The sequence below is a fragment of the Leptinotarsa decemlineata genome, unplaced genomic scaffold, assembly GCF_025532065.1.
Source record: "Leptinotarsa decemlineata unplaced genomic scaffold, Ldec_3_MD MMD2_tig00026358_RagTag_RagTag, whole genome shotgun sequence".
Taxonomy (NCBI): Eukaryota; Metazoa; Arthropoda; class Insecta; order Coleoptera; family Chrysomelidae; genus Leptinotarsa; species Leptinotarsa decemlineata.
Genome location: NW_027412703.1, coordinates 8,121,681 through 8,182,267, shown reverse-complemented (window position 1 = coordinate 8,182,267; position 60,587 = coordinate 8,121,681). Strand labels below are relative to the sequence as shown.

General features: G+C 35.6%; 3 protein-coding genes across 3 annotated transcripts; 1 reads left to right on the top strand and 2 right to left on the bottom strand.

Moving 5' to 3' along the window:
• Positions 1 to 10,346: 10,346 nt before the first annotated feature.
• On the bottom strand, positions 10,347 to 57,893 carry GXIVsPLA2 (phospholipase A2 group XII). Its single transcript, XM_074184762.1, has 3 exons — positions 57,539 to 57,893; positions 26,707 to 26,949; positions 10,347 to 10,565 (listed from the first exon to the last, which is right to left on the bottom strand). Exons 1-3 carry the CDS (start codon positions 57,768 to 57,770, stop codon positions 10,405 to 10,407), a joined length of 636 nt encoding a protein of 211 aa, XP_074040863.1. The 5' UTR covers positions 57,771 to 57,893; the 3' UTR covers positions 10,347 to 10,404.
• On the top strand, positions 24,411 to 25,430 carry LOC141486579 (uncharacterized). The gene is made up of 2 exons (XM_074184763.1): positions 24,411 to 24,727; positions 24,785 to 25,430. The coding sequence occupies exons 1-2, from the start codon at positions 24,461 to 24,463 to the stop codon at positions 24,971 to 24,973; spliced, it is 456 nt and encodes a 151-aa protein (XP_074040864.1). The 5' UTR covers positions 24,411 to 24,460; the 3' UTR covers positions 24,974 to 25,430.
• Positions 42,407 to 43,931, bottom strand: Nt5a (5' nucleotidase A). Its single transcript, XM_023169298.2, has one exon. It carries the CDS (start codon positions 43,929 to 43,931, stop codon positions 42,480 to 42,482), a length of 1,452 nt encoding a protein of 483 aa, XP_023025066.2. The 3' UTR covers positions 42,407 to 42,479.
• Positions 57,894 to 60,587: the final 2,694 nt, after the last annotated feature.

The following is a 60,587-nucleotide window of genomic DNA, read 5'->3' as shown; positions in this document are numbered from 1 at the left end:
AAGTCCGTCCAAGAATGCCTGAACTGCTAACCGCTCCATTACATTTTCCGGTGTATCAGGATATGCTAGACGAACCAATCGAGCTATGTCGGCTTCAAACTCCTGTAGGGATTCTCCTGATTTCTGGCAGCGGTTCTTCAGCTGTGAATGGTAAACGTGTTCTAGGTGTGCCTGTACATACCGTAGCCGAAGATGCTTTATAACTTGGTCATAGTCTTCCTGTGCTTGGGCCGTGAGGGTATGCAAAATATTCGTTGCTTCTCCACGCAGCGCCAGTGTTAATGCTACTGCCTTTTATCCCGCATTCCATCCATTCGCTGTGGCTGCAGCTTCGAATTGTCGGCGGCAATTTTCCCAGGGAGTTTTTCCGTCGAACTGGGGCGCCTTCATGGAGAGCTTTCCTGGTTCAGAACTGCCTTTGACATCTTTCAGTTCCGGAATAGAGCTTTCGGTAACAGATTCTGTGGTGTGGGCATAATTAACGATTTAGTTTTGCAACTTGTTAATTGTTTCCTTCATCTTGCTCATTTCTGCTCCGATTTCATCTTTGATCACCCCTTTGATTTCCTCCACTTCCGTGTTCATTTCTTTCCTGATTTTGTCTATCTCTGTCTCGATGGTACCTATCTTTTCTTCGAGTAGACTGGCCATACCACAAAGTTCTTTCTTCAAGCCTTCTGCATTTTTAAAAAGTTCTTTCTTCCAGCTATTCGAATTTTGTTGAAGTTCATCTTTTAAACTCACCGAATTTTCGCGAAGCGAGTTTGCTCATAACTGAACTCAAATCACCTCCAGAAACTTCGAATGAATATGTTTCGGGATCTTGTCCTGAACACATTTTGTCTCATATTGTCTATTTTCCACAAAACTGAACATGTCCACTTATTTTAATCGAGTCAGAAACACTTATTCATTTTCACAAGTCTAAAAGGTCTTTCAGTTTATGTTTCCGTAGTCCGGTACTGTCCTCTTCGCGAAACACGAGTCACCAGTCTCTACGCGAACAAATAAGTCTTATAGTCAATTTCACCGCAATACAAAGATTGTCCACCACGCGTTCACAGATTTATTTTACAAATCCACTTCTGATCACCAATTTTAACGAATTAAAGAAGTAACTGTCTTAAACAAATTTATTTCTAACAATATTTCACTATCACAAACTAATTTATATTCAACACTTAGCAACTAACGCTTCACTATTCGCTTCAGTATTTGGATTCCTTGTTTAACCGCTCGATTCGCTTTCTGAATTCAACTCCCTCTCAACTAAAACTACTCAACTGGAATTTAACGGGCGACCGATAGTCATCTTTATAAGGTTGGAAACTTTTCCCTTACCCTTTCAACTGTCTCTCGTCAGGAGGACGAGTGGTTCATAACGTAGAGTGTTTTGGTGGCGGCATAAAGATCAATGACATCTATGCCGTTCTGGCCTTGTGTACCCCTTCCTGACTGGGGTATTGATGAACAAACTGTTCATTTTAACAGACGTCGTGGGGCCTTCACTCAACCGAGCGACGGGGCCTAACGGGCGGCTTGTCAACTGCATTCCTTTTGCGGTGATGTCATGTGTTTATTCGCTGGCTGAGATATCGGTCAGGGGCGGCTTCAGATTCGTTACACTTTCCTAGCCAGATATGATCCTATAGATTTAGGTAGTGCTAAATCTGTTGATTTGCCGGTTTGATAAGCATACTGGTGGTTATTCAGGTTACATAATGCCACCCTTCTGATGTGTCCACCAATAACCTCTCAAGTCCTTTCAACAGGAAGAATGTAAGGCTAATTGGTAGTACCGATTTAGGGTGTGGGTCTTTCCGAGCCGCTTTAGGTATATTGCCAATCAACTGGGTGGTGTATAGTGCTTCTACGCCAGACTAGCTCTATACAATTTTATAAGAATAGATAAAATTATTTCCAGTCCTTTTTGAAGAAGAGCTGGAAATATACATCCTCTACAGGAGATTTGAAGGGCTGAAACGACTTGACAGCCCATTCAACTGCCGGTGCTGTGATAACCTTCTTGACGACCTCCCAATCGTTCTTTTTTAGTGCCCTCGAAGATGGGAGGTCTGTTGCTATCAAGAGTCAAATCTCCAGGAAAGTGGTTTTCTATCAAAATCTCTAACGTTTCTCTGCTAGAGGTCGTGGACAGTTCTCATGATATGAGATCACTGCTTCGTGAAATTGCTCCGCTACTGTATCCATATCATTACAACTGTGAATAGTAATGAATCCGTCCTCAAAGTACGATTGGAGGAAGTTTCTATACCCACTCCAATCAGTAGATGATGAGTCACGATATTCCACTACTGATCTTAGACCGGTTTCAATATTGAAAAGAATATAAATATCTGTGGTCTGAACATGAAGGTTCAGTAGATACAGTCCAATGGTGTATCTTGTTGCTCAAAGAATGTGAGAGGATGGTTAAGTCTAATACCTCTACTGTATGTCTGTATTACTAGTGACAAAAGTTGGTTCCGAGCCCTCATTAATTACAGACAACCCTAATCCAAGAGTAACTCACCTCTATGGTTTTTATTCGTGCTGCCCCACGCTATATGGTGTGAATTGGCGTCACATTCCATTACAATTTGAAGTTTGTTCCTTTTGCTGTAGTTGATGAGTCGTATAACAGCTAGAAGAAGTACGGTATTCGAATCTCCTGGACGATAATATTCGTCTTATCCTTCTTGCCCGATAGAGAAAATTGGATGGCTACCAGGTCTTGTGTGCAGAAGCCTTTAAGCAAAAATTAAATAATACCCTTCCTGATGACCAAACATGCTCTGGATTTCACCCCAAGGCACGCTATTACCTCATGCAGGAAAGCAAGATCGATTAATTCGTCCTTGAAGTTTTTACCAAGGACGTATGAAGCGGCCTTGGCATGTTGTAAGTTTGCCTGCAAACACTTGAAGTTAACGAAATGTTGCCGCAAACTTAGAACTCCTCGACCCTAGGAGGGGGAAGACAGAGGATCCTTAAGGACACCTCCACCCCCTTTCCCAGGATTTTCGTCTTCGCTTTCGAAGAGCCAAGTCCAGCTGTTTTCCCTGGTTTTCTCCACGAGACGTTAGCCGTCTTCGTCTCCTGAGAACCAACTGGTTTCCCAGCCTTGGGATGGGTGTGAGCTGCTGGTTAGTAATAAAGCTGCAAGAGTTCTAAGCCATTCCTAATGGAAAAACACGTGCAAATTTGAGCAGGTTCATTCTGGCGTTTTTTGGACCTCAGCACCACTTCACACGGAAGGGGCAAAAATCAGCGCCTCGTCTCTGCCATACGTCCATTATGTGTGAACTGAGCCTTAGCCTTCAAAGCCCACTTCAGACCACCTCTATTACGGAACCCCCCTTTTTATATATCACCTGGTTGGCCTGATTTCAATTGGTGACTCTGAGGAGACGGTTCCCACACTTTCTAACCAATCTAAATACCCTCTCTACAGTTTGGGAGCGATTATACTGGAGATGATGTTTGGGTAATTCGAAACGTCATGAGTGTGTAGTCAAAGCTTGATTCACTTGTTCAGAATCGAGCGGTAGTTCCTGAACAAGCTAGTTTATGGATAACTAGGTGTTAAATTACGAACCTACAGAAACACAGGTCGAGTACATTTTAACATTTTATTAAAAACTATAACTAAAGAACAACATAAACATTAATGGATGCTAAGCACCAATTTCGCAATTCATTTTATTACATAAAACGTTTTCAGATCAATATTTAGCACTACCAATATGCGTGGATTTTAATCCTAACCGCTGAGAACTCTATTATGATCAACGAATACGCCAGTTTGTTTTTTTTTTGATAACTCAGGACAGGGTTGAAACCAAAATATTATCATTTCTTCAATATTTCAGACATACATAGTTCATTTGATAATAGCAGGGGGTAATATTACGATCGGTTTATCCGTCGATAAAATACTAATAACCTTACAATAACAACCTACAATTGTGTTGAAGGACCCCTTCCAATCTGAATATCAAAGTAGTTTGCAATAAATTCTTTTCTGGCATTCTTTTTACAAAAATGATTGCAACAGTTTTATTTGGATTCAGTTTTAGGCAATGATTATTAGGAAATTTCTCAAGAGTATTCTTCAGTTTTGAATGACAAATATAATTGTGTATCATCAGGATAATAGTGTTGCGTGCATGATAGGAAGGACTTGAGAAAATTGCAAGTATATGTATTGAAGAGTGGGGGCCCCAATACTGACCCTTGTGGTACTCCTTTATCAATTTTTAAAAATTTAAGAACTTTTCCGCCATATCGTACTGCCTGAGTTATATCGCTTAAATAGCAGGATAGAAATTTGATAGCTTTTCTGCTGATCCCTACAACATTAAAAATGGCTTGTAATAATAATAATTATAATAATCTTCATTCAATCCTTACAGATCACATACAGCATGATATAGGATACGTCACAAATAAAAAAAAACGTGTTATGATAGACAAATTTACAATCAACAATAATAAATTATCACTATTTAATTGATTTGTTCACATATTCATGAAAACATGTATAACATTTATATTCATACATATGAGCAAACACATTTTCATTTTGCATCAAGAAATTCTTTGATACTGTAGTAACATTTGTCTTGCAAATATACTTTCAATTTTGATTTGAAGAAACGTTTATTCCGTTGTTCTCTCAGGTTTGCGGAAAGATGATTGAAAAACTTCATACCTCTATATGAGGGGCTTCTTTCTTAGAATGATGAGCTATGTGCAGGAATTCTGATGTGGTCTCCGTTTTTAGTTGGATAACCATGGCAATGAGAAACTGTTTGATACATCTCAACATGTTGCATAAATAACATTATACATTTGAAAACATAAATACATGGAACTGTTAAAATTTTATATTTTTGAAAATATGGTCGACACGATTCATCTGGTTTTAGATTGAAAATGAGTCGAATAATTCTTTTTTGGGAAACAAATATTCTGTTTGAGTTACTGAAGTATCCCCATATATTGATGTTATAAGATATGTTGCAGTAGATTAGAGCATAATTTACATTGATTAGTTGATTGGTGTTGAACATATTTTCAATTGCAATATAGCATAGTAACCTGTGTTAACTTTTTCCACTATCCATATAAGTTCCAAGGAATTTCGTAACTTCAGAAAGATGAATAGTGCTATTTTTGACAACCACTTGAATATCAGTTACAGATCTCCACCTAGAATGGAAATACATACAGACTGTTTTCTCTGCACTCACTATCAAAAAATTTCTTTCACGCCAATTCATGAATTCCCCTGCTAAATTATTTAGTTTTTTTGTAAGTCTTCAGGACTATCTGCATCAATGGCCAATGTAGTATCATCTGCATAGAGAACTACTGAATTTGAACTGATATAGTCAGGTAGATCGTTTATGAATAAAAAAAAAGCGGCCCCAAGATCGATCCCTGAGGAACTCCCCGGTCCATCTCATAATATTCAGATGTATGCTCTCCCATTTTAACTGATATTTTCCTGAAGTGCATGTATGACATCAGCCATGACAAGAAATTTCCACGAAAACCAAGGGAATATAATTTACTTTCGATTAGCTCCAGGTCGATAATGTCAAATGCCTTCGATAAGTCGAAGAAAAGTGCTCCCACATATTTCATTTTATCTAGTGAATCGTATATATATTTGAAAAAATTGTACGAAGCACTTTCGGTCGACTTACCTTGACAGAAACCATGTTGATATTTTGACAGTATGTATTCGGAATTTGGATAAAAATGAGTACATTTTATTATAAACACATCTTTCAAATACCTTCCCGATAATGGTGGGAATTGTTATGGGTCGAAAATTACACATGATGGAGGGGTCACCTTTTTTGAAAATAGAGCTTACTACTCCAATTTTGAGAAAATCGCAGAAAACCCCGGATTGTATGGAGTAATTTATAATGTGTGCTAATGGTTTGGCGATATATTGAGCAATTTTTTTAATGACTTTCGTTGAGATGCAATCTATTCCGACAGAATTGGTGTTTTTCAATGAGCTAATCGCATCCATGACGTCACAATCTAATACAGGGGAGAAATAAAATGATTCACTTCTGTACATTGTGGTATAACTATTAATTTTTTTTCAACTAAAGTAGTTGTCGACAGCTATTTTAGCATTGCTTGCATAGAAACTGCCGAAAGCATTTGCGACGATTATTTCATCTTCAACAATGTCATCATTAATATTTATTTTATAACTCGATGTATTTTTAGTTTTTCCTGTTTTGTTCCTCACGATATTCCAAATTTGTTTCTGCTTTTGATGGTGACCCAGACCTTCTAATTTGTTTTGATAGTATGCATTTTTTGTATAATTAAGAGATCTAACATATATTTTTTAATATTTTTTATAGACTTCGCTATAATGGACATCACCAGAATTCCGCATCAACCAAAAAATATTTTTCAAGTCCTCACTCAAATGATATCATTATTCAACCATCCTTCTCCAATATTTTTCCCTTCAATTTTTTTCACAACCATTGGACATGTTAAATCGATCAGTTATTGAATTATATTATGACAACTCTCATAGACCGTCAGGAAAGTCTCTTTTTTAAGAAATAATTTCAAATTTGTGAGGTTCAGTTCACTGGTATTCCTGTATGTCATCGATTCTTTAACTGATTGAGACTCATTTGATTGTTCGTTCGAAATAATTTCGAAAATAGTACCAAAGTGATCGCCGATATTCATGTTTTTAACGGTTTCGAAATACCTTGATTTGGAAATTTGTGAAAAAATGATATTATTTACTTTCACTAGTTTTACCATTAATATTAGTGAATATTCTTGTTGACTCACAATTTTTACAGTTTAAGTTATAACTCTCCAACAGGTCATTTAAGAGTGATCTATCATTCGATTAGCATAAATAGTTAATGTTTACATCTCCACATGTAATTAAATTGTGTTGCTTTTTTTTATAGTGATCTATGGCGAGAGAGAGTCTGTTTAAGAATGTCTCAATATTTCCATTAGGCGATCTAAATTAAATTGAACTTGTTGGACTCAGTTCGAAAGTATATTGCACAAGCTTCAAAATCTAATTCTACAGAAAGTCTATTTATGAAAATGTCTGATTTAAATTCAATTTCTTTCTTGATAAATATTATGCTGCCACCATGTATATGGTTTTGTCGCGTGAAATGTGTCGCGAGGATGTATTCGTCAAATTGAACAGTATTCACATTGAAATTATTACACCACGATTCAGAAATACATAATATATCTTGTTTTTCTTCAGATAGGACTAGTTCAAGCTGACTAGTTTTATTTATAATGCATTGAACATTCAAATGAATGATTTTCAAACTATCAAAAACTACAGTACCTACTTGTTTAGAAGGCTCGTTGGTTGTAAATTTCAGAATGCTTCCTGCGAAATGTAAACTTTTTAACAAGTACTCCTTCCGGCCAATGGGAAGAAGTATAGTAGGTCCTGAAGTTCAACGTCAGCTTCTACTGTATAAGAGTTGAGTCTGCCATGAGAAGTTAATTTTTCGACGGTAAATGAGTGTCCTGGTGATTTATTTCCTAGGTATGTTTTTATCCCTTGTTCTGTAGAATGCGGCAAACATTTTCCTACGTACAGCCATAGTCTCATAGGTGCACCAGTGAAATCTGCTGCCGCTGCGGTACTATAAGTTCCCACTATCACTGATGAGTTTCTGCCATTGTGTCGTCGCATATTGTTATTGTTTTTAGGATTGATGGAATGTTGAACCTTAGGTTTTGTTTCCATCGTTGAAATTTCGACACTTTTTTGTTGTTCCATTTCTTTACTGATAACTTTCTCCGAAGATGGATTTAAATCAAAGATCGTATCGTTTGCTACGTGAATTTTCTCTTTTTGATTACTTTCATAGTTCGAAAGGAGTTTAATCATATCGATATTAGATTCTCTGAGGACTTTTATTTCCTCTTTCAACTCAGAGATTTGCTGCTCCAAGTTTTTAGTATGTTTCTTCAATAATTTTTCGAAGAATGTTTTCATTTCTTCACCAGCATTCGTCTTAATTTTCTCAGCATCATTGCTTTTTGGGTTGCTTCTCGTTGGAGCCATATCTTTAAGACTCGATAATGTAAGATAATATAAAATAGAGCAGACACAAAAAACACGTCCACTCGTTCAACTCGATACTCAATATTCTGTGACTGAGAGTATGAAATGCCCAGTGACGGCTCGTGCATTGGAGAACAGGGAAGGCTAAAGTCATAAAGACTATATATACACAGAAAAGCCCACCGGAGGCGCAAAAATTTTTTGGGGTACCGCACCTATTTAAAGCAAAATACGTAATATTTGCGTAAATGCAAACAAAAATTGACTATTGCCGAAAATTATACGTATAAAACTGACCATTAAAAAAACAAAAACAAGGAAAAAGGGTTGTCTTTGAGTTATTTAATATAAACGAACTCTTCTTCTTTTCTTAAAAATTGCTAAAAACGATTGAAAGTTGTGATGTACAGGTAATATCAGTAGTTTCATCAATTTCCCATGCAAAAAAAGAAACACTTTCAATCTCCTTGTATTTGCCCCATAACATTAAAATTTCCTTGCAATTGCCGCGATTAATCGAATCTTCGGTTTCATCGTGTCCGCGAAAAGTTAATTCTTGGGAACCCAAATAAATCGTAATATCGATCAATCTTCTTAAATTCGACGGATTTTCCCTAACCTATATTTTGTTTGCTAAACAATTTTAATTTACAAGACGAAAATATATGCTCCTTATATTAAAAATGTCTTTCTGTAGAAAGAGGCAAATTTTTTAAATTGGAGTATCCTATTTTAGACCACGTTTGGTATTCGGTTTGTACGGAAAATAAAACACAGGGCCAACAAAAAAGTTTTTCTCGTTTAATGGAGCCAGTTAACCAATCACATTTATCGTACCAACTAATATTAAATACTCGATTTTGTCGATTATCTGACGCTTTAATTGAAATCAAATTTGGATGTGGCCTTCCCAGAGTTTTAATAATGTAAAATTTGTTATCATAAGATAAAGACTTAAAATTATTTGTCAGCAACCAATCGACTATATCGTCAGATTTTTTAATTTCGTCCAACTTATCCATAATAAATGGAAAAAGAAACTTACCGAAAAGTGAAAACCTGAAAACACCTTGAAATTGAAAGAAAACACTTTAAAAACACATTGAAAACATTACCAAAAAGCACTGCTATAATACAATAGTGCCTGTTTTATACACAAATAACAAAATTATCAAGAAACACTAAAACGATTTACCAAAATATTTTTCAGTTCCGGTCCGTCACGGCATCCCGTCCGAATATAATTTCTATAATTTCGTCCGCTATAATTTCTGCAACTAAAATCACAAATCGGGACGTATGTCGATGATTGGATCGGTCTCGTGGAGCCTGTGTTTTTTGAAGTGGTCGGAGGCTTGGCTCCTTTGTAACGTATGTCATTTATTATTTTGGGTTGATGGTTTATTCGTTTTTCCTTCATGGGCGGTGCGTTTGAGTTTTGTTGATGCAGGATACAGTGTGGTACGTACTACGTAGTGAGTGATAGTGTTTTTCGGGCATATCATGTATTTATTTCGAAAATTAATATTAAAGTAATGATACCCAAGCAGTTTAAAAAAATAAACATAATTGTTTGTTAATATCTTTTAATTTATTGCGATAAATAGCCTCAAATTTTATGATGCCGCTGAAAATGCCTTAGTAGAATAATCAAAACAGATACTTTTCCTTTATCAGTAGCATCAATTATATCAACAGTAATTTTCAGAAGAGCCGAAGTGCAGCTATGATCTGGCCTAAAACCAGATCGGTTATTTTGAATAATATCATTTTTCGATAAATGTTCTCGAATTTGGTTTTCAATGACATTCTCCAAAATGTTTGATGAAGTGGGAAGTATACTAATTGATCTGTTATAATTTAGGCTGGTAGGATTTGAATTCTTGGGCAGAGGTATGATGTGAGATTGTTTCCACACTTTTGGAAAAACATAATTTTGACAGTAATTAATAAGATGTGAAACGTGTTGCAATAAAAATGGAGTCCAAAGATGTAACGTTAAAATTTTAATGCCATCCGTACCTATTGCTCTGCTTTTCAATTTTTTCACTATATTAAATATTTCTGTATCACTGACTTGTTCAAAATCCAAAGAGGAGAAAGTGTCAACTGTCACGAGGTGTTACATCATTGTATTTTCCATCAGGTTCATATGAAATGTATTCGTTTGTTATTTGAAGAAGAGTTTTTCATGACACCATCAGTTAACCTAGTGTGGCTCAGAAAACAGACCTCAAACAAGTCAACACTATATAATAAATACATTATTTACATTACATTTATAATAATGATCACTAAAATTCCTCGTTGCGTTTACCTCCCGCCGTGTATTTATGTTTTTTATCCCTCCAACTTTGTGATGTACAATAACATGCTTTCGACTGAGCATCCAAAAAGGACTTACATCCAAGGGTCAATGTTCCAGTAAATAACATTTTTGCAGCTCCTTTGCACGCTGAAACAAAAATATCAATTGTTATTCGATACTTTCATGAAAGAATAGAAATTTCAACAATTTTCAAAACTGACAGATTTTTTGAATAAAATAATTTTCTACTATTGACTGAATCATGGTCCAATTCTTTGATTATATATTATAAGAACGTAGATTTTGTCGACTGGAAACACGATTAGAAAGAACAAAAGCTGGGCTGTTGGACTGTGGTCGAAAGAAACTTATTGCACCAAACGTTTTGTCTGCTACTGCGGCAAACATATTCGCTGGTGAAGGCGTTGACTGGAAGAATGAACTTAGTTTGTAGATTTGTTTATAGGCTATGACTCATACGGGCGCAAATGGTGAATTTACGCTTCAATACTCTTCTATTAGGTATTTAGAAAATATCGCATTCGATTTGTAATAGTGTTCGGTTGAAGATCGACCTAGTTATAGTATATTCAAATTGTATTTTCGATGTTAGTTAGCTTATTCAACTTTTTTTAAAGGAAAAAACACAAGCACTTCAGGAAAATCCTTAAGTCGCTCTCAGAGCGGTGCCTGTGCGCAAGTAGCGATTCACATTGGATATGAATCGCTGGAGACTAATCCATTTGGAAAAAGGTTCCCAGGAAGTTTATTCCACATAAACGCAGTTCTCCAGATGAAAGAGTTCCTTAACAGTGAAGTTCAAGGTGTACTGAGTTGAACCTCAAAACGATGAGAAGCTACAGTTCGTCGCGTATTTCTGATAAGTACCGTTCTTGTTAGAATTAAATGTGCCGAGTCACTTGAACACTTCCCGTGAAATTATCTATAGAGGAGAAACAAATCACCAACCTTTCTTCGATGTTCCAGGCTATCAAGGTTGCACATGATGTTCGCGTCTCCAATCAGGCGGATGACTCTTTTCTGGATAGAATCCAGCAAATTCAGGGGCAGGGGGCAGAGCTCCATATATGTGAACAATAATCCAAAGAAGGTCTGATCTGAACTTTATTAAGCATCAAAAGTTGCTGAGGTGTGTACACTTTTCTTGTTCGGAATAATGTTCTAAGCTTTTGAGAAGCAACCTTTGCAATTCCAGCGACATGATTGTGCCAAGACATATTGGTGTCCATTTTAACCCCCTACAAACTTATCAAAGCAGAAAGTGAAATTGTCTGACCTGACATTATTATATCCGATTCAGAAACATTTATCTTTTTGGAGAAAACCGATGCCTGGATTTTTGTGACATTGAATTGAACGTAGTTACTTCCGCCCCAATTCGAAATCACTTCTAGATCCTCATTGAAATATGTAACCCCCTGCTGCCGGTGAAGATGTGCCTCCGTAGCCCACGTCCTGGAATCAAATCGAATGACAAGACAAGTGTGTTGTCGTCAGCAAAGCAATATATTGAATTCTTGATTTTTCCAATAAGGATATGGTGGTTTACGGCTTTTTCACACGTGAAGCTCACCGTGTGAAAGAGTCCTTACAATACTATTTTACGCACCTTCTCATGCTACTTATGCATATCATGTATGAAGTTCGTGCTTTCTACTTGCTCATTTAATTGTCAACAAATTATCTATTTCAAACTAATTAGCCACTAGTTTAACCTATTCGTTCATAATTCATTCTTATCATATACCATATATGGAATACCATATTCAAAAGGCTCAGGAAATTCTCAGATAAAATTATTAATTATCATAACAAATGTTATTTCAGTGAGTAAATTTTCCATAAGTTTTAATTGGTACCTACACTTTCAAATAACATCGTTTGCGTTGTCACCATATGTCTATTAAATCGACAAATTCAGGATTCCTTGTTGTTTGGCCAACTACCTAACAAGCCCAGTATCGAGATTTTTACGTATATTTCAATAAAATCTCACTTTCATACTATGGAAAATCAGACAAATCTGGCCATTTGATCAGGTTCTAGAACTACTATTTACAAAAAATTTATAATTTTTGTGATCATAGTTGTAGTGTAGCAATTTATATTATCGGCAATCGAAATTTTTGTAGTCATAATAAATTCAACACTGACGTTCTTATTAGTCAATGGGCTATGCTTGAAGATAGGCAGTAAACAAATCTAAAGAAATGTTCAAGCCCGTCTCGGATATACCTACACAGCAGGTTGAATAGACTGACGCCTATCAGAAAACAACTACTCTACTGGCTAATACCACGAACGGCGTTGGATTATATCTGACAGGCGTCAGTGCAGGAATCTTCACAAAAAATTTTCTGCATATGCAATTGGCAATACAACTGAAAGGGTCCACCTTCAATTTTGGAACGGACACACTTGCACACTGGTTTCGGGCTCCTTAGCCACTTGTCAATGCAAGATAGTGACCATCATCGACCTAAAGTCAATGATACTCCATAATTGAAAATATTCCCCCATGCCCGGGTTGAGTGCCCTCAAGTAGAAGCTTCCCCCCCCAGCTAGTTAGCGAGGAGAACCTACTAGGGCACTCCATCCACCCCCGCTCTCCGAGCGGTCCTCAACTTACTGATGGGCATTTCAGCAAGATTGACATCTGACCTCTGTTGGTCGAAAGTCAACCTTTAGGCGCTATTCTTTCGCGATCGGTAAAAATGTTTTGTCGCGACTATTCCTAACTGAATTTTTGCATGGGGGCCCCCAAAAACTAACCGGCGGCTGTTGTTAGCGTCGAGCGTTCCTCAGTGAATCTAAGGATAATTGAATCGCAGTCGAGTTGTTCTGCGGTGAACTTGCTGAAAGAAAGTCTGATTAATATGTTTACCGAAGTCGCCTGACGGAGACTCGTGGGGGCGGTCGTAGATTCTGCCTTGGGTGTTTATTGAAAATCGAAATTCTTACGGAGTATTTCATTCCTCGTCTTAAGTTGGAGCGAACAACAAAACTGTCACTCCATCTAGTGGACGAGGTACTAACCAACTGCATATCCGAAATTTGCCCGATTCCTCTCAATAAGGAAGAAAAACTTTCTCATTAGTCAGTGGGCTATGCTTGAAGACAGGCAGTAAACAAATCTAAAGAAATTAATTTTGAATGTTCAAGCACGTCTCGGGTATATCCACATAGTAGGTTGAATGGACTGGAATGGACGAGGAATGAAATACTCTGAAAGAATTTCGATTTTCAATCATGGAGTCAATTTGAAGAAAATAATGCAATAGTCTAACCGTTACAGCACTGGGCTTGAACAAGAAGGCTTATGCCAACAGAATTGTGACTTTTCTCTACAAAAAAAAAATCAGCGCGATTGGAAATTAGGGATATTGGAGAAATACAAGGATTATATTTGGTTGTATCAAAAGTTTCGTCTGTTTCAATATCATATGTTTTTGAATCTCCATATTTCAATAACTATTTATTCTACTGTGTCATAGTGTATACTGATCAATGAAGAATTTTGTACAGGGGAAAACTCCTGTTTTCAAACTAGAAAGATGAAAACTAATGGTTGTACCTGAGAGCCAAATTTCATAACAAACTTGATCGCATGGCGATTTCTATCATCGTTTCTTAGTTACAGCATGTTTTTCGAAAATGTGCATTGTTAAAAAAATTGCTATAACTTTTTTCCTGTCGAAAACTTCTTGTTTCTATAAAAACATTTCCAGCGCACTCTTTTACGTAGAATTCAATGGTGTAAAAACCTTTTTTTTCAAAAGAGATATCAATAAATATTGATGTAAAACTATTTTTTTATTAGACACCCTGTAAATTCCTGCATATTTCAATTGAGTTTAAAATTTCCTTTCAAATATGTAGCACACTTGATGTTTAGCCACAGTGATCTTTGAAATACAGAGCTTTTAGGTTTCTTCATGTAGACTTTGAAACGCACATTTTGATCAAGTAGGCTTTGACGATGCGGCGATAAAAAATAATGCAAATTTTTACTGGAAGCTACCAAATTTTGATTTCAGTAGTAAAGACGCTCGTCAATTTGTGGTTTTTGTTCAATTTTCAAACACATTCGCAATGAAGTATGAGAATTATGAAAAAAATGATATGATAGTCTGTTTTATAACAACCTGGGAAAATGCAGAAACAGCAAGCAATTTGTATCACGAGAGGTATCCAGAGGGAAAACAACCTTTTGGAGACATTTTTGCAAGATTGCGACACAACTTAATTGATGGTGGTCGATTTGAAAAAAAAAGGCCAAAATGATATGAATCTAATAGGGATGAAGAGTTGGAATAGTCATTTTAGGAGCTGTTGAAAATAATCCCAAATCGTCAACGAGATATTTGAACATATCAACAGGCCTACCAATAACAAGTTAGGAGGATTTTGGAAAAACACAAATTCAGGCCATACAAGACCAAGAACGAAAGATTTTGAACGCCGCATGGATTTTTGCCAATGGTTCCTGGAAAGTTGTAACCAAGTTCGTGATTTCTCGTTGTATTGTATTTGGACAGACACAATTTATATGAGCAGTGCCGGCATTTTCAACCGCTACAACTCTCATATTTGGACATAACAAAATCATCATTCTATTGTGGAGGAAAGAAGTCAAGGAAGATTTGGATTCAGTATGTGGGCAGGTGTTTTAGGGGTAGAATTATCGGACCGTTCATTTATAATGGCACTCTTACATCTCAGAAGTATTTAGAAATTTTAAAGCAAAATATTGAACCACTTGATAATGAATTGCCACTATTGGAGCCAAAAAAAAATATATTTTCAACATAACTATGCTTCGCTTCCCAACACTGCAATCATCACCGACGTTTGGCTGCAAATTTTGGTAATAATTGGATAGCCAACTGAGGACCCAGGCCGGCCTGGTCACCGGACTCAACGCCTTTGGACTTTTACCTCTGGAAAAGGTTGAAAGATTTCATTTTTAAATTGCCGACCAATCATTTTTCATCTATCTAGTTTGAAAACAAGAGTTTCTCTTTGAAATGGTTCAATTGGGCTCACTATGTACATTGATGCTGTTCATTCTTTTCAAATTAAAATGTTTTGCCTCTTTTCAGGTTATTACTATATTATTTCGTTCAACGATGTTCGGCCACTTTTTCTTTACCAAATCACTTTACCACTATAACTTTCTACCAAACCATCTCAGCAGAGTCCTATTGTGAGGAAATCGAAGAAATTCACCAAAAATTGCGTCAACAGCAGCCAGCACTGGTCAACAAAAGGGGTCCGAAGGGAAGGAGCTCTTCGACATCGCCCGTCCGCACGTTTCACGAATCACCGTCCGAAAATTGAACGAATTGAGCGTCGAAATTCTGCCTCACCTATCATTGAGAGTGATTTGATTTGCTGGAGATTAAATTCATTTGGAAAAGCGCATCCAGTAAGTTTATTCCAGATGAATGCAGTTCTCCAAATGGAAGACTTCTCAAACGGTGAAGTTCTAGGTGCACTGGGTTGACCCTCAAAACGATGAGCAGCCACAGTCCGTCGCGTATTCGCTGACATGTACCGACAAATGTGCCAAGTCACTTGAACACCTCCCGTGAAAGTATCTATGAAAGTGAGACAAATCTCTAACCATTCTTCGGTGTTCCAGACTATCAAGGTTGCAACTGATGTTCGTATCTTAAATAAGGCGGATGGCTCTTTCAATCCAGAAGTGTCACGGTATACTTAGGAGCTTCGTTCATGTGAACAATACTCCAAAGAAGGTCTGACTCAGCTTTATAAAGCATCAAAAGTTGCTGGCGATTGTACAGTTTTTTGTTTCGGAACAGTGTTCCAAGCTTTTGAGAAGCAGCCTTTGCAATTCCAGGGACTTATCGAAGCGGAAAGCGGAATTGTCTGTCCTGACATTATTATATCCAGTTCAGAGACATTTATATTTTTCTAAAGAAATGAACTTTAAACGTTCAAGCCAGTCTCCGATATACCTACACAGTAGGATGAATGGACTGATGCCTATCAGAAAATAACTACTCCCCTGGCTAATACCATGAAGGGCGTTGGATTATATCCGACAGGCGTCAGTGCAGGAATATTCACAGAAAATTTCCTGCATATGCGATTGGCAATACAACTGAAAGAGTCGACCTTCAATTTTGGAACGGGCACATTTGCAGCCAGGACTGCCAGTCTTCAAGCATAGGCCACTGACTAATAAGAACATTTATATTTTTGAATAAAACTGATGTCTGGGGTTTCATGTCATTGAATTGAACCTGGTTCCTTTCACCCCAATTCGAAATCACCTCTAGATCACCATTAAGATATGCAGCCTCCTGCTGCCGGTGAAGATGTGCATCTGTAGCCGATGTCCTGGAATCCAAATGGAATGCGAGACACGTGTGCTGTCGTCAGCAAAGCTACATATTGAATTCAGAAATCAACAATCGAATGGAAGCTGGAAGTGTGCAGGTCATGTAGTGGAGAAAACGAGAAACAACCAGCTATAACAACTGAGTCTGTTTTTCTTTTACTTGGATGAAGATTCAAAAAAATCGTTTATCTAGACAAGTCTACGAAGGAATGAACACGTACTCTCAGCAAAGAGAATTATGGATTCGTCAACACCAAGTGAAGAAGGTTGGATTGCCCTTCATGAAACAATACGGTGAAAATTGAAAAAAGGCCATTTCAAAAAGAGGTTATTGAGAAAAAAGGCCCTTTCAAAACAACAACTTTCAAATATATGAGCATGGAGTCACACTAAAATCACTGTATCCTAATCAGTTTGTTCTCCGAATATTCTTTATAAAATTGAAACAGATATCATACACGCAGGGACGCAACACAATGAATTTCATAAAATGAGTAGCAATTAAACTAAACAATATTCCTATTGATTTAAAAAAAATTCAAGAATGTATTCGATCAATAAAATTAGTTTCACTTCCTGGGTACATCCACTTCTGATCTGGATTTGTCAATTTATCAGACAGTATGAAGTTGAAATTCTGGAAAAATTCAATAATTCATATTTTCTTCTATCAAAATTGTCCTTCAAATTATTTATTCATAACAGCAACATTTTCTACAGCACATTCGTTTTAATATTCACCGTCTAATTGTCAACTTTTATTGCAAACATATGGTAATTGATATTTACTTGCATAATAAGTAGAAAAATGTCACTTATCACATATGCTTATCGGTGGCTAACACATAGCACACATTTCTGAATTTCCATTAAATTTGTTTAACGCAAAATATAAATTTTTTTATTGTGAATTCAAATAAAGACATTTTTGCACCGCCTTAAAAATTTCAAATGAAATCTTTAATGACTTGTATTCTATAATATAAGTTATGAAATGAGAAACCAAGAAACAAAAATCATTTGGCGCTCCGGGGCAACTTCATTGATTCCAGTGGCGCATTTGCTTTTTCAGCTGCAGGAAAATCCGGAAAAACCTGCAGCACCACATCATCTGAAAATCTTGATCTGCCAATATATAGTTGTTTCATACATTTTTCAAATAGAAACGTATTATAGCATAAGAACAAAAAATATGAGAAATGTTTTGAAAACTAAATAATGTAAATGAAATACAAAGAGAAATTATTTCAAAACCATTTGAAAGCGAACAAAAATTTTTTGAAAACGTTTGCGAGAATGTATGTACTTCATCAAGGACAAACTATCACAAGATTTGAATAGAAAGAAATATTTTTAAATATATTTCATCACATTCAGAGTTTTGTTTCAATTGAAATATGTCAGGGATTGACAAAGGAGGTAGAAGCGAATTTGCAAGTATCTAGTATCTATGTGCATTTTCGAAAAGTTGTTGTTGTGCTTTTTTCTTATCAAAAATCTCTTGTTTCTATGAAAACATTTCCAAAGCACTTTTTTATGTAGAATTCAATGGTCTGGAAAACTTTTTTTTCAAATGAGTTTGTGCAGTATCCAAAAACAACTTCAATTGAATAAAAATGGCAATATAAAACAAAAACTTCAAGTGTCACAATATTTTGTCAAATACATATTTGTCATATACATATTTGATACTAGCAAGCCACCCCGGCTTGCTATATAAATTCACCCATCGGAAATTTGAGGGCATGGAGAAACAGTGCTGAACATACTATTTTGTTTTATGGACGCGCCTTTTTTCTTCACAGCTGGCGCCCCAGTTGGAATATTTGAAAATTCTTTCTTATTGCACATTCACAATATAAAACTAACCTACATACAAAATTTCAGCCTTCAAAAAATTTACCGATCCGCAGAAACAGTGATAAAAATATAAGTTAATTTTATGAACGCACCTTTTCCCCCGCGGTTGGCACCCCAGTTGGAATATTCATAAATCCTTTCTTATTGTAAATCTACAACATAAAACGAACCTACATACACAATTCCAGCCTCCGAAAATGTAGCGGTACAGAGAAACAGTAATGAAAATGTAATTTTTATATGTAAACGCTACCCTTTCATTCCCAGTGGACGCCCCATTTAGAATATGCGAAAATCCTTTCTAATTGCACATTTATAACATAAAACGAACCTACATTCAAAATTTCAGCCTCCGAAAATATAGCGGTACAGAGAAATACTGATGAAAGGGTAATTTTTATATGTAAACGCTACCCTTTCATCCCCAGGGGTGGACGCCCCATTTGGAATATTCGAAAATCCTTTCTAATTGCACGTCTATAACACAAAACGAATCTACATTCAAAATTTCAGCCTCCGGTAATAAGCGGTACAGAGAAACAGTGATAAAAAGGTAATTTTTATATATAAACGCTACCCTTTCATCCCCAGGGGTGGACGCCCCATTTGGAATATTTGAAAATAATTTCTAATTGCACGTCTATAACACAAAACGAAACTACATTCAAAATTTCAGCCTCCGGAAATATTGCGGAATAGAGAAACAGTGATGAAAAGGTAATTTTTATATGTAAACGCTACCCTTTCACCCCCAAGGGTGGACGCCCCATTCAGAATATTCGAAAATCCTTTCTAATTGCACGTCTATAACATAAAACAAAACACCATTCAAAATTTCAGCCTCCGGAAATATAGCGGTACAGAGAAACAGTGATGAAAAGGTAACTTTTATATATAAACGCTACCCTTTCACCCCCAAGGGTGGACGCCCCATTCAGAATATTCGAAAATCCTTTCTAATTGCACGTCTATAACATAAAACAAAACTACATTCAAAATTTCAGCCTCCGGAAATATTGCGAAATAGAGAAACAGTGATGAAAAGGTAATTTTTATATGTAAACGCTACCCTTTCGCCCCCAGAATATTCGAAAATCCTTTCTAATTGCACGTCTATAACATATAACGAAACTACATTCAAATTTTCAGCCTCCAGAAATATAGCGGTATAGAGAAACAGTGATGAAAAGGTAATTTTTATATGTAAACGCTACCCTTTCATCGCCAGGGGTGGACGCCCCATTTGAATTATTTGAAAATCCTTTCTCATCACACTTTTATAACATAAAACGAATCTACATTCAAAATGTCACCCTCTGAAAATATAGCGGTAAAGAAAAACAGCGATGAAAAGTTAATTTTCATATCTACCCTTTTAATTCCACAAGGGGCCCCAGTTGAAATATTTGAAAATCTTTTCTTATTGCGCATTTTAGACCTAAGAAGCGCCTGTATATCAAATTTCAGCTTCCTAGGACTTACCAGTACGGAGAGACAGTTTGTGGGTAATCTCATTAGTTTTGTTTGTTACAAATGCACTACAACTCTACAGGTGGGTCTATTCACACATTAATGATTTCTGAAAAGTATCTAACTTCATGGTAATGGATTCCGAGTTGAAGGCTGTAATTCGAAAATGTTACGAAGAATTGAAACAAAGCGCATGTGAATATGCACGCGTCCTCATGTACAAACTTAATTTATACCTTTCAGGAAAGACCATGTATCAAAAATGGGCCGAAGGATATCGCCATGCCACCAATCTTTGATCCGACTTGATCGAAAGAAAATTGTCACTGTAATAATAATGTAAGGTAAGGAAATCATTCGTCTTCAGCAGCAATGAAATGTAACATTTAGGTATCAAGCATTTTTGTCACATTACTATAATGAAATATTCAGATTGAACTTTGTAGCTTCTGATTCCGATGATAAATGATATTCATTTGTTTGTTTTTATTTTATAAAGAATGTATAGTTATAACATCGCTCAACAATTAGTTTGCATTATTTTTATTCAATATTATTTGAAGAAAATATTATTTTATTAAATTTCCTCACTGCCGCCATCAAAAGGACCATTATGGAAATCAAGGACCCATATTCAAATCAAGCTCCTATACCCAAATTATGGGCCCATCATCAAATCAAGGACCGAGAAAGACCCAAATAAAGGATCTACACCCAAATCAAAAGACCTACGCCCACGACTTGCAATCTACCAGCCACGCCATACTTTTTCTACCATCTGTCAACAATACACTACCATTCATGCCTTGTCATTTGTACTTTTACCGCCATGTCACCTGTCAACTACACCCTACCTTCTCCACTTTGTCATCTGACAGCCATGTCATACTTTTCACGCCGTGTCATCTATCACTGCCTACTTTTCCTGTCATAGCCACACCTAACTTTCTCCGCCAATCACACCCTAGCCAACGCTGTCCTAAAAATCACAAGAACCAACAACAAAATCAATACCCCAATCGCAAGAGCCATGGACCACAAAAAACTTGAACCCAATACTCCAACAAACCACAAAGCTGACGGCTGATTCAAGGTGACGCGGAATCTGCACAGCCGTGTTACTCAAATTTTCCTCAAGAACTTCGTTAGTTTGAAGTTAGGAAAGATAAATTGATTTACAGGAAAAAATAAATAGTAACTACTTTTTCAATAAACACCGATTCATATTTTTCAAACCACACCCCAAAAACAAAACATTCATCATCCAACCCCAGACAGTACTGTTTCAATCTGCTATAGGATGCATCAGTGGGGTTAGGCTGAACCAGAAATGAATTGTTGGACTCAACGGTCCTTGAAGGAGAAGCCTGAGTATAGGTGAGCAAGGCAACCCCTCCTTGCAGTTGGTCTGTTGCAAAGTCACTCTTCTACATAGTCCTTTCTTTGGGCTCTGGTTTCATACAGTTGCCTTGCAATGAGAGCTGCGAAGAAAAACAGAGATTGATTTCCCATTTGGTGGTTGATATCGAACCTTGACATTGTAACAGATCGCTGTGGATAAAGATAGTTTCAACAATTGAAAAATATGAATCAGTATTTAAAAAAAGTTCTGGTGTTTGTTAATTTCGTACTGCAAATGGATTCATCTTTTCCAACTTGTGTTTATAAAAAATCAATGGAAAAATTATTTGAAAAATTCACAAATTTCTCTTGTAAATTCGAATGTGTCGAAATCTTCATTGGTTTTTGGAATAAGCAAATTCTCTGAGGAAATTCACATGAGCTTTGAATTGGCTTGCGGTGAGTACCAGCTAATTTTCCTCAAAGAAAAACCTGTATCGCTGATTGGTATGTGCTCTGTTGGTTCATCGTCTTACGAACAGAAACGGTACGGTACACAACTGTCTTCCGACAATCTAAGTTTCTTCTTATGATGATGTTTATGACAGTGCCTGTTAGTAGGCACGTTAGAGAACGTAAGTCATATCTGTTCTAATACGTTTAGTAACATACTTCAAAGGATGTATAAATGCCTTGGAATTGGTAGGTTTTGCCAAAAGTACGAAACTATTCTTGCAGTCCAGATATTCAGTATATGTTTGGTAAACCCTAAAGAGATGCCAGTAACAGATTCTGTTCTGATTTAACTGCTTGCAGCGCCCTCTATTGTCCTATAGACCTGACCATTTGTTTAGTCTTCTGTTAACGAGAACTATAAGAAATGAGAGCTGGACATGGTGAAATTGGTCTTGAACGTCTGAAAATATCCTAAGCTCTCATGAATGTCTACAAAACTTTACAGATCAAAAAATTGGCCTAGAAAATACAGATCTGTATTCAAAATTTCAAAGTTGAGGGTGCCAAGTCAGACGTCATCCTGTATAAAAATTTCATTCTTTCATCTTCTTTCATTCTTTCATCATGGAAAAAAAACTTTTCGACTCCATCTTTATATGAGAAAATTCCGACAAAAAGAAGAAAGCAATTGAATTCGATATAAACTCCTAACAAAGATGTGTAGATCATTCACAAAAGTTGATTTCTGGATAAAAAGTCGTCTTAACGGATCGCCGCTAGAGAGCGAACGAATACATTTGAGTCGATTGGCATGACCTTCGGGGTCTGCAGAGGTTAAATGGCTTAAAACCTCACCTAACCTAACTTAACCTAACCTTGACCAAACATATACATGCTGACTGTTTAGCCGTCAATGACGTTTCCAGGGAACTCCGCGCAAAGGCAGTCAGCTTCGTTCCTCTCCCCTTCAGTAAACCTTCATTAGGAGACGCCATTAAAAGGGCGTTCTTGCCGTTCTTTCTGCCATTCAATGCCGTTCTTTCTACCATTCAATGCTGTTCTTTCTGTGAAGGCGGCGCCACACAGCGCCGCTGTTTGCTGACTCCCAAAGGTAGTCAGCAAACTGTCCTTTGCCATAGTGACGTCCACGGAACCAGTCTTTCGCTGGTCGCCATGTTGCCTCTATCCGCTGGGTGTGATTGTCATCTTCTGCCACAAACCGATGCTCCAAGTCATTATAATTCACCTTATAGTGAACGAATCCAGCTTTCTCAAGGCAATCGTACGCTTTCCAGGAATCCGTATGGATGGTAGTGCCAGATTTCACATGCTTCTCGATGATTGGAACCAGTCACCGAGTCACACTTGTCAACTACAATCATTCGCACGTCCTCTTTCCCATCTTCGATCATTCAGAGAATCCAATGTCCATTCAGTTGACAACCACGATTGTACTATGTCCAAACATGCTCTCGTCAATTTGAACCACGCAACCAGGTCCACAAAGCAATTCCTTCTCTGCTTGAATGTACCAGAACCAATCAGTCACCATCTCACGGCAGAAGCGATACCAAAAGTGAACTGTCTCGGAGCTCAACTCGGTCCGTTCTTCGGGTGATAGCGAAAGATAACCAACCTCATGTCGAACATCTTCCACCGACCAATCACGAGTGAAGCCATACACATGACCTGAATAGCCTTGTCCATCGGCAATCGACAATCTTCGAAGAAAGTTCCATATAGCAGCGACATCGTAGCGCAACCTTTCTGCTTATACTTCGGGCATCGGAAGCGTCCAACACCCGGGTCTTGCTCGATGTCACTCATGGCACACTTATGGCTGTTGCACTTTTTCGTAGAACGAAGAAGGCCTTGCTGTTGAGCCCAAGTGATACCGTCCATCGGTGTCTTCGGGAGTAAATTCAAATTCCAAAGACGAAAGTAATTCGCAGCCATGTCAAACAAATCAAAAACACGACTGCTCTCAACAAAATCTAAACGTGAAATGAAGAAAAACACGTTGGAAAGTGTGATCACACGCTCTATGGTGGTGACCCAAATGAAACGACACTATAGTTATTTATGTATCAAGGGAATTAGGAGGGCCTTAATTACCGATGGCAAAGTTTGCGTCCCGAGGGCCTCTGGCCCGAGGGACAGCAATTGCCTGAGGTTATTAAGGCTCATTAATTCCCGTGGTACATAGATAATTTTATTTCTGACCGATTTCAATAAAATTTTGTTCATTTTTGAAACGGAAAAATGTACCAATTCATTACCTTCCCGGTATATTTGAATCAGGTACCGTTGATTATAGTAGAGTTTTCTTGTTGCTAGGTTGTTGCTATGTTACTTGTTTATAAACAAAACTTTGTTATCAAGCTGTGTTTGCGATGAAAACGTGTTTTCTACCCCAAATATAATGGAGGATATTTTGAAAAAAGCTGAACAAGCAAAATGTTATGCCAAAAGATGTCACTGAAACTGTATTTCTGGCATATTTTCAAGAACTGGTAAGGAATTTTCTATGTTTTTCGGTAGATTTGGTAGTAATTGTGTTTATTCGTTTCAGTCAGAAACGTATAGTCCGAATTCTTTATGGACTAAATGGTCAATGCTAAAATCGATGGTGACTATACATGAGAAACGAGATATCACCAAGTTCAATGAACTACAGGCTTTTTTGAAAGGGAAGAGTAAGAGTTATAAGCCGAAAAAGTCTGCTGTTTTATCTCCTAAAGATGTTATCAGATTCCTAAAGGACGCTCCTAATGATATTCATTTATTGCATAAGGTAATTTTTTTCTTATTTTCCTTTTTGTGTGTATTTATTTCCTTTTTTTTGTTGTAGGTTGTTTTTATTATGGGTTATTTTGGAGGATGCAGGAGTCAGGAACTTTTGAATATGAAGATATCGGATATAGAGGACCGGGATTCCGTTATGGTAGTGAACGTACCGGAAAGTAAAACTGGTGTATCGAAGAAATTTACAGTTGTGGATGAAAAAGAGTTCTCCGCTTTATATGTCTTTGCGTCCTAAAGGTATTGAACGATTTTTTTTTGAGCTTCCGACAAAATAAATGTACATCTCAGCCAATTGGAAAAAACATGTTTGGGAAAATCCCCAGCAAAATCGCAATGTATTTAGGATTGCCAAACTCATCTTCCTATACGGGACATTGCCTTCGTCGCACTTCTGCTACTGCTCTAGCCAATGCAGGAGCAACTATGACTAACTTAAAAAGACACGGAGGTTGGAAAAGTTCCACGGTGGCGGAGGGGTATTTGGAGGATAGCATCGAATTGAGAAATAAAACGGCGCGTATGTTGTCTACTTTGTCATCAGAAGAGGCAGGTACCTCGACTGTAGTGAACAGAAGCTCCAGCCATACAAAAGAAGAAATTGTTTCCAGTGGCGGAAGTAATTTTCAGGGAACATTTCAAAATTGTACATTTATTATTTGTAATGACGTGAATAAATAAAATATGGTTCAGTTTTCATTTCTATTTATTTTTACTTGTGAAAGGTAGAGGGAATTATAAAATCTATAATGTCCCAAGGGAGTTATGACCCTCTTTATTGATAGCGTAACTATGACGATATAAGCTTATAATATCCCGGTCAGAAATAAAACTACGATATCGCAATTATGTTCGCTTATCGTCAAAGAATAAAATAAATTTGGCATCTCTGCCTCCAACAGAAAATGCTGCAAAGTACCATTCTTACCGCACTTACCAGCAAGTTCAAGCCTGGCTTGGAAATTATTTGGATCCAGAAGAATGGGGTTGGACACGCACATCGCAGGGTCTTCAACCAATCGCGTGGACGATGCCAGTTGCACCAGCCAGTCTACTAGAGTGCATTTCATGGAAATGCAGAACTGGCTGTGGCAGAATCTGTGGGTGACGAAAAGCAGGATTGTACTGTACGGTAATCTGTGAGAACTGCACAGAGGAAACGTGCATTGATGAAGATATTGGTGATGATTCCAACGACAAATTAATAGAGGCGTTACAATCTTTATATGCCAGTGAAGAAGATAACGACGAGGAAGAGGAGAATATAACCAACATCGAAACTTCACCACCCGCGAAACGCCAAAGAGTCAGAGAAGACATATGATTAGTTTTGGTGTACATTTGTAAAAATAAATTTTACATGTATTCTTCAATAAATTTTCCATTTTCTTATTTGTTTGTTTTATTATGGCATTAGTTTCTAAACTAATTAAAGTAATATTCAATTGTATAGAAGAAAATACAAAAAAAAATTCAATGGGTAATCGCTTTTTTTTGCAGGTAAGAACTTTAGTTATTATTTATTTATTAAATCAAGAAAATGCTATAAATACATAATACATGTAATTTTTATCCAACCAAGTTACTGAAGTATACCAATTGAACCGTTTTAGATAAACTCTATATTTTATTATATAAATGCTGGAAGTCTGTTGTGTATATGAAAACTATATTTATTTTTGAAAATTATCGTTATTCTCAACTACAAAGCAAAAGTGACAAACACATTTTGCAAATCACGCATCATTGCATCTTTTTTGTTTTTTCTCCCCTGTCATGGAGACAAAGTGAATTGAATAAAATCAGGGGATGACAATTCATGTATTATCATCCAATGGCCGGTAAGAATGTGTTTTCCATGCAGCTAAAATCAACTTATTTCTGGAATTTTCTAGAATGGACTTCACAAAAATTTGCAAATTATAATTTTTTCATGAAAACACACTGTATATGTAATCTAACTATAATTACCTTTCATCATGGTGGTCCCACCAAGTAGTTTTTCGTAAGACTCGCAGTGTTTGTAAAGACATCTCTTGAAATCCACATCGCAGACTTCTTTATCCTTACCACATGTATCGTAGCAAAGGTCATGTGAATCACAACACTTCTGCATTTGAGCTACCGGAAGATAATCTGATGGTATTTTCAAACCCAACGAACCGCATCCATCTGTTGAAGGTATATGATTTCTGTTTGGTTTAGGTTGCTCATCTGAAAGAAATTGGAGTTAGGAATAATAACGTGGATCTGTTCAGTAACAAAATAGCTGTTCATGATATGAGTGTTGAAATAAGGTTTTATTTTGTGAGTAAAAAAGTTTGCGAAACGAGCGTAAAGAGTTGAGTAATTTCACGAACAAAATAAAACTTACTTTTAACACCAATATCATACAAAGTTTTTTATACAACTGTCCTGTTTTCAAAATAAAATAAATAAATTTAATATTTCTACAGGGCTATTCAAATTCGTTTCTGTACATGAGGATCTCGTAAACGATAAGAGATAGAGTGTCGGTTAAATTATGGCAAAGTTGCTTATTTTAGAGACCTATTCAATGATGCAAAGAAATCGAATATAGCTCTTTTGGTTCTGGAGATATACAGGAAAAACCAAAAAATCCCAAATTATTTTTTTGACTATATCTTCTGTATTCGCAGACATATTGAAAATCTGTGCACATTTTGCTATTGGCACTTGATGTGGGCTCTCAGAATATATTCATGAATCTTTTATACAGGGTGTCATCTGACTTGGGCCATCCCCATCTTTGAATTTTTAAATACGGACTTGTATTTTTTGTTGTTACTTTTTGGATCGTAGACGTTCACTTCATACTGAGAAATTAAATTCAATTTTACATTTCGGGATTTTTCGGTAATATTCGATTATAACTGTGTGAATTATTCCCTTTTAAATTACGGTCCTGGAAATTGGTTGATTGAGTTGAATAAAAACACAATAGCAACTTTCATGCTCCCTATGTACGGTAGAGTTTTTCGAGAATTTGTTTTCAATTTTAGGTACCTATTCATATTTTTTCCATTGCCTGAGCGTTTTCTACAATGAACTTCGAATAAGAAAACCTTTTATGATTATCTGAAACATATCTACAACAAAAATATATTAAATGTGTTTTGATGAGCAGAAAAAAATGGTAGCAATAATAACATCCGAAACGAACACTATAATTATAATGAAAATTGAAATGAAGTAAGTAATTTATATACACAAAAAATTAATTGTGCAATAAATGTTCGAATTGAAGGCCTTCCATTTCGAGACAAATAATGGGACAATAAGATGGTCTGCAAATAGAATTTACGCTGGCAGAGAGATAGAAAACGTGGAAGACTCGAGATTGAGGATTTTCAATGATTTTGCAACAATGCAGCAAATAAGTGTATTAAGGGCAATAAATAATATGAAAAACCGAGTTCAAAAATGTCTCGAAATGGAAGGACTCCAATTCGAACATTTATTGCGCCAATAATATTTTTGGGTATCTACCTATATAAATTACTTCATTTCAATTTTCATTACAATTATAGTGTTCGTTTCGGATGTTATCATTGCTATCATTTCTTTTTCTGCTTATTAAAATACATATAATATATTTTTTATGTAGATATGTTTCAAATAATCATAAAAGATTTTGTTATTCAAAGTTCATTGTAGAAAACGTTCAGAGCAATGGAAAAAATATGAATAGGTACCTAAAAATGAAAAAAAAAACTCTCGAAAAACTCTACGATACATAGGGAGTCGTGAAAGTTGCCATTATGTTTTTATTCAACTCAGTCAACCAATTTCCAGGGCCATAATTCAAAAGGAAATAATTCACACAATTATAATTGAATATTACCGAAACATCCCCAAATATAAAATTTCATTTCATTTCTCAATATGAAGTGAACGTCTACGATCCAAAAAGTAACAACAAAAAATACAGCTCCGTATTTAAAAATTTAAAGATGGGGATGGCCCAAGTCAGATGACACCCTGTATAAAAAATTCATGAATATATTCTGAGAGCCCACATCAAGTGCCAATAGCAAAATGTGGACAGATTTTCAATATGTCTGTGAATAAAGAAGATATAGGCAAAAAAATAATTTGGAATTTTTTTGTTTTTCCTGTATATCTCCAGAACCAAACGAGCTATATTCGATTTCTTCCCATCATTGAATAGGTCTCTAAAATACACAACTTTGCCAAAATTTAACCGACACTCTTTCTCTTATCGTTTACGAGATCCCCATGTACAGAAACGAATTTGAATAGCCCTGTATAAAAACACATTTCGACATCTCTTGTCAGTTAACTATTCTCATGTTATCGCATTTGCTGTGAAGTGGCCGTGTCAGGTGGCGCCGAATCACTTGGTTACCAACAAACAGTATTGTTTACAGCTCACGCGTTTTATTTGCTGGTGTTCAATGTCTTGCATAATGAAGAACAATAGTGAGGAATTGTGTGTTACTGACGATATTGAAGAGCCTTTAAATAGAACTTCAATTGAATTGTTACAGTACGAAATCGCATATTCTAATTTTCTTAGCTGGTTTAGACTTAAAAAATCGAAGGAAATTTTAGCAAAACTGTCTTCTTAGCCTATCTAGAAGAGAAATCAAAAGTATGGAACTTATGAATATGTTTATTAATTTCCATTGCTTCCAAATGATTCAGTTTCAAACATTTATTTTCTATGTGCAAAATTTCGAAGTCTTCGTTAAAGAAATGATTTTCTTCTAGAAGATGATTTGAATATGTTGAATTTTGGCTTTCTACTACTCCATCTTGATACAAAAAAAAGGGATGAGGGAATCTTCCAAAGAAAGGAAGAAAGTAATCAATTTGAAAATGAGTAACTCTATACATGGATGTGTAGATCATGCAAAGAAGTAACTTTCAGACACAAACTGAAAGTCCTCCTGAAACAGCTACTTTCATATAAACATTGAATTACACGAAAGAAAAAAAATTCTTTCGAAACAAATACTTCTATATAAACACTGAATTATACAGAAGATACTTTTCTCTACTCAGTTTGTATTTCAAACATTCGTTGTGGAATAAAACTTAGATATCATTCACATGAGTTCTACTTTGAATGAATGGTAATAAATTGCACTTACATGGAACATTGTCACCCTCACTGGTATACACCGATGTTTCGCCTTAAGACACTTGCCCCAAGGCTCTTCAGTACCAAATTAGATAACATTATAAAAAATACACACAATTCATTCATGAATTACGATTTTTTAATCAAAAATTAATCACTCCTAAAAATATAACCCCTTCAATTCATGTTGAATTTGTTTTCTATACTTTAGGCCACGTTCCACACTTTAATTTATATACTCCTGATTTCTCGAATTTGGATGTTTTGTCTTTATTATTTTTAACTAACTTCCCCAACGTATTACTTGTTCTATATGCAATTTTAATCTCTTCTTTCCTCAAAAATGAAGCCAGTTTTTCCGTTGGTTGTTCAAAATACGTTAAAGCTCTATAATTTTGATTATCTACCTTATCAATAGGAAAAACGTCTCGACTCGCTTTTGCATAGACTTTCTTGACAAGTATTTTGTTTATTAATTCGGCTTTAAACCCTTTGTACCGCAATTTGCTTGATGATATTAAGTTCTTTATTCAAATCATCTATTGAAAGAGATTTGAATAGATCACCATTATTTAACTTGTTTTCTTAAAAACCAAGAAAGAATTATTATTGATGTAGATGTGAGGTAATATTCTTCAACTGATCATAATTGAACAGGTACCTTAGGTAAAGGTTTAGGTAATTTTTTGGAGGTAGCTCAATTATGGTTACCTGAAGTATATAAATATTAATGTAAGAACAACTTGAAGTATTCAAATCACTTGAGAAAACTACTGTGCTAGCAAAACATGTGATATATTTTTCAAATAAAGTTTGTGAAGATCAAATCGTGAGGTGTAGTTTTTGAAATTACCTGGAATATGTTGATATCACAAGCAAACTCAAACTCAAGATGTAAGAGATGATCATGAAATTACCGGAACATTTGGAAATATCGTAATAACTTCGAACAATTTCGAATTTGAAAATGCTCCAATTCGGATGATACCGTGCATAAAGTAGTTAACATGTGTGTATGTGTATGTGTATCACAACTATTTTAGTATTTTGTCAAAATTATTCGCGTTTATTATGGATCCTGAAACGTTGCCATAAATACCTACTGCCAAGAGAGTACATTTATTACACTTTGAAAGCTAAGTTGCTTTGTCCGAAAAAAGTGATCAACAGCATGAATCGCAGAAAAAACCAGAGTAAAAAAGCTCATAAGTAATAGTCCACAGTTGTTTTATTTGAATAATATAGAACAAACAGATGCAATCAAAGCAAAATATCAGAAATATTAAAAAACTTCTCGAAAACTAACTAAGTGTTTATTAATCTTTTATTTTTTTCACTATGCCACTTGTCTAAGCAATTAGTTTGTTTGGGTAACACAAAATAGGTCACCGAATAGATAAGTTGAAGAGTTATTAACTAGCGATATGTTTCACGAAACAATAACAGATATTCAAAGAATATTGAACAAATCATTTTTTGTGTAAGTAACCCAAAGATACATAAGGAAGAAAGAAATTGCATTTATAATATACCTTGTTCTTGTGGTAAAACGTATTTTGGTGAAACTTCGAGAGAATTGAAGGTGCGCGAGAGATAACATCGAGATCATAAATTGACAATTACCAAGATCTAAAGTTCAGAAGAAGAATGGGTAGAAAGCGGCGATAGTTTGAAAGATGTAGATATTTTTCAAAGATCAGAAGTAATTTTTTACATTAATTAAATTTACTATACTGACATACTTGTCAGATTTCTTGTAGAAAATAGAAAAGCGTATAATATCGATATGTCTGTGTAAATAACAAAAAAAGTCAATGTCTTCTGGATCTATACTTAACAACCAATCCAGAAATTTGCACAGTCACCGTAAGTTCTCCATTGGGATCTTCTGTTGAGTGAATTACCGATAAATGTTGGGGAACAATCTAAGCCGCGCAGAGTTTGGCATTACAGATCAGCTGAATGGGAGGATATTCAAGTCCATTTCCACTGGCTAGATGTTTGTTTCAGCTCTAAAGATCCATCAACTTGCGCTTCTAAAGTCACAAAAGTTATTCTATCATCCATGGATGCATATATTCCTTTTTCAATGAAACGGCATTCTAACGGCAAACCGTGGTTCAAGAAAATTTGCGAGCGAACTGTCGCCTCCAAAAATCTCGCCAACCGGCAGTGGCACAAAAATCTCAATGCCGTGAACAGAACTGGGTGTTTTAATGCTCGCAATAGATGCAGACTTAGAAATAAATGAACTTCACAATCAGCGAATTAGGGATGAACTTCTTGCCAATCCCAACGGGTTTAGATCCTTCTGGTCAGTAGCTAAAGCTGTTAATCAGAACTTTACAAAATCCACAATTCCACCACTAACACAAGCGGGTGGTTCAATTACAGCCATAGAAAAAGCAATTCTACTAGCAACCACACTAGAATCCACAAGCGCCTAGTCAGGCGAAACAGCTCAATATCAACAAGGCATCTGGTCCTGATGAAGTGTCCGTCATCGTAATTAAAAACTGCGCAAATGAACTTGCCCAGTATTTTGCAGTCTTATAAGAAGGGGGTTTTTCCTTTTGTTAGAAGGAGAAAAGGGCAAGAAAATTCTTCCAAATAACTATAGACCAGTCGCTTTGCTATCAGTGATATCAAAAATCATGGAGAAAGCTGTAAACCACCATATCCTCAAATATTTAGAAGGCTTCAAAATCTTGATCGATCATCAATATAGCTTTCGGAAACAAAGATCAACAGGCGACCTTCCATCGTATGTCACCCATATTTGGAATAACGCAATCGAGAAACAAGAAGAGCCACTAGCTGTGCTGACGACAGCACACTTGTCTCGTTATTACATTTGAATTCCAGGATATTTGCTGCGGATGCACATCTTCACCGGCAGCAGGAGGTTGAATATCTTAATGACGATCTAGAAGTAATTTCGAATTGGGGTGAAATGAACCAAGTTCAATTCAATGCCAATGCCAATTCATAGATTTCAAATCATGTTAGACACAGGAAGTCCGAACTAGTAAAATTCACCATGAATTGTCAACCATTTTCGAAGAAACATTGGGAAATTTACTTCATCATTATTATCATCTATTCGTTTATAATTTTACAATAATAAATGACTGAGGATGAAATATAACTTTTGTGAACACTTTCTGTTTTGTATACCTGAAATTCACATCTACTTTCGTTCACTGGACTTGTGATTATATCACAATATTCATATATCGTGTTTTCACGAAAACTTCATTGAGATTTTCACTAAAGAGTTTTCCAAAAATTGAACACGTGTTTCGTACAATAGCTTCAGGCGTGTCTTTACACACCTGAAGAAGCTGTTGAATCGCGAAACAGGTGTTGCGTTTTCGTAAAATTATTTAGTGAAACTCTCACAATTGAATACGATATGAATTTTCATCAAGTAGGTACCTATCAGTCGATTCCTTCACATAGATATACAGGGTAATTATTAAACATGCGGCAAAAATTCAAGTGACTATTCCTTGGACTATTCTAAGGATAGTTTGTCCTTTGATGATTTTTGATAGGCAGCTTTGTTTCGAAGATACGGGGTGATCAGCAGAACGGAAGTGTACTCTTATAACACAAGTTATTCCAGTATTTCGATAAAATTTATTATCATCTTCAGGGAAAAGCTACAAAATTCGTATAATGGTGATACAATATAAAAAAATCATTATGAAAGGTCTCAACTTACTGTTAATGAGGTTGGCCGTGTCGAAAACATTATTCGCATCCAAATTTAGGATCAATGTGTTTTCAAACCATTCCTCGAAAATATTAGATTCCGTGGTCTTGTGACAGTCAACATTGCAGTCCTCAAGTTTTTTTCCACATAATTTCAAAGGATTCGGAACCCATCCTTTACTTCCTCCGCAATGCATAATGATTAGTCGCGATCCTTTGTTTGCAGGCATGTTAGGCCTACACATTCTCGAACCATCAGTCCACCCTTTCGTAACTGTGTCGTGAGTGTCATACTAAGTTTCATCCAAATAGAAAATTTGCCGTTGTTCTTGTCTATATTTAGTTATTTGTTCCAAGTATTTGTTACGCAATTCCACTATTCTTCTGTTTTCCATATCTGCTTGATGTTTGTTTTATTATTTAAAATCTAAATCCTAGTTTCTTTATCCAATTCTGAAGAGTTTTGTCACAGCAGCTCACGTTATGGCCTTAAGTATTCAATTTCTTCTTTATGATTTCCATTGTAGGAATCTCATTGCTTTTATAACAGTCGTATATTGTTTTTCTGATGATTTTATTAGATGAACATCTAGAGGTTTTGGCAATCCCATTTCACATCGCGCCTTGCGTTCATAAGGTTTGTTTTTGACTATTGAGATATAGATTCTTATATACATTGAAACATACTCTCTGTATTTCAATATTCAAATGCTTCCGAATCTTATTCACTGGTATCTCTTTTTCGCATTGTTCACCAGCGCTATTGGAAACACTACACAGGAAAAAGTCTGCTTTATCACACTCGTTATTACTATTAGTACTTGTCCAAGAACGCCACATTTTAAACAGATAACAAAAATTTTAAGTAATAATAACCGCACCAATATCGAATTTCAACACTAAAATCGCGATCAGTTCCTGAACTGAACATTGACGAAATAACAGCGATACACATCCCCACATTCTATTCGTCACCGTAACATGACTTCGAATTTAATTTTACGACTCTTCAGCTAATCATAAAACTCGGCTACGTTAAAAATGTTAAAATTGCCGGAATTGTCGAAATTCTTTTTCGCCCTGTATTTTCGAAACAAAGCACCTTATCAAAATCATTAAAGGACAAAATATCCTTAGAAGAGTCCAAGGAATAGTCCCTTAATTTTTCGAGGCATGTTCAATAAACACCCTGTATATTGTGTTGTTTCAAAAGTTTTGACCGTTTCAGTGTCATGTGTTTTTATGGTCTGTTCTTCTTTGTTTTCGCGCCACCAAAACGATTATTTTTTAATAGAGTCGTCACGTGTGATGAAAAGTGGATCCTCTAAGACAATGATTCTCAAAGTGGTCCAGATAGACCCCCAGGGGTTCAAGAGAGACTTGACGAGGGTCTACGTTCCTCCCTCTCATTAAAATTAGGACTATTTTGTGATTGTCAATGTAGTGTAGTGTAGTGTAGTGTAGAGGTTACGCTATTAATGTTCAATTTTAATTACATTACGACGGAGTAGTAGTATATTAATTACATATTTAAATAAATAACACAAGAAAATATGCTATTTCCTATTTTAACCACACCGGATGAGGACTCTTCTTGTGGTGTAGTAAAGTTGGATGAAATCACTTTTTTGATTGAACAACTTCACATTTTTTTCACATCCACTTACAGCACAATCAATTAATTATTCAACCAATCAATTCTCACTTTTTATTCGAAAACTGTTAATTCGTGATTGGAACGCAGCCGCAAGGAAAATTTCCATTCACATTTTTTTGTCGTGTTTTGGGAATATGATAGAAATATAGCTGCAGGGGGTCCACCGGTATCGGCAAAATTTTGAAGGGGTCTATGTTAAAATATTTGGAACCTCTTTCCAAACGCGAGAACCAACCAAAAAAGACCTTGGTTGCCGTATGATGGTCAGCGGCTGATGTGATTCACACTAAGTTTCTGCAACTGGTCCAAACCATCACAACAGAGTCCAATTCAATTGTGAGAAAATCGACGAAATGTACCGAAAATTGCGTCAGTAGCAACCGGCACCGGTCAACAGAAGATTTCCAATACTGCTCCACGACAACGCCTTTCCGCACGTTTCACAAATCACGGGTCGAAAGTTAAACGAATTGGGCGTCGAAGTTCTGCCTCATCCGCCATACTCCCCAGACCTCTCGCCAACGAACTAACGTCTTTTTGAACACTTCGATAACTTTGTCACCGGTAGAAGTTTCGCCAATCAGGACCAAGTAAAAGCGGTCTTCGTCGACTTCATCGAATCCCCAGCACACAATTTTCATACTGACGAAATTAATCGACTTGTGTTAAGTTGGCAAAAGTGCACTGATTCAAATGGCGCTTATTTCGATCTAATTTAATAAGTGTTTCCTGAAATATGTATTACAGTTCAGAGTAGACTCATAAAAACGGACAAAACTTTTGAAGCAACCTAATATCTTTCTACTAGGCTACAAGTAGTGCCGCAGACTAGTAATTTGGTTTTGCTAGAATTAATTCTAAGGTTGTACTTAGGCCTCTTACAAATTTGATGAGCTCTAGCTCGTCATTTCTTTTTAGATTGACATTAACTACGTCATTGGACTGAAATGATACAATTTTATATCTAAGTACATATGCTAATAATAGTAATGCCTTCAAATTGAAACTAAATCGCAATATCAACGATCAAAAAAGAACTAGGATCGATCTCTGAGGCACCTCAAGTTCAAGGATCTCACAACTTGATTTGTTCCAAGATCCCTTCTGTGGCGTAGACAAATTTCCAAATTTAAAATTCAACTCGTGAGCTCTGACAACAAATATCCATTGCTCTAACAATATCCAAATAAAATATTACTTTTCATATGACTAGTATGATGAATAGGTTTAATTTAGACATATTAATTTTTTGCATGTACTTAAAGACCACATAGATTAATAAAATATTGTAGCATTATTTTCTGGAATGTGCAGCATAGTATTCATATACTTACGGTAAATCACCGTAAATCCTACAAAAGCTAATACTAGTAAATTGAACCTGTGCAGTGTTTATATTCCTCCAGGTCCTAACTTCTCCAAATCACTAACTATTTTCTGCGCTAAGCTTGCTGACATTGTCAATAATAACGCCAACGACACCTTCGTCATTTGTGGGGATTTTAATCTTTCGAATATCATACATGGCATCCAGACAACGTGAACAAAAAGTGTATCCAATGAACTTTACTGATGTGAATTCTAATATTTTCATTGAATCAATATGTTATTGCGGTCTTTCTCAAATCAGTTCCTATGTAAATTCGTCCAATAATACTCTAGATTTAGTTCTAAATAATAATTTTGCAATTAATAATCTGACTTTCTCCCTTACGCCACTGGTCCCTGAGGATGAGAGACACTACACACTACACAATAGAATTCGATATAAAATTATTACATTTACCTGCTTCAATCAGCCCTATATGTCAAGAAAAGCCTTCTTATAACTTTAACAAAGCTGACTTTGTCTCAATCCGCAGGGAACTTGGAGCATTTGATTGGGATCGCGAATTTTTTCCGTTAAACACTGAGGACAGTGTTTCTAAAATGTACTCTATCGTAGATATAATTGTAACAAAATATGTACCGAAATATGCTAAACATAACATCTATATCTAATAACTGTAATAACTGTTCATAACACGATATTGCATATCATTTATAACAATCAAATCATTTATTGTCCCGTTTAATATTCTACTGAAAATCAAAATATAAATTCACAAAATTGGTGGCGCGCTATTAGCTATAGCTAATTGAAATATGTAAACTCATCTATTACTAGGTTTACATTTCAGAAATACTACATTTTTTAATTTAACAGCACAATAGTGCAGAATAGAAAAGTTTTCTCTGAATTTTTTTCAATTCATCAGAATATTTTGACAACATTTATCTAAGAAATAAAAGCAATAGTGCGTGACCTAAGCAAACTTACGCTTTTTTTGCATTTCAATTATTATTGTGTATTGTGACACTTAACGACATCTAGTGGCGAGTAGTGGTACTATGTACTATCTTTTTCAGCTACCCGCTAGATGGCATTAGGCGTAATTAAATATTTGGAATTACTGCGTTGGTTCGAGAAAGTTCTGATTCTAGCTAGTGTATTCCGATCACCTCGAGATGGCAGTAATAATTGCATATAAAAAGGCTAGCGGCGCAACTGCAAGTTAGTCTGCGTAAGAAAGGCGAAGGAATCGAAACTGTCTATTGTGAAATAAAGTAACACCTGTCAATAAAAGTATTTTCATTTGACTCATTGTTTTTATGTGTGATTTGTTAGTATGGAAAAGAAGCGAAAAATCGACAGTGGATGCAGAACGTTCCAAGAAAAATAGAACTTTCAGTATTTTGTGATTGAGTCCAGTAATAAGGCGCTATGTTCAATTCGTAATGAAACCATAGCTGTTCTCAAAGAGTATAACATAAAACGACACTATGAATCGAAACATCTTCAAAGTTACTTCAAGTATACAGGAAGTTTGCGGAAGGAAAAATTTGAAGCTTTGAAACGCGGACTCAAATCGCAGCAATCTTTGTTCACCAAAGCGAATACTGAACAAGAGTCTGCAACTAGCGCCAGCTTTCGTGTGGCTCTTGAAATCGAAAAACGTGGCAAACCATTCACCGATGGAGAAATGATAAAAGAATGCTTGATTGCAGTAGCCAAAGAAATATGCCCCAAAAAGTTTAATTTATTTAAAAGTGTCAGTTTGTCAGCAAACACCGTGGCTCGGAGGGTGCAAGACATCGCAGAAAATATATCATCTCAACTGTCTGACAAAAATGGACATCATGAGTGGTTTTTTCTAGCATTTGATGAGTCAACGGATGTGTCAGATACTGCTCAGGTGTTGATTTTTATTCGCGGAGTAGATAAAAGCTATGAAGTGTATGAAGAACTTCTTGATATTGATAGTATTCACGGCACGACAACCGGGGCAGATATTTTTAAGGGAGTTGAAAATGCCATTAATAAAAAGAACCTTCGATGGAGAAATTTGAAATCTATAACAACTAATAGAGGCAAAAATATGTATGGTAAAAATAAAGGAGTGGTTGCACTTGTGTCAAAGGCTGTAGAAAATGATGGTGGTTCAAAACCATCAGTTTTACATTGCATCATTCATCAACAGTCCTTGTGCCGAAAATGTTTGAATATGTCTGAAGTTCTAAAACCAGTCATATCAGTTGTTAACTTCATCAGATCCACTGGGCTGAATCACCGACAATTCCGCGAGTTTATTCAACAGATTGGAGAAAATTATTTACCATATCATACTGCCGTACGCTGGCTTAGTTGCGGAAAAGTCTTTAAGCGCTTTTTTGAACTTCGAGCAGAGATCGATTTTTTTTAATGAGAAACAGCGCCCTTTTGCCGATTTAGAAAATAGTGAATGGATGTGGAAGTTAGCCTTCTATGTCGATTTGACAAATCGACATAGAATCGACAAAACGAACTGAATTTGAGATTGCTAGGAAAAAAACAGCTTCTTCCTGATTCATACACCAATATCCAATCCTTCAGGCAGAAAATAATACTATTTCAATCGCAATTACGTAAAAAATGTTTCACATATTTTGAAACATGTGAAATATTCAGCCACACTACAGAGACTGAATTTCCCGTCAATTTTGCAATCGACACTTTGAGTGTTTTGAAGATAAATTTTGATACTCGTTTTTCAAATTTTGATGTCATTGCGAATGAAATTAAGCTTTTTCAAAATCCTTTTGATTCCGACATTGAAACCCTGGCTCCGGAAGTCCAAATGGAAATTACTGATTTACGGTGCAGTGATATGCTTAAGAACAAATATCAAAATTCATCTTTGTTGGAATTTTATAAGAGTTTTCCACTGGAACAATTTGATAATTTGCATAAATTTGCTCGTGGGTTGTTTTCTGTTTTTGGTACAACTTACTTGTGTGAGAAAACGTTTTCCAAGATGAAGTATACATAGAATGTTTACAGATCTAAATTAACCGATGAGCATCTTAAATCTCTTTTAATAATTGGTACAAGTAAAATTGATCCATAACTACAAAGTATTGTCGTTGGAAAATCACAATTACATAAATCTCATTAGTGTTTTTGTTTTACTGTGATTCATTTCAATTATTTGTTAGTATATGCTTAAACTTAGATATTTGAGTTAAGTTTTCTTTGTCATCATTTCTGTCGTTAAGTTTTACCTTGCAAGTAAATAAAACCGAGTAATTATCATTCTGTGTTTTCTTCTTCAACTTATCACAGCATTAGTAACAACAATTAGGTAATCATTGGCTGTCGCGAGCCAGATTGATGACAGTAAATCATTGGCTGTCGCGGGCCGGATTGATGACACTGGCGGGCCGGATTTGGCCCGCGGGCCGTAGTTTGGAGACCCCTGATCAAGATGAATAAACATCTGAAGAAGCCAGACACTCGTGCTGGCGAAACGTTAGGACGCAGTTCCAAACTACTGTGGCCTTCAAACCCGATTGTAGATAGTAACACTGAAAACATAGAAAGTTTCAATTTTCATTTGCTTTCTTCCTTTCTTTGGAAGATTCCCACATTTTTTGTATACAGATTGAGTGCTTCATCTTGTGAAATGTTATCCAGATTGGTGCCAAAAAAGAAATAAAATAAGTGTCTTATTCGGAAACATCGATGTCCGCCATTGAATGACATTGTTCCATGTAAGCGAAATTTTACCTCTTTCATAAACTATATCGTGTAGCAATCATGCAAAAGAGCACCAATGACACACCAATTGCCTTTTTCTTTCTCACAAAAGTTTAGAATGAAATTAATGAAGAAGAGGCAGACATAGCAGTGAGTGTTCTGTGACTTATCCAAGTAATTTGACTGTGTAAGTCACGGAATTCTGCTGGGCAAACTCGAATACTATGGTTTTATAGGAATCAGCCAGCAATGGTTCAAATCTAATCATCTCTCTCGAACAGAGGCAACTCAAAGCGGTGTGCCACAGAGTTCAGTGATTGGTCCCACACTGTTCCTACTTTATATAAATGATCTCACAAAACTTAATATATCTGGGATCAGGAAAATATACATTGTTCGCCGATGATACCACACCATATTTTGGCATAATGATGATGAGCACTTATTACATTACAAGTACAAGTAGACATTGAAAAAATCAAAACCTGGTGTGACGTGCTTGATTGTCTTCATTGCTACTAAGTCTAATATATTACCATTCCACTATGAGCTTTCTGTCCTGAGCTTAGGCAAAACATTGAAAATGTTTCCTCTGCCAGATTTCTAGGATTTCACATTGATAATAAATTAAAATTTAACGACCATGTCACGAAAAAAATTGTCATCTGGATGCTAAGCCATTAAGATATTATCACATGATTTGGGTTTTACAGCTGCTGAACCAACTTATTTTACTCTTATTGAAGCCCACCTAGTCTATGGCAGAGCCTTCTGAGGAGTGTGCAACAAACAACTCTTACATATGGTGCAAGTAGTGCTAAAAAGAGCTATAAGGGCTCTCTATTAAGTAAAAATGAGTGATTTGTGCAGGGACTTTTTAAAAAATAATAGAATCCTCACAGTTATTTCAATCTTTATTTTAGAAACCACTTGCCTAATAAACTAGAATTGTAAGAAATATATTAGTGCCCTCATGTCATAACACGCAATCATCAGAAAAATTGAGATTACTTCAACCTCTACCAAAAAAAACAATCTTGTTAAGGAATATCTCATTTATGATGGACTAAAAATGTATAATTGCTCACCACTAAGCTTAAGGGATATTGAATCATTAGGATTGTTTGAAAAACATGATAAAGAACTTCTATTCACTCATCCATTCTTCAATATGTAGGAATTTTTTAGTGGTGAACATTTTTGTTGCAATTAAAATACGCTTGTCTCCTCATTTGGTTTGATTTTCATGTTTTCATCATGTGGCTGTACCTACTTATTCATTTTACTAGTCTATATCAATACCATTTTGTTTTTACTTTTTCAACTTGTTTTACCTATACAATGACTTTGTCGATAAGAACAGTTTCTTCTGACATTAAAGCATATTTGATTGATTGATTCAATTCCATAAGGAATGTTTGAGTACAAACTGAAAATAAAGTGTTTTTTGTATAATTCAATGTTCATATGGAAGTAGTTGTTTCAAAAGTATTTTTTTTCCTGTAATTCAATGTTTATATGAAAATAGTTGTTTTGAGAGGGCTTTCTCTTCCAGTTTGTGTCTGAAATTACTTTTTTGTATGATCCACATATCTTTGTTGAGAGTTTATTTTGTAATTATTTGCTTTCTTTGTTTCTTCGAAAGATTCCCACATTTTTTTATATAAAGATGGAGAAGTATTAAGCCAAAACCTTTCTTGTCCAAATTTTATTTTCTCCTAAAAATATATCCCTTGATGAAATCCCTTGATGAAAATCCAGTCAAATATCAATGTAATATTACTACAAAATATGGGATTTATCCAAAAATGTGTTCTGCCAAGTGATAACTCAACCCTGTTAAAATCAGTTTTTTCGTTAACCAGTTCTCGCCAACCTAAGAATGACAACTTTCAGAAGTGTAAACCTGTGCAAGCTAAGGAATAAGGAGGTTTCAACTTTTAACATGAGATTCCTAGCAATTTAAAAGTATTTCTTTAAATCTTATTCTAGACATTCTCTTATTAATTTTCACAACACTACCTCAGTTTTGTTCATGCAAAATTTGTATGCAATATGTTTTTATAATAAGTAGATATCGAAGAATTATGTCAGAATTAATTGTGAAAAAAAATAACACATAAATCTTTGTAATGTATATCCTTAAACTACAATTATATAAATACTTCTATGTACAACATGACAATTCAGTTAACCTCTTCAAATGTGTGATTCACTGGAAAACTAGCTAAATATTCTAAACTTGGAACACACATTCGTGAATGAGTTTTCATTATGTGATACCAATTAGTGATCATATTCTTATCTTTACAATGAAAATATGACCCCCATATACTCGAACATAAAAACTGTTCATCTGGATGCCACTTTTCAGCAAACCCGTGAGTCCTTTCTGCTTCCAACTCTTCACATACAGCGACAGTATCAACTTTGGAATGAACATTTGGAGTATAGATATCTTGAACCAAATTATCGCCTATATACAGAATTTTAGGATCCTCCAAGTACGAAACTTTCTTCATGAATATTTTCAGATCGTTCCAGTTCCCGTGAGTGTAAATACCTCCTACTTGTAAATCCTCCAAAGCCACAGGACCTGTTTCATGCAAACCATCCAAACCGATAAAATCCCTTTTCATTGTGAAAAACCCTGGTTTCTTGGAGTAACAAACAACAATATCAAAATAATCTCTCCAATTAGCACCTAACGTATTAGATGCTGTCAGTGAAGCAAAATCTACATGTGCTCCAGTGATGAGAAATAAGCGCTTTCCATTATTCTTCAATGTCTGTAGCCAATTAATCAAATTCTCACTACACTTGTAGTAATAATTTTCAGGATTCTTCTTGACTTCAGGAAAGTACTCGCCAATATTCTTCTTGAAATGATCTCTATTAAACATATAAATTAAAGAATCGAGAAGGTCTGGCCAAATTTCATAAACTTTTTTATTTCCACCATTAGCGTCCAAAGAATCAACTGCTCTAGCGAATGCTAAACTTATAACTATATCAAAGTAGTCTAATAATGTTCTCATTCTCTCAGAGTACGGACCATTCCATGTTTGGAGAGGATCTTCCACAAACAAATCGGTTGCTTTCCAGTGACGATTTGGGTAATATCTCAAAATTTCTTCATCGCTCAACCACTTGGTTCCATGTGTTGCTTGAAGAATTTTGCCATCAGGAGATATTCTGATCAGATTTCCATTTTCGTCATCCACTATCAGCCCCTTCATAATGAAATTATGATCTAGAGGTTGCAACAAAAATTTGTCTGAGTAACCTTTCTTCTTAACCAAATAATTTGAAACTATGCTGTACTCCATTTCTATCATATTTCCTACTTTGTATCGAGCTAGTGTATTATCCAAATCAAATCCTATACAATCATAGTCAGTAAAACTGAATTTTGACGTCCCTCTCATCCTGTGTCCGTAATTTGAATGGGATATACTTGAGAATAGCCTACTTTCATTAGCAATTCTAATTTTATTTTGATATAGAATAATTTTCCATATTTTGATTGGAAATGATTTAAAATTATGAAGGGAAGAAAACATATCAACATCACATTCACTTTCTTCTTCTTCTTCTTTCTTCGTCGCATTGTGTTGCGTTCGAATATTCCGCTCCATAGAGAAAACGCATATATTGTCTCGGTTTTAAAATATTTTAATTTGAATATGAACATTACCCCCGACAAAATTGTGAAAATTACTTGAAATAATGAATAAAACTCCAATTGAAAATTTCTATGTTTTTTACCACTTTCAATTGTAACTAACGTTACTGCAGTTTCCTCCTATATGGAAATTCTCCAACTCATACAATAAACAGAGTTATTGTTAGGAATCACGTGTTAGAAATCACACGTTAAAAGGTAAGACATCGTTAATCCTTAGCTCGCACAAGTTTCTCAACTTCTGAGAGTTGTCGTTCGTATGGGGGCGACAGCTGACTAACAGAAAAACAGATTAAAACAGATTGAGTGTAGTTTGGTGTTACTTTGGAGCATTGAAATATTTAAAAACGCCTTGTGTTGTCACTGAAATGGAAAAATATGGGGCATTTCATTCCTAATTCAAGTCGCCAGAAAAAGTTCAATTTGTATGTGTACTTAAAAGCATTTATATGTTTCTCGTTCTTGTTTGTTCCCAGCTTTTTTCCTTAACTGGTGACCTAAAAAGGTTCTCCAAGTTTCAACTCTTAAGACTATGACTGACCAAAGTTGATGTGTTATTTTAGTTGACTGGTGACCGCCGATTGTTGAGGTGAACGCTTTTTGTGATTTTTAAGGAAGATTATCAAAACAGATTATCAAAACAAAAGCAAAAGCTGACGTCGTCATATTACACATGTCACTAGCGTTAATATTCAGGATTTAAATTATGCTGTATGAGTTGGCCAATTATATATTTTTTGAAACAACGGCTGAGACGAAAATTGACACAGAGACATGAAACAAGCACTATGAGGTCTAAATACTATGGCCCCAATGCTACTAATGTGGATAACACGCTACTTGCGCGCTATAACATACTTGCAAACGTTGATACCAATTCAAGTTTCTTGATCCATACTTTGTAGGACTAGCATTAGGGCCAACCTGTGGAGCCGGCCGTAGGCAAAAACATTTCACTTCAACGCGCATGAATGTTCATATAGAGCAGTCTTTCTCAAAGTGGAGGCCTATAGGGGGGCAGTAAAGGGCACAGAGAGGATTGAGGGGCGTTGAAGCGGTTTAGGGGGGCGATGACTAATTTAAAAATGTTTTTTTTTGCTTTCAACACAAACTTTACCGCTCCTTTACGCTTAACGCGCTTTTCTTCGTGTAACGCCATCTAGGTGACTAGCAGTAACTATTTCCTGTCCGATAGTTGTCAAACTATACAATAGACGGCGGTAAGCTTCAATGTGAAGCGAGAAGTTTCTATTCTCCATTCTCGAAAGTGCTAGGGCCGCCCGCTGCCTCATATTAAAGCGCGCGCGCCATCCAGCCAGTAATGTCATTCGACGATATTGCGAAAACAAGTGAATTTAGTTAGCGACTAGCTAGGTAAACGTAAACGTGAGGTGGTGAATAGTGTGAGTGGTGTCATTAGCAAGTTTTTAAAACTCAATTCTTTACTTCGGTATTTTTGAAGACAAAATTATGTCTGAAGCAAAAAAGAAGAATCGGCAGTATAGCGCAGAATATATAAAATATGAATTTATTGAAAATCCCACAAATCCATCTTCGCCTATGTGCCTTCTTTGTCAAAAAACATTTTCGAATGAAGTGATGAAACCCTCAAGGCTACAAGATCATTTGAAAAAAATGCATTCAGATAAAAAAGACAAAAGTGTGACTTATTTTCAAGAACTGGAAAAGAAATACTCAGCTCAGCCAACTGTGTCAAAACTTTTTTCAGCGGTTTCTAAGCATGACGACGACGGACTCCAAGCTTCCTACAATATCTCCTTGCTAATTGCTCAAACAGGTAACCTTAATTGCTTAAACTATTGGAGAGGATTTAATTTTACCGGCAATAAAAGAAGTAATAACTACTGTGCTCCATGAACCAGCGGCAGATATTATCCGAAAAATTCCTTTGAGCAATAGTTCCGTGCAAAAATGAATTGATGAGATGGCTGAAAACATCGAAGAGTCATTGTGCAATCATCTGAAGACTTCTAAATTCTCAATTCAGTTAGATGAGTCCACTTTACCAACCAATGAAGCATTGTTGTTGTCATACCTGAGGTTTTTAAAAATGAGAAAATATATCAAGAACTACTATTTGCCAGAAATTTAGAGACGGATACAAAAGGAGAAACCATATATAATACACTGGAACAAATTTTGTGATGAGAATGAAATTCCACTGAAGAATATTATATCAGCTGCTACGGATGCCGCTCCGGCTATGACAGGACGTCAAAAAGGCTTCATAGCGTACTTGAAAAATGAAATTCCAGGTGTGCTCGCTATATATTGCGTCATTCATAAGCAACATTTAGTTACGAAAAATGTAAGTGAGCGCCTTTCTCAATCACTGCAAAAGCAGTCAATAAAATCCGAAACAGCTCTTTAAATGACAGATTATTTAATCAGCTTTGTGTTGCTAATGATGAAGATTTCAACCGATTGCTATTTCACACAGAAGTGCGTTGTTTATCAAGAGGTAACTGTCTGACTCGATTTTACAATCTATTTGACTCTGTAATAGAGTTCTTGAAAAACAAAGACAAAGAATTGCACGACAACCTCATCACTTCAAAGAATGATATTGCGTACTTGACAGACCTGTATAAATTATTTAATGATATCAATCTCCAACTTTAAGGTGACGACTTGAATTTGATCAAAACAAAAAATATTATTGCTGCTTTTGTGGCCCAATTGCTCTCATACAGCAATATCCTAAAACAACGACGACCTGCTTGTTTACTGCCAACATTTGGAGAATAACCTCCACAGTGATTTTGTAGAACGATTCCAGGACATTTTGGAAATACCGGACTGGGTGTTGGATCCTTTTTCAAATGTCAATACAGCAGAATCACCCCAGCTGGAAGGAGAGTTCATAGAACTGATAACGAACGAGGAAATAAAATAGAATTCAAAAATGGATACCAAGAATTTTGCTACAAATCCAATCCCGCAATTGTACCCTAGATTGTGGTCCATGGTGCAACGATTTTTTATAGCATTTCCATCACTGTATTTGTGTGAACGTGGATTTAGTGCTGTGGCAACGTTGCTAACTAAAAAGAGAAATCGGTTGCAGATTACCGAACGCGGTGACTTACGGCTGTTTTTGAGTAAATGCAAGCCTGATATTAACAAACTTGTTAAAAATCATCAAATACATCCTTTACATTAGATTAGTTTTAAAATTCAAATTGAAATGTTTGTTTCAATAACATGAATAACAGTTTTCCTAATATTACAAAATGGTGTTTTACCCACATCAGAAAGTCTTATTTTCACATGACACACATAATTTAATTATTAAAATAATGACTGCGATTGTGATTCTTAAGATGTAGTAGAGTAAAAAAATTTGGGGGGCGCTAGAAAATGAATAATTATCGAAGTGGGAGGGAGACAAATAAGTTTGAGAACCTCTGATGTAGAGGAGCGCAAATGCACTCAAGACTAGGGGACTTGAAAGTATGTCGTCGATAGTCCAATTATTGCACTATCAAATATGCTATTTTTCATGTTCATACTTGATTCAATATCCTATTGAAATGAGAAATAATGAAAATGCTTTTGCAGAACTTTCTGCAGTTCCAAGGATTCCCAAATAATTGAGTTTGTAACCCTTCCTTGTATAGTGCAAAATTTCCGTATCGTTTAGATTTGGAAACTTGTGGTTGCATGCCAAGGAATGGTTTGAAAACGTCGAATAATTTTTTCCCAGTCTGAAGGACCTTTCATGTTCAGCATACCATTTTTGGAAATTTCGGCCACATTGTCCCACATGAACACTGTTACACTCAGGAGGACACTTAAGCTTATAAACTCCAGATTTCTCCAACTTCTCTACATTATTTTTGACATCACACGTTAAAAGGTAAGAACTCGTTAGTCCTTACCTCGCACTACTTTCTCAACTTCTGAGTTGTCGTTCGTATGGTGGCGGCAGCTGATTAATGGAAAAAAAGATTTTAAAACAGATATATATATATATATATATATATCAGAAACACGTGTCCGCGGTTTGCCTCCATATTTCTTGAGTGTCATGTCCACGATTTCCTCCTTTTGATTTATATCATACACACTCAATAATATCTATATCTCTGTATATATATATATATATATATATATATATATATATATATATACCGGGTGTCAACGAATCTATTAGACAAGTCATAATTTCTAGACTATTAGGAGAATTGAAATGAGATTTGGTATAGTTGAATGGTATGTGGAGAGGAATGTTTTCACATATTTTTCACTTTCCGGTCACTTCCGGTTTCAGCGGAAATGGCTCTGGTTCTGAATTTTTAAATGGAACACCCTGTATATTGTAACATTTTTGGATTTCTGAGACAATTCTGGATCAGAAACTGACATTTCCGGAAGTTTTTCAGCCTACTTGATTTTTTCAGAGTCACTTTTAAAATTGCATCTAGGTGGCCATGATCGGACGTAAACTAATCTATGGACCTCAGGTGATATCAGAAAATTGCAATAGCGGAGTTTTAGTGACTAGTGTGTTGAATATGAATGAGACAAGTTTACAAAATAACATTTTCGTGTCTATTATTTTTCAAATGGCGACCATTTTTTGACAAGCAATTTCCGAAAAAAGGATTTTTTGACGAATCTAACGTTACTAATTTATTTGCGATTGGATCAACAAATTTACCAAATTTAACTAATAATTTCAGCGATGCACTTAGATTTTTTGCAATATCCTAAGTTCTTGAAAATTCCACTATAGTAAATTTTCAAAGTGCATCCCTCCTTGTTCAAGACACATTTCAGCTCGTTCAATTGTTTCTCTCAACACGTTTTGTAACATTTGAGGCGATATACTTCTAAATGCCTGTTGAATCCTTTCTTCTAAGATTTCGAGAGTGGCTGGGGCTGTTGCATAGTAGACCCTTTCTTTTACATATCCCCACATGAAGAAATCTAACACAGTCAGATCCGATGAGCGGGCAGGCTACCGTACTGGACCGTTGGTTGCAATAACTCTATTATTAAAATGCTCTATTAAAAAATCAAGTACGTCTCTGCTATTATGCCATTATTTGTAAACCGTGATTCGTCGGAAAATAGAATGAAGTTGATAAAATTTGGGTTAACTCTATGATTTTGAAGCAACCAATCACAAAATACTACTCTTCTATTGCCGTCGTCAGCATACAAATGTTGATGTAACTGATATTTAAATGCTCGATATCCGTGCTTTTTCAGTATTTTTCTTGCTGATTCGTGACTTATCTGCATTTCTCTACTAATTTCTCTTAAAGAAACCGTTTTGTCAACTTCTACCATAGCAAGAACGTTAATCTCAGTCTCCTCATTTATGACAAATCTCTGTTCTGCGTCTCGATTTCCCTCTTGCCTAAAACGACTCTCAACATAGGGAAAATACTGATGAGATGGGTGTTGCCGATTGGGATATCTCTGAGCATACAACTCAGCAGCTTTCCTTGAATTTCTGTGGCATTCTCCAAACAATAACAACATATCCACTTTTTCACTTTGAGTATACATTATTTCGACGAAAAATTAAACTAAAATTAACGAAAATCAAGAGAAACTTCTACTTTCTGCTCATAAAGCTTATGTCACTGTCATAACCTAGGTGAGCGTTTTGTTCTCCAAAGTGGACTTGATGGAAATAACCGCAAAATATTATGCATCATTCCTATCCATGGCACCCTTGACAAAAGTAAATGAATTTGTATCGAGTATTTTCCTCAGTAATATTTAATTTATGTTCTTATTTGTAATCCAATAGCAAATAAATTAGTATCGTTAGATTTGTCAAAAAATCCTTTTTTCGGAAAGTGCTTGTCAAAAAATGGTCGCCATTTGAAAAATAATAGTTAGACACGAAAATGTTATTTTGTAAACTTGTCTCATTCATATTCAACACACTAGTCACTAAAACTCCGCTATTGCAATTTTCTGATATCACCTGAGGTCCATAGATTAGTTTACGTCCGATCATGGCCACCTAGATGCAATTTTAAAAGTGACTCTGAAAAAATCAAGTAGGCTGAAAAACTTCCGGAAATGTCAGTTTCTGATCCAGAATTGTCTCAGAAATCCAAAAATGTTACAATATACAGGGTGTTCCATTTAAAAATTCAGAACCGGAGCCATTTCCGCTGAAACCGGGAGTGACCGGAAAGTGAAAAATATGTGAAAACTCTCCTCTCCACATACCATTTATCTGTACCAAATCTCGTTTTGATACACCTAATAGTCTAGAAGTTATGACTTGTCTAATAGATTCGTTGACACCCGGTATATATATATATATATATATATATATATATATATATATATATATATATATATATATATATATATATATATATATATACGAAGGTTATCGAGTGTCTTGATATAGATAAAGGAGTTTTTTAATCGGACATAGCACTCAAGGAAGTGGCAAACCATAGACACGTGTTTCGGGCTTTTGGCCCATCATCAGTATGGTGCAGCCAAGTGTAAGGATGGGCAACACTTGGTTACCAGAAGAAATAAATACAAATGCACGGAGCCACCAGCAGGAGCCAGCCGCACATTTGTGGTTTCACTTAATAGATCTTATGTTTACAAGAAAACTATCAAAATCACCACGGAGACAGCTGGACCCGGATGTCACGCAGGTAGCTATAGCTGTCTCCGTGGTGATTTTGATAGTTTTCTTGTAAACACAAGATCTATTAAGTGAAACCACAAATGTGCGGCTGGCTCCTGCTGGTGGCTCCGTGCATTTGTATTTATTTCTTCTGGTAACCAAGTGTTGCCCATCCTTACACTTGGCTGCACCATACTGATGATGGGCCAAAAGCCCGAAACACGTGTCTATGGTTTGCCACTTCCTTGAGTGCTATGTCCGATTAAAAAACTCCTTTATCTATATATATATATATATATATATATATATATATATATATATATATATATATATATATATATATATATATATATATATATATATATATATATATATATATATATATATATATATATATATATATGTGTGTGTGTGTGTGTGTGACATGCTCAGGGTTGCCCCTTTCCTCTCATGCAAACCTACGACTTTGTAGGTATGTGTGGCAGATACCCAACGGAAAAACAAACAACCCACCCAGCTAATACCGCGCAGAGAGTTGAAGTAAAACCATCAGGCACCTGTGCAACGTCTTCGACTTGGAAGATTCGTCGCAAATTATTTCCCACTTTGAAAAGCAGAAATTAATTTCGTTTGGTCGATCCGATATGTATCTGCCACACGTACCTACAAAGTGGTAGGTCTGCATGAGAGAAAAGAGGCAACCCTGAACTTAAATATATATATATATATATATATATATATATATATATATATATATATATATATATATATATATATATATATATATATATATATGTGGTTCCAAATGTGTGGTTGGCTTCTGTTGTTGACTCTGTGCGTATGTGTTGTTTTGCCCATCTTTACACTTGGCTGCACCGCCATGTGAGGCCAATAGCCAGAAACACGTGTCCGCGGTTTGCCCCCCTTTTTTGGAGTGTTGTGTCCACGAATTGTTTCATTTTTTATTTGTATCGTGCACACTCGATAAACTCTCTATTTTTATTTATATCCTGGACCTGGACACGGAGCTGCCTACGTGATCATGTTAGATGTAGCCTGGGAATTCTAGGTCTTCTAACTGGAACCACAAATGTGCGGTTGGCTTCTGTTGTTGACTCCATGCGTATGTGTTGTTTCCTGCTTTCGGCAAACAAGTGTTGCCATCTTAACACTTGGCTGCACCGCGCTGATGGGGCGGTGCAGCCAACATTTTGGTATCCCAAAAAAAGTTTTTTTCGATACTGATTATTTTTTCTGAAGCAAGCTCTTCAACCTCTTCAAATAAAAAAGTTGAGGTCCGCTGTGAAGATCGTAACATACTACTAGGTATGTTTGACTGTAATTCAAAATCCTATGGGCCAGGGAATATTTGAAAGTATTATTCTTTAATTACTTATGAGTTTCAATTATTCCCTATATTACTACAATAATGAGAAATATGTCAATTCACAATATTTTTGTTATAATTTAACTTTGATAAATGATACTTTTTGTAAAAAAAAGGTTTTCTTGAGTACAATTCATGAGTATCATTTTCAATTTTAAATAGCATAAAATCGTAACAATTGGGGGTTTCTGAACAAAAAATATATTTTTGAAAATTTTCTCAATTTCATTTCTTCAAAAACCTCTATCTAGTTGAAGTTGCTTATCTTAAACGTAAAATCCAACCCAAAAAAAATCAAATATGTCTATCAGACTTAGGTATTATGGAAGGCACTTTAAGAGCGGTGCCTCTGCGAAAGTAGTGATTCAGATTGGATTTGATTCCATTTGGAAAAACGTTCTCAGGAAGTTTATTCCACATAAACGCAGTTTCTCAAATGAAAGTGTTCTTGAACAATGACGTTCAACCTCAAACCGATGAGCAGCCACAGTCCGTCGCGTATTTCTGATACATACCGCTCGTGGTGGAATCAAATGTGCCACTTGAACACCATATAAGGAATACAAATCTCCAACCATTTTTCGCTGTTCCAGACTATCAAGGTTGCAAGTGATGTTCGCGTCTCCAATCAGGCGGATGGCTCTTCTCTGGATGGAATCCAGCAGCTTCAGGATATACTTAGGGGGGAGTTCCATTCATGAGAACAATACTCCAAAGAAGGTCTGATCTGAGCTTCATAAAGCATCAAAAGTTGCTGAGGTGTGTACAGTTGTCTGGTTCGGAACAGTTTTCCAAGCTTTTCAGAAGCAGCTTTTACAATTTCAGCGACATGATTGTGCCAAGATATATTAGTGTCCATTTTAACCCCCAACAAACTTATCGAAGCAGAAAGTAGAATTGTCTGACCTGACATTATTATATCCGATTTAGAGACATTTATCTTTTTGGAGAAAACCGATGCCAGGGTTTTTGTGTCATTGAATTGAACCTGGTTACTTTCACCGTAATTCGAAATTACTTCTAGATCCTCATTAAGATATGCAACCTCCTGCTGCCGGTGAAGATGTGCATCCGCCACCAATGTCCTGGAATCCAAATGGAACAACGAAACAAGTGTGCTGTCGTCAGCAAATGAATATATTGGATTCTTGTTCTTCTCCAAATAGTCATTCATTACCAATAGAAATAGGGTTGGACACAATATAGATCCCTGGGGAACACCAGCGTTGATGGTAGATGTATTCGAGAGATATCCGTCGACGACCGCTTGCAGGGAATGTTCATTCAGGAAGCTGAAGAGCTATCACGCCACTCGATTGCTTTATTCCACATATGGGCGACATACGATAGAAGGTCGCCTGTTGACCTTGAACTTCGTCTGAGCGACTGATCTATAGTTATTTGAAACATATTTCTTGCCTTTTTTGGGAATATGCTGAACGCGAGCAATCTTCTAATCAGAAGGAAAAATCCCCTACTTGAAAGACAGGTTGAAAAGTCTGCTGCTGCGAGTTCATTTGCGCACTTTTTAAGTACGATGATGGACACTTCATCAGGACCAGACGCCTGGATGATTCTAGTGTGGGAATAATGGTGGGTACCTTTCCCAGAAAATCGACTGTGGAATGGGACGCAAGTTGTTCAGCTAGTAGATGTGCTATGGCTGTTTTTGCAATTGAACCATCCACCATCCGCTCGTGTCAGTAGTGTAATTGTGGATTTTGTCAAGTTTTGATTAAGAGCTTTAGCTACCGACCAGAAGGATCTTGACCTAGTTCGATTTTCGACACTGGGAATTTTGCGCCACTGCCGGTAGGCGAGATTTTTGGAGGCGACAACTTGCTCGCAATTTTTGTTGAACCAAGGTTTGCCGTTAGAAGTTCCTTTCATTGAAAAAGGAATATATGCAACCATGGATGATAGAATAACTTCCGTGACAGAAGCACAAATAGATGGATCTTTAGAGCTGAAACAAACACCTAGACAAGGGAAATTTATCGGCAATTCACTCAACACTGAAATGAGTTTGTAATCAGAAGATACGACTGGAGAGCTTTGGGTATATAACTGTGTAAATTTCTATGATTTGTTTTTCTTTGTATCCGTAATACGAATTATTTACTTTAGATCTTCCGGCAGATTTTAGTCTTTGCATACATGGACTTGGAATAAATCTTCATTAAATTATTACTGAGGAAGAAAACGATCTAGCTGTATCTCCACGTTCTAGTGCAAGAAAATATGAAGGCTGGAGATATACACTCTTTGGCCAAACCTTTAACACTCGTTCAACATTGATTCGGAGATAGTTAGCCAAATAACTTGTTATTCGGATGCCTCCCAATATGTGGAGAGTGCTCGATGACATTTAGGATATGAGATGTGAATATTCGTAACATGTTCTTATAAAATCTTTGGTTGGCATCAAATGTGAATACAAATGCAATATTATTGATCAAAATATAATGACGAGATTGATCTAGAAAACAGCAACAAGTTTTTATCTTGTTAGAATGACAATGACAGTTTCAAGACACAAAGAACTATCGTGGTATATGTAACCAGACTCACCTATAGTATAGCTTATTGTAAAGAACGTTTCATAAAAATTCATCGTGTTTTTTCTATGAAAAAGTGTTCAGTTATCACTCTACTGGTGTTCTGAAAAAAAAGGCCAGATGGATGCAGTCCATATAAAATTCTCCAAGGCATTTGATCGTGTGGATCACAATATATTATTACATAAGATGAGATTCTTTTGTTTCACAGATCTGTCTCTATCATGGTTTGAAAGTTTTTTGACTGGCCTATCTCAACAAGTTAAGAAAGGAAATGCTAGGTCAACTATCATTCATATGACGTCAGGGTCTTATTGTACACCTCTTCTGTTCAACGTCCTTGTTAATGATATTAGAGAATGTTATGAAAATTCAAACTTTCTAATATTCGCAGAATATCTTAAAATTTACAGGACAATAGAATAATTGGACAATGTTACTTTTTTTCTGATTGATTCAGCCGTTATTTGATGAAGATCCACAGTAATTTCATAAACTACACATTAAGATTTGATCTCCACATACTTTATTTTATGTTTAGCTAACACAGTAGCTCGATTATTGGTCATCATTTTATACAAATCATTGTATCACATTGTAAAGAGTCCAACATTAACTTCTGAGATTTTGTGCTTATAAAATGAATATACACATTGATAATCATGATTATACAATTCTTTTGAGCAGTCTAAACCTAGACTTGTTGAGCAGAAGAATAGAGAATGCTGACCTTATATTTATATACAAATTAATTAATGTCCTTAACACATGCCCGGAACTTCTAGAGAGAATTCACTTACATGTGCCAAAAAGCACTCTCAGAAATAATTATTTGTTTCACGTTTCCTTCCATCATATAAACTATAGATAGCACTCTCCTATTGATCGTTCACTCAGAATGTTCAATGAAGAAAACCTACATCTAGAGATCACAGGTATAGGCCTGTAAAAATCAAATGTCTTCTAAGAGGGGCTCGAAAATTAATTATACACCAAATTCTTACTATACATATTCACTTATTACTTATACGTATCCTTTATATTATTCTCGTCATTTATCTCTGTATTTTGAACTGTATAATCTATAATTCTGTGCTTTTACTCACTTTCACATGCTCGAATTTACTTCAAGTCTCACTTTTACATTTTGAGTATTTTCGCTAATTTTTAAATTGTATATGAATATTTATTATATTTCTTGCTTATACTATTATAAAAGGGGTGGTCCCGTGCAAACAAATAAACAAATAAAAAGTGGATTTTTGATACTTCGCACATGATGGAAAATAAAGAGATCCTTTTAAATATTTGTTTCCATAATGATTCCTTTCCACTCAGAAATGATAAAAGTATGAATATGATACAAAATGTATTGAAAAAAATTATTAAAGCATAAATCTGATACGAAATGTTTTCTTATATCATGGAAAAGAATGCGACAAAAATGTATTACTATCCAATGAAAAGAATCAACTATTTCAACAGTATGAATCGCAAATATTCATATTTCCTCTTGACGCCATATACTAGGTCATTTACCAATAAATATGTTCCACGGCATTGAAAAACTGATTGCAGACCCTCATATGTTACCGAAAAATCTACCAAAAGCCAACTGTGAAGCCTGAGAGCAATCTGAATCAACTCAAAAAATTTCCAGAGGATCTGAGAGAAAGCCTTGATAGATGAATAAGTAAACTGGGCATTCTTGTATGACTCATAAATATGAAGTGGATCAAAAAGTTATCGAATACATAAACAGAATGGAACAGCAAACTTGAAATAAATTACTTTGTTTCAAGTGTAATAATGGAGAATTCATTAGAGTTCATAAGAACTTTCACTACTATGTTCTGAATGAGTTCAATTGATCCACAACTCATGTGATGTTTTTTGGAGAAAAACCCTATATACTCTTTGAAAAGTTTTGGTCATCCAGCATATATACATAGGAATGAACAGAATAGAAAAAGTGTTAGAAAGTGTAAGGGTTGGTAATGGTGAGAAAGAAGTTTGGTACAAATTTTGGAAAAATAAAGTATTATCAAAAGATTATAAATTAAAACCAGAATAGAATTTCATCAATATTCAGCTGTTTGTGAAAAAATTTCTAGAAATGACAGTTATATTCAGTTCCCTTCATGTCAACCATCCTCTTCAAGTCAAAGCAGTAAAAAAAAAACTCAAGATAATTCAAAATGGGATATATCCATCACAAAAAATAATGAAACGTCAGATTCCTAGGATAGAAATGTTTTGGTCTTCTACTTCTCCATCTTTATGAAAAAAAGTGTAGAAATCTTCCAAAGGAAGAAAAAATTTATTTCAAAATAAACTGGAAAAAAAATCCCTCTAAAAAAATACTTTCATATAAACATTGTTACTTTCGTAATAACTACTTTTATATGAACATTGAATTATACAAAAAACACTTTTTCCCGTTCAGTTTGTACTACAAATATTCGTTATGAAATTGATTCAGATATCATTAGATTAGATACAAGTGTGATATCACATAATTTTTATGAAACATCCCATATGCTTTCATCACATCCTTGCATCCAGTTCTTCTCAAAACATGTGTTTATATTTTTCTTCATGAATATAGTTGGGAAGTTACTCAAAATCATCTCAAAACTGAAAATATTTCTAATAATAAAAGGTGTTTTCTCTGATTTAATGCTGTTTTGTAAAATGTAACCTAGTCTTTTGGTTTATTTTGCATATGTTGCTAGAGAGTAATCATTCCTAGAATTAATCGATAACATTTGGTTACATTTGTTCTGGTTTTTTATTTGCACTCTTCAGAATACCCCAATGTCAGTAATGCAGCCATGGAGTGACAAGATTTACAGGATACAACATTCAGTAAACAAAACGGTAACTTTTTTTATAGTATTTGACAAAAAGTAAATTAAGCTCTATATGGATTCAAGAAAATAATTGGTAAATAAGTTAATAACACACCAACTTACTGTTAGGACATTTAAATACACAATCTTCCTCTACTGCTGCATCAAAGACATCATGCATTTCCCTGAATTTGTTAGCAACATTTATAATATTCTTGAAAACTTCTCCAAAAACAGTTTCTGCTGATAAAACTGCATCTCTTAAATTAGACAGAACTCCAGAACCATACCCTGAATATATGTATCCCATAAACGTCAACAAATACACAGCCACTTTTCCGTATGGAATATTCATATTCTCCAAAGAAAAAAAAAATCAGACTTCTTTTGTGTCACGACGCGTTACACTTAAAGGTTAGGTTTGATAATAAGTAGAAAAAAATTAAGGTAAATAGGTACGTGTATCACATCAATGACATTAACTAACCCTGTCCCTGTAACACAGTAAAAGCTAGCCCTGGTAACCTGTAATACACAGACTTCTCAAAGTAATTGGTACATATTTTTAAGTTAGTTGTCATATCACTAATTGACGTTAATTGCGTTTCCTATCTTCAATTGTTGTTCAAGTATCGAGTGTCATGTGTAAATATTGTTTTTATCCTTGACTACAAATATAAAATAACTAATTATCTCAGCTAATTTTGAATCCAAAATTCAAATGTATTACTTTTATTCAAATTTAAGAGGTATGACATTTGTTTTTTGTTCGCTAGGCAAGTGGGGGCACAGACACAGAATAGTCCTTGGTAGAGGACCAAAACCTCAGAGTAACAAAAGACGATAGAGAGGTCTTTTCCATCCTTACATTGAAGGCAACATAACTTTGTTTACGCGTAGTAAGTTGGACTATAAAACAGTGGCGGTCAGTTTAGTTGATAACCGGAGGGATATTATATATTTATAAAATAAATCATTTCAGGTGAAAATGTATTCTGTTCAAATAGTTCCTACAGGAAATCTGATTTATTATTAATGATTATGGAAATGGGGCCAGTTTTTCTACCATCTACTAGATTTTTATTTATGTATGGCTTTATAATGAAGCGCGTGGTTTAGTGGGTTAAAATTGAATTATTTCGAATGAACTAATTCATGATAAATGTTAATTTCAAAAGTAATGAACTTTGCTTCATAAAATCAGATGAAGGAATTTGTGATTTATTGTCAGATTTGATAAACAAGCGGTATGGTTTGTGAGGTCCGATATAAAGAAATTTCGATTAGAAATCATGAATATTTATGATTACGATTGAGGTTTAATATCATTCTGTGATTTCATTCAAAATTGGTATCTACGGTTCTTTGTGCACCGACATTATGAAGAAGACACCTAATGCATCATATCAACATTTTATGAAAATAAATCGCATTCGAAGAATATATTGCCTTAAGATTAACTTTTGCCATTATGAAAATTCCACATTTGATGCTATTGACGTAATTGCGATCATTTAACCTGGAAAAAGGCGTAGAGTCTTGTTGGATTCATGGTGAAAACGTTATTTCAAATGAGAAATCGAAAATAGTTACATTATTTTCACAAAACCAATTACTTTCAATGTAGGGTTCTAAGTATTATGGTAACTGATTGATCTAATCCTGGATTAATATAAGACTTTCAATGAATCAAATGTAACAAATTGCATTTTATGACTTTGATAGGTATGTGATAAACATATTAATAATAAATTGTCATGTTTCCGAGCCGCGGTTTGCACGTTTTTATACTTGACGTTTCGTTTGCTGCTGCGGTAACGATGCGGCATCGGTCGAGGTGATCTACCTTGTAGTGTACGAAAACTGAAAATGACCTTGGTGCGTTTGTACTTATAATATAAATAGCCGACAAGGCGAACTCCGTTTCGCATAATAGTCTTTGAATGAGCAGATTTAGGATTTCAAAATTAATACAAAATTATCAAGTTCGATTTTTTACTTTATTAGTATAATAAAATGAAAAGAGATTGTTTGAAAGAGTGAACTCTTCAGTGAAGCACCCTGTGATATACGACATTTTTCGTTTTATCAGGCGCAAGAACAAATAAAGCAGATTGTTTTCCGACTCCTGAAAGCCGTAAACATGCCACGTTCAATTGATCATGAACGTGTATGTATGAATGTGTGCGTCCGGCAGGCCTCGTTTCTGCCAGTCTATAGAATACACCCAGCATCGAATTACCCCAAAGACGAATTGTTCAACAATGTAGTTCATCAGGGGCCGTATTTTTGCCTGAATACACCTGAGGTGATGTGTAGATCACTTGACGTGTGTCCGAAAAGCAGAATTTGACTAATTTCAATACATTTTTGATTACACGTAAAAGTAATGAAGAGATCTGGCCGATTGTCATGACGAACATATGTCATTGCATCTTGCGCATATTCATGTATGTGATGTGGACTACCTATATACGTCACCGGACAGTCAATGGACCAATATTAGCTGCGTTTCCTTCAGTGCTAGTTGCATCGCGTAAATGGATATACTCATCTGAACGTACTTTGGCTTGGTTCAACCGAATGAAATTTAAGCGCCCCGTTTCAATGCTGACGAACATGTCGAAGCAATATTGCTGAAGCAATAAATCGCAGCAGATAATTCATCGAGCTAACCTTTTTGGTAGTTTCCTCACCTGAAATTGAATCAGTTGAATCACAAATTACTTACTAAGTGGTTTGTGAGTTGAATTATAATTTTGTGACTAACTCACATGCGTATTTTTACTCCTTTTCTGAAAACCAGACAAACTTACCTACATCAAGTTGAAACAAAAGCTATGATATTCACACTTAGCATTCTATGGATTTTTCATTTTGATATTGCCATGCCAAAACAGATATTTGTTGTAGTTGCTTAGCATCGCGACGTTAAAGCACAATATTGCGTTTTTCCAAGTTTTCACCAACAATTAAGAATTCGCGATGTTTCGAATCCTAATTGCATTACTGTTTTTTCAGGAAAGATCAGATCTTCCCGGTCGCAACATTGTTAATAACAATATTGTGACAATAAGATTATTATATAATTATTGCACAAAACAAACACATTACCGGTCAACTTTGCAATAATTCAAAACAAACCATAGACAACATTACGCAAACTGTCAGT

Excerpts from the sequence above, each read along its gene's own strand:
- LOC141486579 (XM_074184763.1), top strand. The coding sequence starts at position 24,461 with ATGTTTTTCGGTAGATTTGGTAGTAATTGTGTTTATTCGTTTCAGTCA. Across the intron at positions 24,728-24,784 it reads ATATTCATTTATTGCATAAG|GTTGTTTTTATTATGGGTTA; the intron begins GTAATTTTTTTC and ends TTTTTGTTGTAG.
- Nt5a (XM_023169298.2), bottom strand. The coding sequence starts at position 43,931 with ATGGAGCGGAATATTCGAACGCAACACAATGCGACGAAGAAAGAAGAA.
- GXIVsPLA2 (XM_074184762.1), bottom strand. The coding sequence starts at position 57,770 with ATGAATATTCCATACGGAAAAGTGGCTGTGTATTTGTTGACGTTTATG. Across the intron at positions 26,950-57,538 it reads TGTATTTAAATGTCCTAACA|ATGAGCAACCTAAACCAAAC; the intron begins GTAAGTTGGTGT and ends AATTTCTTTCAG. Across the intron at positions 10,566-26,706 it reads TGGGACCACCATGATGAAAG|CGTGCAAAGGAGCTGCAAAA; the intron begins GTAATTATAGTT and ends TTTTTGTTTCAG.